Genomic DNA, 71,458 nt, shown 5'->3' with positions numbered 1-71,458 from the left:
CCCAGATCCCTCCAGGCTCGTCCCTGCTTGAAACAGACACGCCCAGGCAGGGTGGAGCTTCCTGAATCTGGCTTGGTTCAGGACACTCTTCCTTCCCTTTCCGTGGACTCACCGCAGACCAGGTGAGCCACCCCCTGCTTTTACCCAATTCTTGTCCTAAGCGCCATCCACCCAGATCCCTCCAGGCTCGTCCCTGCTTGAAACAGACACGCCCAGGCAGGGTGGAGCTTCCTGAATCTGGCTTGGTTCAGGACACTCTTCCTTCCCTTTCCGTGGACTCACCGCAGACCAGGTGAGCCACCCCCTGCTTTTACCCAATTCTTGTCCTAAGCGCCATCCACCCAGATCCCTCCAGGCTCGTCCCTGCTTGAAACAGACACGCCCAGGCAGGGTGGAGCTTCCTGAATCTGGCTTGGTTCAGGACACTCTTCCTTCCCTTTCCGTGGACTCACCGCAGACCAGGTGAGCCACCCCCTGCTTTTACCCAATTCTTGTCCTAAGCGCCATCCACCCAGATCCCTCCAGGCTCGTCCCTGCTTGAAACAGACACGCCCAGGCAGGGTGGAGCTTCCTGAATCTGGCTTGGTTCAGGACACTCTTCCTTCCCTTTCCGTGGACTCACCGCAGACCAGGTGAGCCACCCCCTGCTTTTACCCAATTCTTGTCCTAAGCGCCATCCACCCAGATCCCTCCAGGCTCGTCCCTGCTTGAAACAGACACGCCCAGGCAGGGTGGAGCTTCCTGAATCTGGCTTGGTTCAGGACACTCTTCCTTCCCTTTCCGTGGACTCACCGCAGACCAGGTGAGCCACCCCCTGCTTTTACCCAATTCTTGTCCTAAGCGCCATCCACCCAGATCCCTCCAGGCTCGTCCCTGCTTGAAACAGACACGCCCAGGCAGGGTGGAGCTTCCTGAATCTGGCTTGGTTCAGGACACTCTTCCTTCCCTTTCCGTGGACTCACCGCAGACCAGGTGAGCCACCCCCTGCTTTTACCCAATTCTTGTCCTAAGCGCCATCCACCCAGATCCCTCCAGGCTCGTCCCTGCTTGAAACAGACACGCCCAGGCAGGGTGGAGCTTCCTGAATCTGGCTTGGTTCAGGACACTCTTCCTTCCCTTTCCGTGGACTCACCGCAGACCAGGTGAGCCACCCCCTGCTTTTACCCAATTCTTGTCCTAAGCGCCATCCACCCAGATCCCTCCAGGCTCGTCCCTGCTTGAAACAGACACGCCCAGGCAGGGTGGAGCTTCCTGAATCTGGCTTGGTTCAGGACACTCTTCCTTCCCTTTCCGTGGACTCACCGCAGACCAGGTGAGCCACCCCCTGCTTTTACCCAATTCTTGTCCTAAGCGCCATCCACCCAGATCCCTCCAGGCTCGTCCCTGCTTGAAACAGACACGCCCAGGCAGGGTGGAGCTTCCTGAATCTGGCTTGGTTCAGGACACTCTTCCTTCCCTTTCCGTGGACTCACCGCAGACCAGGTGAGCCACCCCCTGCTTTTACCCAATTCTTGTCCTAAGCGCCATCCACCCAGATCCCTCCAGGCTCGTCCCTGCTTGAAACAGACACGCCCAGGCAGGGTGGAGCTTCCTGAATCTGGCTTGGTTCAGGACACTCTTCCTTCCCTTTCCGTGGACTCACCGCAGACCAGGTGAGCCACCCCCTGCTTTTACCCAATTCTTGTCCTAAGCGCCATCCACCCAGATCCCTCCAGGCTCGTCCCTGCTTGAAACAGACACGCCCAGGCAGGGTGGAGCTTCCTGAATCTGGCTTGGTTCAGGACACTCTTCCTTCCCTTTCCGTGGACTCACCGCAGACCAGGTGAGCCACCCCCTGCTTTTACCCAATTCTTGTCCTAAGCGCCATCCACCCAGATCCCTCCAGGCTCGTCCCTGCTTGAAACAGACACGCCCAGGCAGGGTGGAGCTTCCTGAATCTGGCTTGGTTCAGGACACTCTTCCTTCCCTTTCCGTGGACTCACCGCAGACCAGGTGAGCCACCCCCTGCTTTTACCCAATTCTTGTCCTAAGCGCCATCCACCCAGATCCCTCCAGGCTCGTCCCTGCTTGAAACAGACACGCCCAGGCAGGGTGGAGCTTCCTGAATCTGGCTTGGTTCAGGACACTCTTCCTTCCCTTTCCGTGGACTCACCGCAGACCAGGTGAGCCACCCCCTGCTTTTACCCAATTCTTGTCCTAAGCGCCATCCACCCAGATCCCTCCAGGCTCGTCCCTGCTTGAAACAGACACGCCCAGGCAGGGTGGAGCTTCCTGAATCTGGCTTGGTTCAGGACACTCTTCCTTCCCTTTCCGTGGACTCACCGCAGACCAGGTGAGCCACCCCCTGCTTTTACCCAATTCTTGTCCTAAGCGCCATCCACCCAGATCCCTCCAGGCTCGTCCCTGCTTGAAACAGACACGCCCAGGCAGGGTGGAGCTTCCTGAATCTGGCTTGGTTCAGGACACTCTTCCTTCCCTTTCCGTGGACTCACCGCAGACCAGGTGAGCCACCCCCTGCTTTTACCCAATTCTTGTCCTAAGCGCCATCCACCCAGATCCCTCCAGGCTCGTCCCTGCTTGAAACAGACACGCCCAGGCAGGGTGGAGCTTCCTGAATCTGGCTTGGTTCAGGAGGAGGAGGTAATGGAGACTGACAACTCTTGGATATTGGGTTTCATTGAATGGATTCAGATGCTCCAAACTGAGGCTATGGTAAGAGTCACACAATTCTGAGAATATACTAAAATCCAATGAATTGGACAATAATAAGTGAATTTTATACTATGTCAAATGAACTCTTTAAAAGATGGTTTGAAAAGCTAAAGATCCATATGATCATTGAGAAGAGTGATATTTATGGTATTTATGGACAGCACATTGGGTGAGGGGAAACAAAGTTAGAAAGGTACACATGTCCAAAGTCATCAATTCCTTTCAATTTTGAACTCAAGAGAGCAGAAGACAGGCAACTACACATTGGGTATGGGTGCTCTCTCTCTCTCCTCTCTCTCTCTCTCTCTCTCTCTCTCTCTCTCTCTCTCTCTCTCTGTCCCTCTCCCTCTCCCTTCCCCTCCCCCTTACCTTTCCCTTCCTCCTGCTCCCCCTCTCTCTGTTTCAGTCTCTGTGTGTCTCTCTTTGTTGTTATTATTGATATTAGGTTTTGATTTGGTATTTAACAAAAGAATGGTGCACAAATTAACTATGTAGTCCAGGTTAGACTCATTCTTGCACTCCTCTGCCTCAGCCTCCACAATAGGATTGTAGTTTGCATCGCTCCTATTGGTGCATGTGTTAATTCTTTCTACATATCACCCTTCTTGGGAGAAAGATGGCTAAAGTAATACAGACTATGTAAATGTCTTCTTTTTTAAGATGCACAGTGAATCAGGCTTCAGAGAAGGCTCAGTGGTAAGAACACGTGCTGGTCTTACAGAGAACCTGAGTTCAGTGGCCAGCACCAAGACACACAGACACCTGTAACTCCAGTTCCAGGAAATCTGAAACCCTCTTCTGGTCTCCATGGGCACCTGGACACGCATGCACATTCCCACATCTATACACATAATTAAAAACAAAATATTTTTTAAATGCTACGAAATGTACAGTGAATTAGAGAGAAGCTTCTATTAAACATCTTTTCATTTATTCAATGAATCAAGGTTAAGAGTGTAAGAAAAAGAGTCTAATTAATACCTGATCAGAAAAACATTTTGAGTTTAAACACTACCGAGTTCTGTCACTTGATACAATAAAAAAGTGATAATTGAGGGCAAACAAATTTTTGTGTAGTCATCCAGGCTTATATAAACTTTATTTTCTTTATATAACTTACTATAGTCACCATGTTGTACATTAGATTCCCAGAATAGTAGAATGTGGTTGCCAGGGGCTAGAGTGTGTGGGAAATGGGAGATGTTGATCACAGATACAAACTTTCAATTATAAAGTGAAAAATCTGAAATGTTTGTGTCTTGTGTGAAACAGCAATCAATGCAGCCTGTGCCTGCTGTACTGCACGGTGGTAAAATAAGAGACAGATTCGAGACTCAGTGTTCCGAAGTGAATCCTGTATTTGTTTTGACACACACAAGATGGCCTTATGAATTTCCCCCATTCAAAAGGAAATGTAAAAACAGCAGCAATGATCTCACCCCAAAGGGGTTCTTATCATACTCCTTTTCCTGGATTACACAATTAGGACTATTCCTTTAAATGTTTCTATTAAAGAACTGTGTGCTAGGGAATATTTAACCAATTGATCCTTAATATCTTACTGTGAAGTAGCCATCTAAAAATAAGGACAAATCAGAGAGTGGGTTTAGTTGAATAGGAAAAGAAAAGAAAAGAAAAGACAAAAACATGACCAAGTCATGATTTTGAGTGTAGACTCCCTATGTGGATAAATGATGTGCTTTTGTTCATGAAGTTGAAATTATCTCTTGAACACAAGTCATGGAGGAAGGAATTCCAGAAGGGGTTGTCATCATGTGATGGTAAGAAATAGGACTGTGAAATTTTTGAATGTTCATCCCAACTTGCAATTCAAGAGCTAAGGGGCCCTGAAAAAAATTATTTCTCGTCTCTAGTCTTACTGTCTTCTCCCCACTGAATATGAATGTCAGTCTGTTATCATCAGAATTGTGGGCTTCAAAATTGTATGTTGAAGCCTAATGTGTATAAATTTGTCCTTATAAACTAGTAGGGTGTTTTTCTAGCATGCATGTGCGATTCCAAGCCCACATAGACCAGGCATCTGATGCGTACCTATAAAACAGACCCAGTGGAGGTGGGAGGACCAGTAGGTAAAGGATCATCCTTGGCTATATAGCTAGTTGAAAGCAATTCTTGGACCATATGAAACCGTGCCCCCAAAAAGAAGGTGGCACTGGGAGGTGACTTCATGATTAAGAGCACAGTCTGCTCTTCCAAAGGACCTGGATTTAATTCCCAGCACTCATGGGGAAGTTAACACAGACTGTAACTCTAGTTCCAGGGTTCCTGACACTCTTCAGGCCTTTGCAGGGATTGTATGCACATGGTACACAGACATACATGCAAGGCAAGGCATATACATAGTACACAGACATACATGCAAGGCAAGACACCAATATACATAAAATTAAATAAATAAATAAATGTTAAAAAGGAGGAGGAGGAAGAGGGTGCACAGAGATCATATGAAGACATGTGCCAGCTAAGAGGGACCTTGGAAGTCCTAAGTTTAATGAACACTGTATCTCAACCCTTCAGCCTCCAGAAATAAACCTCTGTTTATGCTGTCTGGTCTAAAGTATTTTAAGTTTAGTTATGGCAGTCCTAGCAAACGAATACACAATCTCAGCCCTAAAATTGCATCCAGCATTCTAGAGATTTTGGATGGAAAGACATCTGTTGAAAGGACTTTGCAAGCTTTAGATGTTACCAAAAATAGAAGGCACTACCCTTGATGAGAGTCATCATTTACTTTCCTGAATTAGGACAGTTGTCCCCAACCCTTTTAAACCACCACTCCACTTTCATGTTATGTAAGGTTAATGTTTTTTAGAGTCCCCGTGTGAATGAGATAGCTAGTACTCATTTTTCTGTGCCCAGTTTATGTCACTTAGTATGATGACCTCCCCTTCTCCCCATGTTACAAATCACAGGATTTAAACCTTTTGTGGATGGACTGTGTGTGTGTGTGTGTGTGTGTGTGAGTGTATATGTGTGTGTGTGTGTACACCGTGTTTCTTTTTCTGCTCATCCACTGGTGGACAGTTAGATTAGAGATTTTATTATAATACTGCAATGAACATGGACATACAGATGTGTCTTCGACATACTCATTTCACTTATTTTGGCTATAATATCATGCCATGGCTTAGTTTTAATTTTTTGAGGACTCTCCATACTGCTTCCCAAAAGGGATGTGCTAGTTTGCATCTCCTACTAAACATATGTAAGGGTTTTTTCTTCAAAGGAGGTTTTGGGATTTATTTCTCTTTCTATTAAATATGTGTACGTGTATTGATGGGAGATGGGTGGAAGTGGAGTGGGAGAGCGGTTATGTGCACAAGTAAGTGCAGATGCCCACAGTAGCCAGAAGGGGGCGCTAGGGTAGAGTCATGGCAGTTGTGAGCTGACACACACACTGTTTTACATTGAACTTGGATCCTCTGCTGGAATACGTATTCTTAATGGACTGGCCTTCTCTTCAGCCCCAAGTAAACCGATTTTAAATAAAAGGGCTACTTTGAATAATTTGAAAATGGAAATTATAAATATAAAATAATTACAGGAAACAACATTTAGAAGGCAATTAGTGGTATCTTTTAGTGTCTAAGTAAAATTATGTTAATTTCTATTTTTTATGTGATGGAAGTTTTGCCTACATGTCTGTCTGTACACTACTTGCTTGCCTGGTACTCAGCAAGTCCCCTTCACTGCTTCAAGCTGTGGTTGTGAGGCCCAGCCTTTCTCCAGCTGTCAGTTTCTGCTGCTGGCTGGGACCAATGGGGCACCCTCTCCCTCAGAATACGAGTGGTTGGTAAGTGAGAGTAGAGGAGAAAACCCTGAGTTAGAGTAACATTCCCATTGCACTGTGTCTTCAAAATAAAACCAATCAACTGGGCAGAGTGATTGTGCCCACAACCCTCATACTTGGGAGACTAAGGCAGGGGGATTACTGTGAGATTGAGGCTATCCTGGGTCACATAAGGAGTCCAGTTTTGAAAAGAAAGCAGCAACAAGCAATGATGAAAATACGTACATCAGCCTGGTCTACAAAGCCAGGATAGGCTCCAAAGCTACACAGAGAAACCCTGTCTCAAAAAAAACAAAAAAAAGAGAGACAGACAGAGAGAGAGAGAGAGAGAGAGAGAGAGAGAGAGAGAGAGAGAGAGAAGAAAATACATACATGTCTGACTTTCTCAAAGAGTAAGTAAATATATTTTTATACATCAAGGAAACAGACCATGTGGTAAATGCTATGCAGAGCTATGCAGCTATGCACATTATGCTAAAGGGAGACGTGAGAAGACTTAAAATAAGTCAGGGGGAGGAGTCTCAGAAAGGAATCAGCTCTTGGGATGGGGGCGGGGAACACTTCAAGGAGCAAATGAACACAATATATGGTTCTGTGGTGAAAACAAAATGTAAGAGCAAGACTGTAAAAGAAACTAATGAAGATATGAGCCACTCTGCAGGGACACTGACTGTAAGGAATGAGGCAAGAGCCAGAGAGTGGACATATATTCGAGAGATAGTTTTGTTTTCAAAGATAAGCAAGATTTGTTTAAATAGTGTCAAGAAAGCCATTAGGGAAAAAACAAAAAACAAAAGAAGCATGTAACTGCCACACCAGTCAGAAGCTTCATCTAACACAAGGCAAAGGATGGAAACAAGTTTACTTATTTTGTTATAAGCAGTACTGTGACAGAAGCTTCTAGTCAAAATTCACAAACTAAGGTAGAAGCAAGAGGCTCAACAAAAACATCTTAGCATATGTAAAACTGAGAGGATTGGAGAGGTGGCTCAGCATAAAGAGCACTGGTTGCTCTTCCAGAAAACCCTGGTTCAATTCCCAGCACCCATATGACAGCTCACAACTGTCTGTGACTCCAGTTACTAGTATTAGGAAATGTTTGTGAGGAGAGAAAAGCAGCAAAGGCAAACAAACAAAACCAAATGTCAGCAACCAAAACCAGAGACAGAAAGAAGAGGGAAAACACTAAGAAGATATTCAAGGTGGTAACCTAACTCCAAAAAGGCCTCACCAGTTTATGATCAACCTAGGAAACAAAGGTTCTGGACTATCAGGTCCCTTATTTGAGTACAATGCGAAGGGATAGGAAAGCTAGATTAAAGAAAAAAATTAAGGGAGCCATGCCAGCTAGCTATCTGCTAGTGAAATAATACAGGACAGACTGAGGAAAACTAGGGCTGTAGAGGAGACTACATAAGCTGGGAAGTGGAGGGAAGGGGCTCAGCTGAGCTCATCTTGACCCTGACTTTCCTAGCCTTCATCAAACATAAGCAAGCTTTTCTCCAGAAGTTTCGGCATTTATAAGGGTGCCTGAATAGAGAATAAGGTACTGGCATGTGGTGTATGCAGGAGGAAGAGCCCCTTCTAGGACAGAAGCAGACAAAAGCAATTAGGGATATCCCTATGGGTCAGGGCAACATTTGGCATTTGGTCTCCGTTTCTTTTCTCCTTCCTTCCTTCCTTCCTTCCTTCCTTCCTTCCTTCCTTCCTTCCTTCCTTCCATTTTGTTTCCTTTTTTGCTGTTGTTGTTATTATTGCTGCTATAAAAATAATTTGAAAAGACAACTTATAGAAAAGGGTTGGTTTTGGCTTACAGATCAAGGTACAGCACATGACAGGGAAGACAATGAGCAGGAGCTCGAAACAGCTGCTCTCATGACATCCACAGTCAAGAAGCAGAGAGCAGTGAGAGTCTGCTGAGGCTCAGCTCCCTCTCTCCACTTGCATAGCTCAGGAACCCAGGCAGGGAATGGTGCTACCTACCTTGTGTATGTCTTCACACTTCCGTCAACACAATCAAGATAATAGCATGTAGGCAAGCCCAGAGACCCATCTTCCAGGAAATTCTAGAGTTGGAGGCAAGATGACAACTATTACTACCCATCACAAGAATCATCACTGTCAGACCTACTTGTTATCATTCCTGTTGTTCAAAGGCATGTATGTACACTGGACAGGTAGTATATATCTATTGCTTAATGTTGCTCTTGCTGATAGTAGGTTTTAATTTGTGTATGTTTACCTTTCCTTTTCCTGGAATATACTTGACATTTGTTATCGTTGTATGTAGTTCTCGAATCAGGCTTAAAACCTTCTTTAGACTATAAGGGGAATTGTAGGCATCTGGTCTGTGGACCTGAAACAGCAGCCACACCACTATGGGTGTGGCTTCAGGCAGACGAAAGTGAAAATAGAGGAGCTTGAGGTGGGGCTTTCCTTTGCACATCGGATCCGGTGGAAGGAGCAGGAAAATGCTCTCGAGGTTCTTTGTATTTTTCTGTGTAATTGTCCCCAATAAACACCCACTTATCATATATCTTGGGTCTAGTGATAGAATTACATCCCCGCCTTCACATGTATTCAGACTACAAAAGACAATGTGATTAAATTTTCCTGTTAGTGAGTGGATTCTTTTTTGTTTGTTTGTTTTCTTTTTCTTTCTTTCTTTTTTTTTCCGTTTTCTTCGAGTCAGGGTTTCTCTGTGGCTTTGGAGGCTGTCCTGGAACTAGCTCTTGTAGACCAGGCCGGTCTTGAACTCACAGAGATCCGCCTGCCTCTGCCTCCCAAGTTCTGGGATTAAAGGCATGTGCCACCACCGCCCGGCTAGTGAGTGAATTCTTACACTGCATTACAGTCATTTTTTTGCCTTGCGTTTAACTGTTTATTGAGAAGCAAGTAGAAGGATGGGAATTAAATGTACCATTGATTGAGATATGGTGGTACATGTCTTTAATACCAGCACTGGGTGGGTGGGTGTGGTTATTAAGATTCAAGTAGACGTCTGTGAGTTTGAGGCCAGCCTGGTCTACATAACAAGTTCTAGGACAGACAGAGATACATAATAAACAGTAGAGGTAGCCTGACAGTAGAGTGTGTGTGTGAGTTTGTGTGTGTCTGATTGAGTCAAGATAACATTGTAAAAGTCAGACATTTGAAAAATTTCTGATAAGAACTCATGATAAATATTGCTGGGAATCTCCATCTTGGGACCCATTCCAAACCCCACCCTCTCAGAAAGCCCACCAAGGGTCACCTCCTCCCCCAGAGCTACTCAAGACTTCAACTACAGGGTATTTAAGACCCGGCCCCTAGACACAAAGCATGATTTCTCTCCTGCTTACTTTCTCCCAAGAATCACATGGAAGTTGCTTTGCTCAGATTAAACCCGTTCTTACTTATTTGGCTTGATTTGGCTTATTGCATTGTCAGAGAAACGCAGAGCTGGGGATTCAAAATACTTACCAATTATAACCTTCTTAAAAATAAAATTTTAATGAATGACTTGTTTGCTTTCTTTTACAAGAATAGATAATTGTTTTAAATTCTGCAATTCTTTTTAAATTACTCAAATGATAGTGTGGTAGTTTGAACGTAATTAGCCTCCGTAATCTCATAGGGAGTGGTACTATTAGATCTATGGCTTTGTTGGAATGGGTTTTGGTGTTGTAGGAGGAAATGTGTCACTGTGTGGGCGGGCTTTGAGGTTTCCTATGCTCAGGATACTGCCCAGTGTCTCAGTCAACTTTCTGTTGCCTGCAAGATGTAGGATTCTCAGCTGCTTAGCCAGCATCATGTTCTGCCTGCACACCACCATGCTCTTTTCATGACAATAATGGGCTGAAAGTATAATCGAGCCACCCCAATTAAATGTTTTCCTTGTAAGAGTTGCCATGAGCCAGGCAGTGGTGGCACATGCCTTTAATGCCAGTGCTTTCCAGGCAGAGACAGGCAAATCTCTGTCAGTTCAAGGCCAGCATTGTCTACAGAGCAAGTGCCAGGACAGGCTCCAAAGCTACACAGGGAAACGGTGTGTGGGGGGGAGGTATTGCCAAGGTCATGGTGTTGCTTCCGAGCAACAGAAACCTTAATTAAGACAGAAGTTGGTATCAGGGACTGTGATATTGCAGTGATGGCCTGACCATGTTTTTGTTGGGAGTAATATGGATTTGGAGACTTTGGGTTAGAAAAGCAGTGGAATGTTTTAATTGCTCCTTAGTGGGCCATACTAGTAGAAGCATGGAAGACAGTGGTGCTGAATGTGATTTGATGAACTGTAGGGGTCTTGTTCAAGAGGTTACAGAGAATTTTAGTATGTTGCCTAGAGAAAGTTCTTAATGAAGAGGCTGCCTTTTGCCCTTATCTGAAGAGTCTACTTGATGCTAAAGTGAAGAATTTTGAATTAATTATGTTGGCAGAGGAAATCTCCAAACAGCCTAGTAGAGACTCTGTTGTGTGGTTATTAGTGTTAACTCTGATGAAAATTTATAATGAAAAGGAGCAAGCTGAACCAGAAAAAATATTTGAGAAGAAAAAGAGCACCAGAAAGTGGAATGGAGCTAAGTCCTATGTTCAAGGGGATAAACAGATTAAGAAATTTTGTAAAGGGAGTGGTGACCTCAGGGAAAGATCCCATCCAGCTGAATTTCCAACTTGTGAAAAGGAATTAAAGAAAAACTTAGAGTAGTTTGTGGTGACGAACACCTTTAATTCTAGCACTCAGAAGGCAGAGACTGTTGCATCTCTGAGTTTGAGGCCAGCCTGCTGTAAAGAGTAAGTTCAAGAATAGCCAAGGTTAGATATGAAGAAAAGTGTGCAAAACAAAAAACTGGTGAGATGTAATTGAATGAGGAGGCCAGGTTCCAGCCCCAGCAAGCAGCAGAACACATAGTTTTGGCTTTCGAGTTGAGGATAGAAGAAACAGGCTATATAATTGCCTCAGTGCCTAAAAGCTGAAAGGACAGGCATGTGTCAGGGATGTCCCTGAATGAGGCCTAGAGAGGTCATTTTATAAAGCTGTGACATACTATATGTATATGAAACTGTCAAAACAAAATATTAATATTCAAAAATTGCAACAGAGGGCTGGAAAGATGTCTTCAAAGTTAGAGCACCCATGTTGGATAGCTCCCAATCACCTGAACTCCAAATGCAAGGCATCCAAAACCCTTTCCCCATCTTCTAGGGCACTGCACAAATCCACAAATAGATGTACATATATACATAATTAAAAATGAAAACAGTGAGGTTTTTAGTTGAAATAGGAAAGAAAAATAAGCAAAGAATGTCTATTAGATTTGATTTGTATTTGTTTCTTCAATGCCAGTGAAGTATTTTTATGTAAACAATTGAGAGTTCAATAAAAAGAAAAAAAGGAGTCCTGAGAGAATTTTTTTTAGCATATGATAACATATTGCCAACAGTTCTCAATGGTAAATTTAAATGTAAGATGTAGAAAGCAATATATGCAGTTTAGAAATTCTTAATAGTGTTAAGCAATACTCAGATGTTCCTTCTAGGTTGAGAAGACTGACAACAGAATAAGCAGGACCAACTATTTACATAAGGCATTTAAAATAAATGTAAGTTAAGAAGAAAGGCTATCATATACCACATGCTTTCCATCATTTAATCCTCTCATCATTTAATTATTTATGATTAAGGTATTTTTTTACTGTCTACTTTTGAAAACCCAAAATAAAGACTCGAGAGACAGCTCCGGCTTAGATCATTCATAGCTTTTGCAGATTTAAGTACCAGGAATCCAGGTGAATTAGGTTCCCAGACCCCACAGTGGACAACTCACAACTGCCTGAAACATCTATATCCATCATCTTTGGCTTCTGTGAACACCCACATGCACACACACACACACGCACACACACACACACACACACACACACACACACGCACAGAGGAGAGAGAGAGAGAGAGAGAGAGAGAGAGAGAGAGAGAGAGAGAGAGTTCCCCTTGTTTCCTTTCTGCCTGGTCCAGCCCCCCTTCAGCCCCAAATAAACACACAAAGACTTATATTAATTTGAAACTGTTTGGCCAATGGCTCAGACTTTTTTTCCATTTTTTTATTTGAATTAGAAACAAGATTGTTTTACCTGTCAATCCCAGTTCCCTCTCCCTCCCCTCCTCCCCTAACCCCCCCCAACTAAAACTCTACCTATCACATACCCTTTCTGCTCCCCAGGGAGGGTGGGGCCTTCCACAGGGGGTCTTCAGGGTCTGTCATATCCTTTGGGGTGGGGCCTAAGCCCACCCCTGTGTGTCTTGGCTCAGGGAGTATCCCTCTATGTGGAATGGGCTCCTACAGTCTATTTCTATGCTAGGGATAAGTACTGATCTACTACAAAAGACCCCACAGATTTCCGAGGTCTCCTCACTGACACCCAGGTTCCTGGGGTCTGGATCAGTCCCATGCTGGTTTCCCAACTATCAGTCTGGGGACCAAGAGCTCCCCGTTGTTCAGGTCAGCTGTTTCTGTGGGTTTCACCTGGCTCAGGCTTCTTATTGGCTAGCTCTTTCTTAATTATTAATTAATTATTAACCTTAACTATTAATCTATGTATTTCTATGTGGCCTTACCTTACCAGAGAATGCCAGCATCCTATCTTCCCATTCTCTCCCTGGCTAGAGGCTCTCCCAGAATTCTCCTCGTCTGGTAGCCCCCCTCCCCACACTTCCTACCTGGCTACTGGAGACAATCAGTGTTTTATTCATCAATCAGTAAAAGAAACATATATACAGAAGGACATCCCCCATCAAGAGAGACATAATTTTTAAAAACAAAACTTTTTTTAATGAAAGAAAAAGGCCAGGTGTGATGGTGTTCATCTTTAATCCCAGTACCACAGGAGTCAGAGGCAGGTAGGTCTGATCAAGACCAGCCTGTTCTACATAGAGAGTTCCAGCTCTGCCAGGACTATATAGAGACCCTGTCTCAAAAACAAACAAACAAACAAACAAAAAACCAACAACAAAACTTGTATCTACTATAACCTTTATGGGTGTCCAGCTGGCCTTGCCCTTTGTTATTTTCATGAAAGCCACAAGTCCTGCACCCAGGGCCATCTCTGAGAGCTGAGACTGCTGCACTGCTCCTGAGGGCACGCCCTTCTCAACAGGGGAGAAAAAGATAGTTACAATAAGTTAAAATTATAAACAAGAGGGATAATTGTTTTCCCGTTAACCTGGAAGAGAAAAGGCTTGTTTATAGAGTTCACAAAAATAAAGAGAGAAATATTCGTTCACACCCTACCCTGGAGCCTGAGAGTCCACCCCTTGCAGCTGAGTTTTCCACGTATTTCTCTTGCTGTTGTCTGTATTACACACTTTATTTTTAGCCACTGGTGGTTGTATGAGGGCACTCTATCAAGCTTGCAATTTAAATTTGTTTAAAAAAACAAATTCTGGATATTAGCAGAGGACCAAGAAACACTACATAGTCTAACTTCACTGTAATATGTTTCACAAAAAGCAAAATAAGAAAAAGATCAACTGATTTCCGAAACCCAGAGAGAACCCTCTGGAATGCAATAAACGATACGATAGAGAAATCTACTGCCTCTTTATCTGTAAAGACAATGGAAATAAACCCTTGTTTTCTTTTTAACTTGTCATTGTGTTTTTAGAAAGAGGGGGCTGAACCACTACAGAACTGCTAAACTAAAGAGAACAAACAAACAAAAACCCTCCCAGTACATTCTGGAATGCTACCCAGGCCACTCTGGCTACTAGCAGCCAGACCTGCCCGGGCAAGCCTTGGCACCGAGTATTCAGTTCCGCAGCTCATGGCAGGACGGAAATGCTCCAATGAGAGAGACTGAGAGATCCGGGCGTGGCACCAAGGGGCGGAGAATTGGAGTCTGGACAAAGGCAAGTGTACGCTGATTGGTCGAGCTTTCTCAGAAGCAATCCATCAAAAGGACCGCACCAATCAGCGGCTAAGATGAGCCCCCGAGAGCCAGCCCGGACCCCGGCCTGTCTCCCAGCAGCCGGACGCAGCTCTTTCGCTGCGTGCTGACCCCCCGGGAACGCCGCGCCAACTCAGGGCACTGCGGGACCCTCCACCAGGGACGCCCGCCCCTCCCCGGGCCTCTGCCGCTTGCCCGCCCGCGAGTCCGTTCCCCTCGTCGGCCTCTGGGATCGGGGAAGTAGGGCGAGCTGAGAGCAGGCCCGGGGAGGGTGGTGACCACCGCCAGAGGAACTGAGGCTGTCAAGGTGAGAGGGAACTAGGGGTGGACCTCAGGGGGCGGGAGGGGGGGCTGTGCAAGCCCGGACTAGTCTGCTCCTGGAGAGGTGCCACCGGAGCGTTCGTCCTGGGATTTTCCTGTGTCGTGCCTCCCACTTCCAACTTGCACCCCTGAACTTAGTGGTTTCTGGCCAGGACGACTCGCAGCTCTTCTTTTCTATCTTTAAATTAACAAGGGTCATTCTCCATGTCCATGACTTAGCTTGTGACCGGAATGCAGGGAACTGCTTACACCAATGCGATTCCCAGCTTCACCTAACTTTTTCTTTTGGTCTTTAAATGACGTTAAACTATTAACAGCACCGTGTGCTAAGCACCGCGCCACACTGAGTCATATCGTGTGTTATTCATAGCCGTTCCAAGAAACAGATGTTGTTATCTCACAGATGTAGAAATAAGCTCATTATCTGGCAATAATTAATTACCTATCTATGTGCTAAGCGGTTTGTATGACTCCATTTAACCCACAATCTATGAGCTTAGGTAATAATGTTATTTCTACTTCACAGATAAGGAACTAAGAAGGTTCACGTTGTTAATATATAATTCAAGTATGTATGTACTGTCGTTTTGACTTTTTGATTTGGGTGTCTTGTGAGGCAGTATCTGTTTGTGACTATGTATTGGCAATGAATAAGTCTTTACTGAACCTGGGAAAGTTGTTTTTTTGTTTCAAGCCATAGTTCATCTCCTATACAAACTCACAATTTAGAAATGTGACAAACTGGGAGAAGGTAAAAATTAACTTAGAGCCCTTTGCGGTGTCCTAGACTTAGGAGGTGGGGGAATCATGCATTATAAAGCACTTCTTGGCACAATGCAAAGATGGCCAGGCAGCAAGGGGCTCTTACACTCTTTTCTGGGTTTGTTCTATATATAGATGATAGAGGTACTGACAACTGACTCTCAGAAACTGCTGCACCAGCTGAACACCCTGTTGGAACAGGAGTCTAGATGTCAGCCAAAGGTCTGTGGCTTGAAACTAATTGAGTCTGCACATGATAATGGCCTCAGGATGACTGCAAGACTCAGGGACTTTGAAGTAAAAGATCTACTCAGTCTAACTCAGTTCTTTGGCTTCGACACAGAGACGTTTTCCCTAGCTGTGAATTTACTGGACAGATTCTTGTCTAAAATGAAGGTATGTTCAAGCTACAAGATCCCCTTTCTTAATGTTGCTCAGCGTGTGTTTAAGAGATCAAATTGCAGAGGGTTGGAGATGGCTCAGTGTTAGAAGTGCTTGCTGGTCTTCCAGAGGACCTGAGTTCAGTTCCAAGCTCTTGGGCTCTGATGCCTTCTGGCTTCCTCTAGCTGCCCAAATGTAGCAAACATCACACATATATTCATGGAAACACATTAAAATTGATACTAATAAAAAAAAGTTGTCACAAAAAGAGCTGGCATTCAAAAGCCATTTTCAAATGTTGTGGTAATGCTTTTTCATAAACAAGAGTAGTAATATATCACTTACTAGTTGTATACAGAAGTAGAAAATTATCTAACATCAAGTGATTAATTGTAGCACTCTAGTAGGAAATCTGGCTGTATTTAAAAACCTTTCTTGAGCCAGCAAAATGATTGATCAGGTAAAAGCACCTGCTACACATGCCTCAGATAATCAAATCTGAGTTCTGTCCCTAGAACACACAATGAAAAGGGGGAACCAACTCCCAAAAGGTTTACTCAGACCTTCACACATGCACCATGGCACATGAATGCCCTCAAAATGTCTTCTCCCCCTTATACGCAGACACATACTCAGAAACACACACACACACACACACACACACACACACACACACACAACACACACACACACACACACACACGGTATTAAAATTAAGGGCCTGGCATATGCCTCACACCTTTAATCCTAGCACTTGGAAATCAGAGACAGGCAGATCTCTTGTTAGTTTGAGGCAAGCCTAGTCTATGTAGTGAGTTCTAGGCCAGCCAAAGCTACTCAGTGAGACGGTTTCAAAAACTAAATTTTTTTAAAAAAGTAGAAATCTTTCTTTAAAAAAACCTTTTATGTATGTGTGTATGTATGTTTGCATATGTATGGGTACACTCATGCTACATCATGTGTGGTGGTGAGGACCACTGCAGGAATTAGGTCTTGGGGACTGAACTCAAGCATCAGGGTTGGTGACTAGCATCCTTACCCACTGAGCCATCTCACTAGCCCTAATCAGAACCTTTCTTGATAGACTGGATGTTTCTATTCATTTACTCATGTTCATAGATTTATAGATGTTCGTTAAAGTCAGAATGTTAGGCTGTGGTTAAGAATTAGGATCTATTTCTTAATCATCACTCATATATAAAAATTCTAATTCCTTTCGCCATTTGGCATTTCCAGCTAAAGTTTGCCTGCAACAGAAAAGGAAGTGTAGTCTGAAGAAGATCATCTATAGAGTTATTCCCCAGTAACTGACAAACTACTTGTGTGGCTTTCAAAGTTTAACTGTTAAAACTGAAGCTATCTTCCCTATCCACTAACTCACTGATTTCAAGTAGGGCCCATCAGATTGGCAGGCACCTGTCCAAGTAGGGTAGATGTTAGATCCATTGTAGCTGTTCGTTGCAGATATACTTTCATAGTGGTGGCTCTCACTACTAGATTTCCCTTTGTGTTCTATTTATTGAGACATGGTAAAGACGCACTGCTGTGTTTGTGTTTGTAGGTACAGGCAAAGCATCTTGGGTGTGTTGGACTGAGCTGCTTTTATTTGGCTGTAAAATCGATAGAAGAGGAAAGGAATGTCCCACTGGCAACTGATTTGATCAGAATAAGCCAGTATAGGTTTACAGTTTCAGACTTGATGAGAATGGAAAAGATTGTGTTGGAGAAAGTGTGTTGGAAAGTCAAAGCTACTACTGCCTTTCAATTTCTGCAACTGTATTACTCACTCATTCAAGACAGCTTGCCTTTTGAAAGGTACGTGAACTTTATTTTGGAATTAAAAAAAAGTTTTGGAAATCAAAAGGATATTGTTTGGCTGTGGCATAAAGTCAGCATGTTCGTAGAATTCCTAGCAAAATAAGTGTGTGGTACCTGTGGTCCCTTGGACTTTGCTGCCTAACAGAAGTGAAAAGATGCTGTCAACAGTTTATTGAAGGCTCCTTAAGATTAAAGGACATTTCAACTTTATAGAACCCAGGAAATAAACATTTAACACAAATTTAGGAAAGACATTCAGAAAATGTAGAAATTTCTATCGAAATAAAATAATATTTGTGGTATACTACTATTCACTTAATGATTTTTTTACCAGAATAATTTAAAACTCGTACTTAAGAAGTTCCTATCACTGCTAGAAGAGAAATTCCTTTTCTTCAAATAATTTTCTATGAGTGTATGAGTTTCATTTTTTAAATTGACTTTAATACATTTCTAAAACTGTCTGCCAACTATAGATAATACTGTCTACATAAAAACAATCCCATTTTCTTTTTAAAGGAGAAATGATCTTAATTTTGAAAGACTAGAAGCCCAACTTAAGGCATGCCACTGCAGGATCATATTTTCTAAGGCAAAGGTAAATATTTTCTAAGATTAAGTGTAGTTACAGAGACCTATTTTTATGGTTGACATTTACTTTATATTTGTCTTTTTCAGCCTTCTGTGTTGGCATTGTCAATCATTGCTTTGGAGATCCAAGCACTAAAGTATGTGGAGTTAATGGAAGGAATAGAATGTATTCAGAAACATTCCAAGGTATGTCAAGGTTGTAGCATCCATCCCCTTAGCTAGTTACAACAGAAATGTATCCACTGTACTCTCTAAAGTATTGATTTGAAGCTTAAGTAGGTCTCCCCTGGTTCTCTTTGGATGAGGAAACACGTTAATGGGATTATATTTATTACTATAAATACAGTGGGGCTTTTAATAATTTTTATTTTTGTACAGATAAATAGCAGAGATTTGACCTTCTGGCAAGAGCTTGTATCCAAGTGTTTAACTGAATATTCATCAAACAAGTGTTCCAAACCAAATGTTCAGAAGTTGAAATGGATTGTGTCTGGACGCACCGCTCGGCAACTGAAGCATAGCTATTACAGAATAACTCACCTCCCAACAATTCCTGAAACGGTTTCTTAGTTGGTAATCTGGTTGTTACTCTCTGTGTACAGAAAATTTTCCAGTGTGGTAATTTTCTTTTATAACTGAAGAATTGAAATACCATCTTCAGTATAAACAGTATGGGATTGAAAGAGTAAAGGGAAAACTGACCTTGTTGATCTAGTTAGTGAATATTGGAAGCCATTTCCTGTGGACAACAGACAGCAATCTCCAGAGAAAGAACTTAGCAAACCTCTAAATACATGTTAACACTTTCTTAGTCAAATTATTAGCTTAGGAAAGAGAATCCTCCAAACTGAAAATTTAAAAGTAGTTAATGAGGCTGGGTGGTGATGGTGCATGCCTTTGATCCCAGCACTCGGGAGGCAGAGGCCTGTAGATCTCTGAGGTCAAGGCCAACCTGATCTACAGAGATAGTTCCAGGACAGCTAGGGCTGTTACACAGCGAAGCCCTGTCAAAAAAAAAACAAAAAAAACAAAACCAAAAAAACAAACAAACAAAAAGCCACAGAGAAACCCTGTCTCAAAAAAACCAAAAAAAAGTAGTTAATAAAATAATATTTCTTTAAATTACATGTCACATCACTGTAGCTTATTTAAAGTTACATAAACCCAAGCAGAAGGACAAAACAAAAAGTTTGATCCATATCTAAACAAATTTGAATCTACTTGTTGACTACGAAAACATAGTATGCACATGGGTGATATACTTACAAAATATTATAGGTGGAATGTAAAAAAATAAACTAATAATAACAACAACAAAAAAAAACAAAGTAATATATGGCAGACAGTCACCACATTAGGTTTCTGTGTCTCAATTCTATATTTAGTATTTTATCTCCAAGCAATTGATCCATTATATAGTAATTATATGCTTAAAAAATATAAACTTGGTCCCTGATACATATGCATTTTGCCATCTAAATTTCTTCATCATAGCAAGGATTTGTCTTTTCTGTGATTAAAATAAAATGTTGCCAAGCGTTATGGTGCAGGTGGACCTCTGGGAGTTCAAGGCCAGCCTGGTCTACACAGTGAGTTCCAGGACAGCCAGAGACCTACGTAATAGGGAAACCCTGTCTCAGAAATACCAAAATAAAATAATAACCACCACCACCACCCCCCAAAAAAGTAAATGTTGCTGGGAAGATGGTTGAGCAGGTAAGGGTACTTGCCCCCAAGTCTAACAACATGACTTCATTCCCTAGGATCCACACAATGGAAGAAGAGAACAAACTCCTACAAGTCCTCTGGCATGCATGTGCCTCACACTCTCCCCATCCCCGCAATAAATATATGATTGTGCACCTTAAACATCATCAGTTCACCTTTAGCAGCTTGCAGTATGTAGGTAGATTTCTGTTAAACCTGGTCTGTGTTGTTTGCCTAGGCAGTAGGATTGCAATAGCAACAAAAACTGTTCCTGAAGTCTTTCTCTGCCACTCTGACCATGAGTTTCCCATGGTACAGGATTTAAGCTATGAAACCTCAGCACATCATCACATTAGCAGCATGGTCTCAGTGTTGGGAAAACTCCTGATTCCAGGCTTGGTAGAGCTAGGCTTAGATTTGAATTCACCCATGAAACATTCAAATCAAAGCTAAAGACATAAATGTGATAAATGTGAAATAAAACTGTGAACCTTCATTTCAACATTGATCTAACTTCCTAGATTGGAAGTTAGGTGGTATTGAAAATGGTAAACTACTTAATTTAAATCTCAAAATTTAAATTACGAGGTTTACATCAAAACCAACATTTCACAAATGCACTTTTAAGGTATCATAAGGAGTAGTTTAAGCAGTAAATGGTTTCTTGGCACCCATAACCAAGTAATTGCTAATTTAGAGGTGGAATTTTTATTGGTATATGAGAATTTCACTTAAACTTATGGGTCTTTTTTATAAAGCAGATCTCACAAGTTTTGAGACTTTGTTACCTTTAATATTTCTTCTAGAGAATAGGTGGTTTTTTATCCATAATAAAAGAAAAATTCTACAGAACTGCTGCTTCACTCTAGTCCCATTTGAGAAAACATATTAATAACTGGATGAATTATCACCCTGAAAACTTATTTATTGCATTAAACTTAACTCAGGCTTGATAAAGCACTCCAGATTTTTTTTTTTACTACAGTTTTTATAAAACTGCCACTGCTTCTAATGCATTTTGTTTTAAGAGAAATAGAATAATTTGCAAAATGTCTACTGTGTCTTAAGGGAAGTAAGAAGGCACTCTGTAAGACCACCAAGGTGTGTTCAGATTCTCAATGCTGGCCTTGAATGTAAGATCTACACTGTTAAACTGCAGCTGCTCCTCAGTGCAGTGTGCAGCCTGTGTCCACCCAGAGTGGCTGTAACCATTTTGACATGTAATGGATAATGACCACTGAAAAATAAACCAAAGAACCAGACTATTATCGTTAACCTTTGTAAATGATATCCATGAAACTTTTCAGTTCTTCCTAAAGGCTGATATGCTTCAATTTGAAAACAATGTTGATTTTGAGTGGACAGAAGTAAGCTAACCAACTACCATTATGTTTTAAACTAAGGAATACACCTTTCAATAAAGTTATTGAAATGCAATCCTTCCCTGGGCATTTCTGTTTCTTTTGTAAGTATTCTGGCAATATTATAAAAATAAGCTTTCTTTATATTGAATATTAATTTTACTAAAGTAAGATGCACAGAAGCAGAAAGAAATTAGTGTAGCTATTAAGCTGGGCACGGTAGCCCTGGGAAGGCTGAGAGTGGTGGATCTCCAGTTCGATCCCAGCCAAGGCTACATGATGAGAACCTATCTCAAAAAAAATATGGTTCTGGCTGGGCGTTGGTAGTGCATGCCTTTAATCCCAGCACTCGGGAGGCAGAGGCAGGTGGATCTCCGTGAGTTCGAGGCCAGCCTGGTTACATTCTTATATTACATTCTTATACTTTGCATCCCCTCTTCCTGGTAAAAGCCCTCTTACTACTACTACTACTACTACTACTACTACTACTACTCTCTCTCTCTCTCTCTCTCTCTCTCTGTGTGTGTGTGTGTGTGTGTGTGTGTGTTGTGTGTGTGTGTGTGTGTGTGTGTGTGTGACCGAGCTTAATTAGGTTTGCTGACCTGAGCATGTGTGAGAGGTTATTTACTGGAACATGGGGAGCTTGTCAATGGATGCAACACTGCAGAAAACAACATCGTGTGCTGGCTAGTTTTCTGTCAGGCTGATACAAACTAGTCATTCTGAGAAAATGTCTCCACTAGATTGGCCTGTGGGCAAGCCCAAGGTGCATTTTCTTGATGGATGCATAATAATAAGAAAGCCCAGCTCACTGTGGATGGTGCCACCCCAGCTGGTGGTCCTGGGATCTATAAGAAAGCTCTAAGCAAACTAAGAAACATGAAGGACTCTAAGGGATAAATAGACCCCAGGAATGGGAAGTGGCATGAACTCCTGAGCTAATTGGGAGCATAAGGGTAGGGGAGAGGGTGCTGCCACAATAAGAGCACGAGAAGAGGAGTAGAGGAGAGGAAATGGAGGAGCAGAGATATTGAGTAGGGGTAAGAATAGAGGAGAGAGAGCAGGATGAGAGATACCATATTAGAGGGAGCCACTATAGGTCCGAGAAGAGAGCTGGAACTAGGGAGATCTCTAGAGACCTACAAGGATGACACGATCTGACAATCCAGGCAATCGAGGAGAGGATAACCTAAAAGCTCTTCCCCTAAAATGAGATTGATGACTACTCTTTATGCCATCCTAGAGCCCTCATCCAGTGGCTGATGGAAGCAGAGACAGACATCCACAGAAATACACTGAGCTGAAATCTGGAATTTAGTTGAAGAGAGGGAGGAATGAAGATTGAAGGGGTCTGTACCAGGTTGGAGAAACCCACAGAAACAGTTGGCCTGAACAAGGGAGAGCACATCGACCCCAGATGCTATCTGGGAAGGCCAGTACAAGACTGATTCCAGCCCCCTGAACATGGATGCCAATAAGGAGGCCTCTGTACTCCAGGGAGCCTCTGGAAGTGGATTAACATTTTTTTCCCTGGTGTAAGAAGGGACTTTGAGAGCCCATCCCACATGAAGGGATACACTCTGGCCCTGGACACATGGAGAAGGGCCCAGGCCCAGCACAGGAAGATTTGGTGGACTTTGCAGAGTCCCCGTTGAGGGCCCTACCCTGCCTGGGGAGTGTTGGGTGAATGGGGTGGGGAGTAGGTTGGGGGTGGAGGAGGAGGGATGGGGGTGAGGGGAGGGAGAGAGAGAAGGGACTTACATGTGAAACAAGCTTGTTCCCTAACTTGAATTAATTAAAAAAAAAAGAAAGAAAGAAAAGAAAGCTCTAAGCAACCCCTGAGTTGCAGGCCAGTAAGCAGCACTCCTCCTTGGTCTCTCTCTGTGTCTGATCCTGCCTTGAGTTCTTGCCCTGACTCCCTTTATGATGGACTGTGATGTGGAAGTGTAAGCAAAGTAAACCCTTTCCTCCATTTGTATTTGGTCATGGTGATTTATTACAGCAATAGAAATCCTAAGTAAAACACAACACTCCCACCTAGTTACGACTGTCAACAGCCCCTCAGGAATGGGTGGAGCCTCATGAACCCTTTCCTTTTCCAAGATGAAATGTTAATGGGTCCAGTTCTTAGAACATTTAGAAAGAGTGATAAAGCAGGCATTGTGAGGAAATCACAAGAAAACTATTGCAGCCGGGTGGTGGTGGCATACGCCTTTAATCCCAGCACTCGAGAGGCAGAGGCAGGAGGCTCTCTGAGTTTGAGACAAGCCTGGTCTACAAGAGTTAGTTCCAGGACAACCTCCAAAGCCACAGAGAAACCCTGTCTCGAACCCCCCCCCAAAAAACCAACAAAAATTATTGCACTTAACTCATATTAGACATCATAAGCTCCCCTTTCCAAGTACCTGAACTTCATATATTCCCAAATATTATACATATATAATATATATACATATATAATTGCAATTTCTAATCTAACATCTGTAGTTGCCAATGAGTCTGGTATAACTATAACTTACCTCATTTAAGTCCTAAACTGAATGAAGGTATCAGTTAACAAATGTATCAGAAAAACAAATGTTAAGTGATTTGGATCTGTTACATACAGGGTACCAAATTCAGGAACTTCTGACTCCAGAGCCTTTTGCTCTTAGGATTCTGCATATTCTGTCCCCAAATGGAGAATTAATCCACGTGAAATTATATAATCCCCACAATCTAAACCATATTCTGTGTACTTTCAATATAGAGTAATATAGAACTGTTCCTCTTTTATAATAACAAAGTAGTTTTTATCAAATGTGCCATTACAAAACAACCTAAGGAACACGTGTCATGTCTTACACAGTGTTAACTGTGAAGCTAACAATTTTCCTACTCCAAAACTAGATGAGATGATTTTTACATTAGTTCAAAAAATAGATTTAGGAACAATCAAAACTGCTAAAGAATCAATAAATATATGGCTGCTTGAAACATATGAAACAAATGCACAGCAATGAAAGGAGAAATCTTCTAACACAATTGGAAAACTAGACATTGCTCTTGGAAATCCATAGTATTACTAGAAAATTAGTCACAATATAAAGCCGAGGTGCTACTAAATGACTGACTGACTAAGCACTGCATCTAAAACAGCATACAAACCCTTCTTACGTGAGTAAAAAACATTCATCAAGACACACTAGATCTTGGGTCCTAAAGATTAAAAAACTGAAAACTCACAAAGTATGTTTGCAGAAAAAAAAAAAAAAAGCAGAAGCAAGTAACAGACAAAATTCTAAGAACTTAAAAATGAAACTGCAGACTTCCAAATAATTTGTGGGTCTAAGAATAAGCCTCAAAATAGAAAGTATTTTAAACTGAGTGTAAATGAAGTAGCACCATGTGTGGAATGCACTAAATCGGTGCTTGGAAAGCAAATTACAGTAACTGCATTATTGACTATGCTGGTCTGAAGAGCCAGTAAAGCTGCTACTTTAAGAAACTGGGGTGGGAGACTAAGTGAAACCCAAGAGAGCAGAAAGGAGCAAGTTATGAAAAAGATGGGATGGTAAAATTCAAAACAAATTAACATAGAGAAAAATCAAAACCAAAAACTGGATCTTTAAAAAGAGCAATAGCTGATACTTTCGATTAACTCGGGTATTAGAAAGAAAAGATACTGCTGCAGACCCTGGAAGACATTAAAAGATAATGACGGCTGGTGAGGTAGCTCAGGGAGTAAAAGTGACAAGCATGGCGACCTGAGTTTGCTCCTCAGACCCCACATGCGTGGAAGAGAGAACGCACTTCCCAAGTTGTTCTCTGACATCTACAAATGCCGTGAAACATGTTTGAGTGCACATTCAAAGTAAATGCTTTTAAAAAGAAAAGGCATAAGGAAGATACTCTACCTACAGAGTTAGATTATTAAATTTGTTGTGGACTATTTGATCACATTGTGTGAAGATGTCTCTGTTTTACCTCACCTGTCGAAGGCACCTTTTGATTGGTTTAATAAAAAGTTCAATGGCCAATAGCTAGACTGGAGAGAATAAGCAGAACTTCCAGGGAGAAAGAGGAACTGGGGGGAAGAATCTGAAAGGGGGATTCACCATCAAGTTGCAGAGGAACTCCTACATACAGTCTGGAGGAGAGAACAAACCATGTGACAGAATATAGATTAATATGAACGGGTTAGTTTAAGGGTTTTTTTTCTTTTATTTTGTTTGTTTTGGGGTTTTTTTGTTTGTTTGTTTGTTTTTTGGTTTTGTTTTGTTTTTTTGGTATTTGGTTTTGGTTTTTTCGAGGCAGGGTTTCTTTGTGTGGCTTTGGAGCCTGTCCTGGAACTAGCTCTTGTAGAACAGGCTGGTCTTTAATTCACAGAGATTCGGCTGCCTCTAACTCCCGAGTGTTGGGATTACCAGCGCCAGGCTTTAGTTTTTAAGAGCTAGTTGGGAACAAGCCTAAGCTAAGGCCAAGCTTTTACACTTATTAAGAAGTCTCCAGCTGAAGAGATGGCTCAGAGGTTAAGAGCATTGACTGCCCTTCCAAAGGTCCTGTGTTCAAGTCCCAGCAACCACATGGTGGCTCATTCTCTATGAGATCTGGTGCCCTATTCTAATGTGCACGAAAACAGAATGTTGTATGCATAATAAATAAAATAAAATCTTAAAAAAAAAGTCTCCATGCCATTGGAGAGCTGGCAGCCCAAAAGAAAGTCTGGCTACAGTCAGTTCTTGAAAGACAAGAACTGCTTTATGGGGCTGGAGACATGGCTCAGTGATTGGTTAAGAGAACGTGCTACTCTTGCAGAAGACTTGGGCTCTGTTTCCAGCACCGACATGGCAGCTCACAACTGTCTACAACTCTAGTTCCAGGGGATCTAATGAACGGTGAGGGTAAGCTTACAGAGTGTAAGCATTCCACATATACCCAGACAAAATACTCATAAAATTGAAAAAAAAAAGTTTAAAACTGAACTGTCAAAATTTAACTAAAATGAATTGCATAATTGAAATAATTTCTGATATTTTAAAAACTGAATTTTTGAAAACTTTAATGGAAAACTTTAAAAGGTTCACAAGACTTCAATAAAAGCTCTCTTCTAGACAGAATAGGTTTGTAAAGTCAGAATTATTATGTCAAGCCCAGAGGAAGATAATATATCAGAAAACCTTATCAGTATCCCAAATGAACAGAAATCTGAAATGAATGTGAAAATATATACTCATGACAGAATTGGCTGAAGGGTTGTGACAAGCTCTTCAAAATTGAAAATTAGTAGAATTCATCACATTAACAGTCTAGAAAAGAAAATAATCAAACTAACCAATACAGAAACAGCATAGGGAAATATCCAACACACATTTTGTTTTTCAAGACAGGGTTTTTCTGTGTAGCCCTGGTTGTCCTGGAAATCTGGATTGTGAAGACCAGGTTGGCCTTGAACTCAGAGATCCACCTGCCTCTGCCTCCCAAGTACTGGGATTAAGGGTGTGTGCCACCATACTAGAATCCAATATCCTTTTTTGAAGTTCAGCTAGCTACAAATTAATAGTTGGGAACTTCAGCCTGAAAAAAAGGAAGTGTGGAAACCTTGTAGATAGCATTCCGCATAATGATGAAAAGCAGTTGAGTTCATAATCCTAAAACAAAGACAATACAGGGCTGGCCGAACTCTCTATTGTTTAGCCAGTAAAATCAGGAAAGATGAAGGTGTTAATAGGTCTAATCTCAGCACCTGGGTTAGGGTATGGGAATCAGGAACTCAAGGACATCTCAGCTATATAGTGAGTTCAGGATCAGCATGGGGTACATGAAATTCTTTCTCCAAAGCAAACAGACCCCACCTCCCTAAAAAAAGAATAAAATGAAACTAATTTATACAGAAAATTCAAGAAATCAAAAACAAACAAAAAACCCCCACAAAAACTAAAACACACAAACTAAATTTAACATGACTACAGAATACAGAATGAACAAATATCAAACATGTCTGTATACATGGAATACTAAATTATAAAATCAATGGCACTTCAAATCACTCCACCTACAAATGAACACTGGGTAATAAAGACATAAAGGATCTGTAAATTAAAAACTGTTTAAAATGCTAATAACTGGAACCAAAGAGGGACTCAGTGTAGAGTCGCTACTAATGGATTGGAAGACATAAATTCCATCCTATGATGGCTATTCTTGGTTGTGAACTTGACTATATCTGGAAATTAACTAAAACCCACAGCAATCACTCACATCTGTGAGTGATTTCTTAATTACATCAATTAAAGTGGGAAGACACACTTCTAATCTGCATCTTTGAGGTGGGAAGAGCCACCTCTAATGTGGCCCACACCTTCTGCTGGTAACCTATAAAAATGACATGGAAAAAGGAAGCTCTCTTTCTTCCTGGCTGCTTGTTCTTACTAGCACTCCATTCACTGACATTACTCACTGACATTAAAGCCTACTTCTTTGCGATTCAGGGGTATACTGAAGACCAGCTGAGATATCCAGGTTCGTGGTCTGAACAACTCTTGGATCCTTGAACCTTCATTCATAGGTAGCCATTGCTGGATTAGTTGGACCACAGTCTATAATCCATTATAAGTCCCCTTTCTACATATAGAGACTCATTCTCTAAGTTCCGTTACTCTAGAGAACCCTGACTAATATGCATTACTATCTCAGTGAAATCTCTCATAGACTAGATGGATCTGAAATTCTCAAAAAGACACAGGCGCTAAAAAGCAATTAAGTTTTGAAAAAGAATAAGGCTAAAGGAATCATGCTACTCAATTTTGAGTCTTGTACTATAAGGATATGCTAATCAGGGTAGTGTGTTATTGGTAAAGGGCTGGATCAGCACATAGTTCAGTGGAACAGGGTCCAAACAAGACTCACAGAAATTTAGCACTGATTTTTGTTTTGAGACAGGGTCTCATTTTGTAGCCCAAGCAAGCCTACTTCCTATGTGTAACAGCCTTCAAACTTGTGGTGATCCCCCCCCCCCCATCTAAGTGCTGGGATTACAGGGATAAACAATCATGCCCTGCTGCAACTGATTTTTGATAAAAGTACAAAGATGATTCAGTAGGCAGTGTTTTCAACAAATGATTCTGAAACCTATGTGTAAGTATCCATCTGAAAAAATAATGAATTTCCAGCTAAGCTTTTCAGCTTACATGAAATATGCTAAAAATAGCTTACCAGTTAAATGTAAAACATTAAGGCAGGGACTATCCCAGATCCACACTAGGATAGTCTTCCTGTTTCTCTATGCATACTTCTCTTTTTATGTTTTTCAATAATTCATGACTCTTCTTTGAGAAGTCTATATCCATGCTTGGGAATATCTTTCCTTCTGAGCACTTCTTTCCCTTCACTTTTGTGCATAGTCTTTATTGAAACACCTTTATTTAATAAAACCTCAACTTTGCTTTTAAAACTTCATTAGATTAAGACAAAAACAAAGGAAAAATTCTTATGACTAGAAGTCCCCAAAAGAGTTCTTATGGGAACACAAGATACCAAAAGCATAGTCTACTGACAATAGCATAAATTAAACCAAAATGAAAACACTTAAGTGCTTCCAAAGAAACTACCAGAAAGTAAAAATACTAGATGAAGGGGGCAGGGCATGCCTACAATCCCTGCTCTGCAGTCCTTATGTAGGAGGTTTTTAGGTTCGCAGTCAGTCTGTATTACACATAAGACTGTCCCAAAAAAACTAATAAATAAAACCCACAGGAAATTACTTAAAAACTACACAGCTGATAACCTATACCCAGATTATTTACTATTTAAGAACAAGATAACCCTATTTTCAAATGGGTGAAAGATTTAAATAAACATTTGTTTTTGGAGCTTGCCCTATAGACCAGGCTGGCCTCGAACTCAGAGATTCATCTGTGCCTGCCTCCTGTGTGCTGGGATTAAAGGTGTGTGCCACCACTGCTCAATAAATAACATTTCTTTATCTTTAAGGATGACACACAAATGCTCAATAAACACAGAATGCTAGCTGTAACTTTCCTTCACAGAATTGTAAACCATAAAGAGGCTATGAGATGATTCACTGGTTAAAAGAACTTGTCACCATCAAGACTGATGACCGAGGCAGAGGCAGGTGGATCTCTGTGAGTTCGAGGCCAGCCTGGTCTCCAGAGCAAGTGCCAGGATAGGCTCCAAAGAGAAACCCTGTCTCGGAAAACCAAAAAAAAAAAAAAAAGACTGATGACCGAAGTTTAACTTACCTTCTTGAACTTTGTGTAACGTGCATGCCCTAATCCCTCCCTCACCCACCCACACACAGAGTGGATAAATGTACAACATAAATATCTACATGTACACATATACAGATCCACAAAGATACCAGTTACTATTACTAGAATGACAAGACTCAAACAGCCAGCTAAGAACAAGTGTAGGCAACAATGTGGAGAAACTGACACCCTAAACTAAACACTACAGGTAAATGTGTAGCTACTTTTGAAAACAGCCTGCAAGTTCTTCAAATGGTTAAATTAAGGCACATGTGGTGGATTGAAAGAAAATGCCCCCAAAGGGAGTGGCACTATTAGGAGGTGTGGCCTTGTTGGAGTAGGTGTCATCTTATTAGAGGAAGTATGTCACTATGGAGTTGGGCCGTGAAGTCTCATATATCCTGAAGACACACTCAGTGTCTCAGACCACTTCCTGTTTGTTGCCTATGGGTAAGGATGGAGGAATTCCTTCTCCAGCAGCATGTCCACCTGCATGCTACCATGTCCCATCATGATGAAAGCGGACAGAACCTCTGAACCGTAAGCCACCCAATTAATGTTTTCCTTTATAAGAATTGCCATGGTTGTGGTATCTCTTCACAGCAATAGAAACCCTAGCACATAAGACAGTTAATGCTGCTATGACAAAACACCATGACAAAAAGCAAGCTGGAGAGGAAAGGTTTATTGACTTATATAACCTGAATCACAGTCCACTGAAGGAAGACAAGTCAGGAACTCAACTCCAGTAGGAACCTAGAGGCAAGAGCTGATGCAGAGGCCATGGGCAGAGTTGCTTACTGGCTTGCTCCTTATGGCTTGCTCAGCCTGCTTTCTTATGACCCCAGGGGTGACACCACCCACAATGGGCTAGGCCCTCCCCCATCAATCACTGATTAAGAAAAAGCTGTAAAGGCTTGCCTATAGTCAGGTCTTAGGAAGCCTTTTTTTTTTTTTTTTTTTTTCCAATTATGTTTCCCTCTTCTAAAATTACTTTAGCTCAAGTCAAGTTGAAATAAAAGTGGCCAGAACAGTAAGAAAACACCTTATGACATAAAAAACAGCTGCACAAACATTTATAGCATATTCAGCAGAGCCCAAACAGGGAAATACCTAATCATACATTTTATAAATGGACTAACTATAAAGGAATAGTATTCAGACATAAAGCAAGCATGAGTGAACTTTCTAAAGACCACAAATTCTATGGTGCCATGTGTATGAAATGTCTTGAACAAGGAGAATATCCAAAGCTGGCTGGGGCAGCAAGGCATGCCAACTGAAGAATATAAGGCTTCTATTTGGGATGATGAAAATGCTTAAAAATCCACTAAGCTGATGGTGGTATACTCTGGGCATGCTCAATTATATACTTAGTAAGGATGAGCCATGAGTATGCAAATTGTCTTAGCAAATACTTTTAAAAAACTGGCATATCGTTTCCGCTTACATTATTTATTCTAAAAGAAAACCATAGAGAAGAGCTATAAGCAGAGACAGTGGTTTCTAGAGATGAAAACTAATACTGTGACTACAAAAATTTTTTTAAATATTACTCAGGTGACTGCACTATTTTAGAGCAAATAGGAAGGTGTTTTCAAATCTATGCGAGCTAAAAGTCACCAAATTATACAATGGAAAACGATATTTTTACCTCTAAGTTTATTCATAATATTATTTAAAATTATTATACCAAAGAGAACCAATTAAAGAAAACAAAGTCTCTTCCTCCCAAGAACTCATTCCTAAAGATATTAAGGAAATGTAAGCAAAGGGCAGGCATCATAGAGGAGGCCAACTGCTAAGAGTTCAGTGCTGGAGCTTGTGCACTGAAGACAAATCTGCTCAGCACAGCCTCAAATGTGAAGGCATGTGTGTGCAGATAATCTCAGGCAGGTTGTCAAGTACATCAAGAGTGATGGGAACGGAGTTACGGAAGTAAATTCTAAATATGCGAGAGAGAACTAAAATAAATCCTATGGGATATTTTAAATTTGTGGTTTCCAATATGCATGCATAGGTTTAACATATGCATGGTAAACAAACATTAACAGTGTTCACACACCAGCATGCAAATCTTGTGTAAAAACATTATCCACTAAAGGGAACTGGATTCTTTGATTTTTGGACTGGGGCAAAGACTGCCTAATTCTGGTGAATGAGAAATTGCTCAAATAATGATCAAAACCTGTCAAAGGACACACGAGCCACCAAGACTGCTTTACACTAGCCAAATTATACAACTTTTAAACATCAAAGTAATGAGAATACTTTTTACCTACTGCATAAAATAGTAAGTAAATTCAAAGCCCAGTTAGAACATGAAAAGCGTTTTAAAACTACTCTCCTACAAAACATCTAAAAATAAGTATTACAGTGCAGAAACCCAGCAGATACTACCTTACTCAGTGACCTAAGTATCACCATTAGCAATAGGGTGAAATTCTTAATTCATGACCGTAGACAGTATTCAGGAATATTCCAGACAATGAACCTCATCCTGAAGAATCAACAGACAAAATTGCTGTAATCTTCAAAAGTATAGAAGCTAAGCCAGGACAGGTGCATATCCATAATCATAGTAGCTGGGGGACTGGGGCCAAAATATCACCTGAGTCGGAGGCCAAGTTACCCAGCAAGATTCTATCACTGAAAAATGTCAAAGCAGTAAAAGCCAAAGAAAAATGGAAACTTGTTCCAGACCTTTGATGGAGCAGCACGTCCTAACTGCAGGGCTTCCTTCCTTCCTTTATTGTTGTTTTGTTTTTTAGAGACAGGGTTTCTCTGTGTAGCTTTGGAGTCTATCCTGGAATCCACTCACTCTGTAGACCAGGCTGGCCTAGAACTCACAGACATCTGCCAGCCTCTGCCTCCCCAGTACTGGGATTAAAGGTACTTACCACCACTGCTAGGCTTGCATGGTTTTCTTTCTGAAAGGACATTGTTGGGATCAGTTCAACATAAACGGCGTAAGGTCTGAGAACTAAACAGCAGTACCATGTCCATGTTGATTTCCTAACTTTAACTATTGAGAAAACAGACTTTTCACAAGCAAAACAAACCATCACCACCACCAACAACAACAAAACAGTACAAGATAGCGGTGACAGCATCATGTCAATTTATTAGAAAATAGTACAAGATTCTTAAACTGTTAATACTTCACTTATAAGCTTTCTACACATTTCAGATTATTTTTAAAAAAAATTAAAAAACACAAACAGGATAAAAGCAATTTCTTCTAGATAATCCTCTTTCTGTCTGAACCATTAAAGTTAAATGAAGCCACTGGCTTACACTGAGGGACCTAAATTTGATTTCAGACACTAACAGTTTATTAACTCTTTCATTGATAGGGCTTTACTGTTTTTCAGTTTCTTGACATAATCACTTAGGCAGCATCACACCAGTTAGTTTTTTACTAACTCAAACTATCCAAAGCTCTTCTGTATACCTATTTCCTTTCTTAAAGTTTGTCCAGCACTGTACTTTCCTTGTATGGACAAAGGGGTGCATAATTCTTACTCAGAAGTTTAGTGAACATTATTCCTGCATCACACACACACACACACACACACACAAAATCCCTGAAGGCACTTTTTCATTTCATATGATTTGTACTCCAATGCTTTTGTAGTAAAAAACACAATTAAATATGAAATTAGGAAAATGTAGTACATAAAACTTAATGCAGAGCAATAAAAGTTACCATCCATCCACAGGACAGCTGCTACACCTTCTATGTAAAACATATCTGAATGTAATCTTTAAGAACCATGCTGAAATACATTTGCAATATGTTAACTGTAGACATCCATATTTTTCATCCTTCATATCACTTGCTGCATTAAGTTACCAGCATCTGCTGGGATCCGCAAGACAGAACAAAACTAAAGAATAGCAGTCATTTCTCAAGGTTTGAGAAGTCTGGTCCACCCTTTGTGTAGTTCCCTGAGATTTCTGCTCCACTGAAGTCAAAACCAGGATTCTGAAAGACATAAAATAATAAAACTTACAAGAAGTTGTTGAAGTCACAATTGAAAAAAAGGTCAAAACAAGTACAGATACCAAACTTCATTGTAAGCACCAAAGGGAAAATGAAAACTAAGAGGCAAGCACCTTCCAACTTTCAGAGCAGTAAAACAAGGGGTGTTATGTATCTGACAATGCTAGTGACTGGACAGTGAAGCATGTATTTCAATTCCACCATCTGCATAAAAAGATTTTAAGTCTTTTTCCTGTGGGGCAGGGAGTATTATAGATTGAACACAGAACCTCCTTCAAACTCAATTATACCAATTTTAAATTTAATTTAAATTTAATTCTTTTTCTTCTGAAATATGGTATAGCTATGTTGTCCAGGCTGGCCTTGAACTTGTAGTTCTCTTGCTTCATCCTCCTAAGCAGCTGGAATTAAAGGTGAGTGTCACCAAGCATAGGTATAGCCAGCATTTTTTTTTCTATTTATTTACTTTTTTATGTATTTTTTTAATTACATTCCAATCCCAGTTCCCTCTCTCTCCTCTCCTTCCACTCCTCCCATCTTCCCCCATCCCACCTCCCATCCACTCCTCAGAGAGGGTAAGGCCTCCCCTAGGAAGTCAACTAAGCCTGTCCTATCACCTCACTGAAGCAGGACCAAGGCCTCCCCACCCTCACCCACGCCTAGGCTAAGCAAGGTATCCACTTTATGTTTAGTATCCAATTATAAGTGATTACATACGATGTCTGTATCTTTCTGGGACTGGATTACTTCACTCAGGATGTTTTTTTGTTTTGTTTTTGTTTTTTTGTTTTTTTCCCCTAGTTCCGTCCATTTGAAGCTTACTATAAGCCATGCAGAGTTTTAATAAATACATGTATATTACCATATAGATACACATTGAATATTATGAAGTACTGCTTCAAGCTTTAGACTTTTCTGGAGGCAATTTCATTTGTTTAATGGACATTTATTGAGCCCCTACTATTTGGAAAATGCCATTAAGCACATGTGGATTTCAAATGTAAAGACCTCTGTTGTAGAGGAGCTTATACTGTAGCAGGAAAACACAAATAACAAACCATAAATACTGAACACAGAGCTCAGCCTCTACAGAGTCAGGCAATAATCACTTTAGACTACGCAGACTACATGACTTCTGTCATAAACACTTCATTATAAGAAACTGCTATCCATGACATACTAATAAATGAACAAAGGTATGTCTCTGTAAAACTTTACTTGCATACCTGGGGCTGAATTTCCCCAGGCCACATTTTGCCAACCCCTGGCTTAGTGTGTTAAAGCTTGTTAAGTGCTATAAAAAAAGATAAACAGGAATTATGGCAGGAGAAAGAATTAAGAGAGAAAATTATATATAGACTTAAATGGGATAGTTAAAATGTGATGAGCTTTTCCACATAGAGGAACACTCCCTGAGCCAAGACACACGGGGGTGGGCCTAGGCCCTATCCCAAAGGATACGATAGACTCTGATGACACCCTATGGAAACCCTCACCATCCAGGGAGAGCAGAAAGGATATGTGATAGGTAAGATTTTAGTTGGGGGGGGGTGGTAGGGGAGGAGGGAGAAGGGAACTGGGATTGTCATGTAAAACAATCTTGTTTCGAATTCAAATTAAAAAAATCTGGAAAAAAAATGTGATAAGCTTAAAGCTACAGGAGAATAAACATTCCAGTTAGAATCAGCAGAGAGCCAGGTACTTTTAATCCCAATACCTAGGAGGCAGATCTCTGTTAAAGGCCAGCCTGAACAGTTCGGGGCCAGCCAGACCTAGAGAGAAACACTGTCTCAAAACAACAAAACAAAATTACAAGAAAAGAACAAAAAAAGAAAGGAGGGGTTGGTAAGAAGTAACTGATAAAATATCCCATGAAGAAAAGGAAGAACTTGTGAATATTCTGAGAAGAAAAACGCATTGATCTAACTTGCACTATCAAAAGATGTCTTTAATGGCTACTCTGAAATAACTACTTGGGGCAGAGTCAAGGCTAATTAGAAATTTTCTGAAGTAATCCAGACCAAGTACTAGTGGATCTGGCAGTGTAAAGTGGTAAAAGTGTATGTAAGTGGAAGACTTCTTAAGAGTTGTCAATAACCTGTCTGGTAGGCAGGAAGGCATGTGTGTTTACTAGTCTGTGTGGGACTAAAGTTGACATCATTGTTTTCTTCAATTGCTCTCCAAATTCTAGGTAGTCTAGACAGCCAGCTTGCTCTAGGGATCCTTTGTCTCTGCCTCAGGAGTGCTGGATCAAAGGTGGCCACCACACCTGCCCAGCTTTTGCATGGATTCTGGGGCTCATCCAGCAGGCCTCTGGTCCTCATGATGGAAGCTCAAGTGCCATCTCCACTGTGCAATCTCCGAGCCACAACCTCCCTTGAACAATATTTGGGAGTGAAATTAGTTTGTTCATTTTGGACATGTAGTCTGACAGCTAAATGGAGATGTTCAATAAGTAAACGGAAATGCAAGTTGCAAGTTTACAAGAAGTCTAGCTCATAGACATATACTTGGAAATAAGCAAGATATAGATGGAAATTATCCACTGAACTTTTAAAAGTCCAGTGGTTAAATAATTATAAGTCCTGTGGTTACGTAATTCCTCTCCCAAATATTTATCTTGGAACAGGTTTATTTAAAATAGAGAAAAACAGCTGGGCATTGGTGGCTCATGCCTTTAGTCCCAGTACTCTGGAGGCAGAGGCACTCATTCTATGAGTTCGACACCAGCCTGGTCTACAGAGTGAGTGCCAGGATAGGCTCCAAAGCAACACAGAGAAACCCTGTCTCAAAAAACAAAAAACAAACAAATATAAATATATAAAATAGAGAAAAACAACGGTATTAAAACAGCATCAAAGGGAAAGAGCTAAATAAATAGTTGTTGTACATGCAAATGAGAGAAATCAAGCAGAAGGGATGAGTTTTAGCCATATACACAATTAGGGGAAGAGACTGGGGATATACTATTAAAGAAAAAAAGCACCATGAAAATAAGCAAGGTATTACCCTCCACCTTTGTTAAAAATTAAACAGACAACAAGGCTAATTATTGAGAATGAGCAGACGTTATGAGGTGGGGGAATAACAATGAAGGGATCTCTCACCTTTTTATGCTGTATACACTACAGTGGTCCAGTTTTTTAGGTTTATTATTCATGAATTACTGATGTATGCTCAGCAATTTTAAGTGTAACAGCAATGAATATATTTGTGAAATTTAAAACCCACATACTAGGCTGATTTCTTGCCATTCACTTTAAAACCCACCCAGCTTTTAAAAAAAAAAAAAAAAAAAAAAAAAAAAACTACTTTCCACACTACATTATGAGGGAATACCTGTGATTTTGGATCATGTAACTATATAATCATGCCTGCATCTGACTTACTTCTTTCTGGAATCGCTCTAATGTAAGTTTTCTCTGCATTTGGTCTTGCACCCAGGGATCAGCTGCATATTCAGATTCTAGAAGGGAAGTCCAACAGTTTGCAGCATCTCTCTTGGTCTTTGTCAGAACAATACGGACCATTTTTCTATCCTCTAAGAAAAAAATAAGAAGCAAGTTACAGAGAAATCAATGGAAAAGTCAATCCTTGTAAATTCTAAAGACTGTTAGGTAATTCTGATATATAATTGTTCCCAAGACTTTTCTCCGGCTTTCACAGTTATAAGCACAAGAAGATTTAAAACAAAGGAAAAACAACATCACAATCTAATTTTTAAAAGTTTATGAATCATAATAGATTGTTCTTACCCAAAGTCCATGTTCCTTCATCAGCAATTGTAGAATCAAACAACTTTCCCTGGAAAACAAATATAAGGTACTAAAGATACAACATTAAATTTTATACATTCTCCATAATTAAGATTTGGCTCATTTCAAGCAAAGCCACATCTTGGACTAGTTCAGCCTAATTGTAGGTGCTCAACCTTGAACTTCCTCCTATTGAGTGAAAGGGACTCCAGTTTACAAAATTTGACATCTTTAGGATGCAGAAGAACACAGGACACTCTAAACAAAACAGATGAAGACATACTACTCATAGCTGATAGAATAAATGTGAAATTAATGTATAAAATGCTTTACTCATCAAAATAAACAAGACAGGGACTTATGCTGAAACTAGAAGAAATGTTCTATTTTATTTTTGGTTTTCTTAAGGTAGAGTCTCTAGTCAGGGGGTTCTCAACCTGTGGGTCACAACCCCTCTGGGTGTCCCATTTCAGATACTTATATTATGATTCGTAACAATAACAAACAACAACAACAAAAACCCATATTTTAAGAAGTAGCAAAGAAAACAATTTTATGGTTGGGGGTCACCTCTACGTGACGACCTGTATTAAAGGGTCACAGCATTTGAGAAGTTTAAGAAACACTGCTTTATGTACCTGCAGTTCAATATGTAGACCTTGCTGGCCTGAAATTCGAAGAAATCCACCTGCCTCTGCCTCTTAAACGCTGGGATTAAAGGCTTATGCCACAATACCTGCCTTTAAAATGCCATCTTTTAAAGAAAATGTTATTAAAGGCTAGTTTAATCTCTTTTGAAAAGCTGGCACTAGAAAAAGCCAAACAAAAAAAACCTATACAGGGTTTCTCTGTATAGCTTTGGAGCCTATCCTGGCACTCGCTCTGGAGACCAGGCTGGCCTCGAACTCACAGAGATCCACCTGCCTCTGTTTCCCGAGTGCTGGAATTAAAGGCGTGAACCACCAACACCCGGCGAAAAAGCCAATTTCTTAAGGAGATCTAATCACATATTGCAGATCTGATGTCTTAATTAGCTGTGACTAACTTTTCATCTCCTCCTACCCAAGGTTAGAAAACACGGTACCATGTCTCCTTTTACCACTACACTACATGGCTATCCAACAGGCTAGGCATCTAACCGAGGGGCGAAATATAATCTCAGGCTGTTGTGAAAAAAATTTTTTTCTTCCCCCAGACAGGGGTTTTCCTATGAAGCACACAGTCCTGCTTATCCTGGAAATTGCTTTGTAGACCAGACTGTCCTCGAACTCTCAGAAATTTGGCTGCCTCTGCCTCTTGAGCGCTGGGATTAAGGGCCTAGGCGTGCTACCACTGCCTGGCTTCTAAAAATTCTTAAGATCAAAAAAAGGTATAGCCAGATTCAAAATATATTGGTGGAATCAAATAAAAGAGGCACTATTTTCTTCACACACCTCTTCATTATCTTAATGACCATCTACGTGCAAGAAACTTGTAATTTAGAAAGCCAATCTGACATCACCTTCATCTGTTACCCAAACCCTGTTTGTTATTTCTGTATTTGCCTACACATCATGAAGAATTCACAAACCTTCTGCCTAAAGTCTCTGAGACTCAGATCAGTGCCCAGAAGATGCATCTGTACTTTTGATCTAGTTAGTCTTCTGTCAGCAGAGGAACCCCAGGGGAATTAAAGCAGCACATACCAGTGTTAGAAAAAGAAGTAAACGAAATCTTTATATTAACGTCCACGCTAGGTCTGATCTGGGAGTGGGTGCTACGATGGGACCCCTCGCCAGATCAGTTTACTGCTTTCTTTCCGCCAGCCAGGAACTGACCTTTCCACCCAGCAGTCATCCCTCTCAGACCGTGCATTTTTAGGACTCGGGGTGCGGGGAGGCCAAAAGAAGGAACTGGGGACAAGCCCTGGCTTGCTACCTTGAGGATCTCGCGGCCACCCACGGCTAGAGCCACATGCCGGCTCTGCAGGTCGCACTGGATGTCCTGCGCGCGTGTGCCCGGGGGCACCTGGACTTCAATGAACACCTCCTCCAGGGTCTGGTACCACTGGCCCCATGGCGTCCCGCACGGAACCACCCCACTACGTTCCTCAAACGGGGCGGACATTCTCCAGATGCCACGCACGGACCAGGCTCAGAGAGAGAGAGAGAGAGAGAGCACGGCACACGCGGGATGCGACTCAAGAGTTCGCCCTCGGCGCTTTGGGGTCACTGCACATGCGCAAAAGTCCAAGGTGGAGCGGCCGAGCGTGCAACTCTTTCCCTTTCAGGGCCCATTTAGGACACTCGCGAGACCTGGTGTGGAAGAACCGAAGTCAACATCTTAGGATGTTCCTAAGAACGGTGACGCCGGAACAAAGGAGAGAGGCGCTCGCGACCTTTAATCCTGTATGACGCCGAAATACGGACTCTCCTACGGGCCGCCTGCGAAATGCGCTTGCGCGAACTGAGTCCACTTGAGCAAATCCAGATGTCACTGGATAGAGCCGTAGCGGCGGCGAACAGGAACAGTCTCTCATTGGCTATCAGCTTAAACTTACAGGCCTCCCGATTGGACGGTGGTACAAATCTAGCGCGCATGCTCCTTGGCCCATTCAGGATTCGTCAGCTAGGTTTAGGCCTTCTGATTCGCTGAGGCGGGGACGGTGGGGTAAATTTGAATTCAGGCGAGCAAGCAGACAGTTGCTGAGGCGTTCGGTGGCCGTCGTCAATCCAGTGGTCACACACAATGTCTTTTCCTAAGGCGCCCCTGAAAAGATTCAATGACCCTTCGGGTGCGTACGGGTGCCGGAGCAGGGTGGGAAGGGGACCTCGCCCCTCCTATCTCAGTCGGCGGGACCCCAGGTTAGGGTTGGGATGGCATTTGTTTTTTTTTGTTGTTGTTGTTCAAAATACATGCAGTAAACACTTGGCGGGTGCTGTGTAGGGATGTGGCTCCGAGTAAAATCGAGCCTTCAAACGCGAAAGTCTACCAACAAGCTGTCAACGCCATGGTGAGGCTAATAGCTGGTTGAAGGGGTTTAGAAATGGCAGGCCTTTCGTACTTGAAGAAGAAAAAAATGTTACTTTCGTTAGAATTTCTCTTTCTTGTTTTGACATTGCATTCGGGTTAAGAAATAACAGCTGCTCCAGAATTCCATTCTCTATAAACAATCCTAAAGTAATATTTAGTGTTTTAGTGACTGAACACTGGAACTTGGTGTGCTGATGGCACCGTAAATGACAGTAGATGATGGTAGTGTCCAAAAAGTTAGGATAAAGGAATTTTTTATGTTTTCAGCATTAAGAAATAGATGTTTCCAGGCCTAGTGGCCTGAGCTGCATAGAAAGACCGTCTGGTACAGTGTTTTCTGTAGCTTGTCACACAGAGCTGAGTTTGAATCCTCATCCCACACCCCAAACAAGTTTGTTTTTCATACCTCTCAACACACCACAAGCTTAAATACTAGAGCAGTAGACCTGATGGATCTGCTCCCTGCAAGCAGTTTTGTCTAATGTGGAGATGAAGTAAATAAATCCTTATGAAAGCCTGGGAAGTTCTTTGGTACAAAAGATAGAAGATGCTATGAGGATTTTTCTAGTCTGATTTTGGGACTGTGCAAAAGCTAGAAACAATATCCCGACTGAGATCTGGAAGGTAAATGAGAATTGGCTGGGAAAAAAAAATTGGAATTGGCCTATGAATTCTAAATGGCTAACTAGAAAATACAGAAGTTGAAAAGCTTCAAGGCTTTATTTAATGTATTAAAAACCCCATACAGAAACACATTATTTCATTAGCTGATTTGATTGTTTTAAGTTAGAAGATGCCAACATGGGTAAGAAAAACATGAAAGAAAAATAATAATCAAACCAGCAATTGGAGCCACTTTGTGCTTAAAGATGAATTGTACCCTTAACAGCAGAGAAGGTTAACTTCATGGAAATCATCTGTTGTCTCTGACTTTTTTTTTTTTTCTTGGTTTTTTTTTTTGGTTTTTTTCAAGACAGGGATTCTCTGTGTAGCTTTGGAGCCTATCCTGGCACTCGCTCTGGAGACCAGGCTGGCCTTGAACTCAAAGAGATCCGCCTGCCTCTGCCTGCAGAATGCTGGGATTAAAGGCATGCGCCACCAACACCCAACTGTCTCTGACTTTTCTTATTTGTTTTTATTTTGTTGTTGTTGTTTGTTTTTGTTTTTGAGACAGGGTCTCTCTGTGTAACAGCTCTGACTGTCCTGGAACTCACTCTGTAGACAGGCTGTCCTGGAACTCAGAGATTCTCCTGCCTCTGCCTCCCAAGTGTTGGGATTAAAGGTGTACACCACCAATGCCTGGTCTCTGACTTTTCTAATAATGGTCTCATAGTCCTAATTTTTTAGAATTTTAACTAGAATGATATTTTATTTTAACTAGAATGATAACAGATTAGAGTTCTAAAAAAAAAAAATTGAGACACACAAGGAGTCAACTGTCTGCCTCATAAGAAAAGCTGATGGAATAATAGACATTTAATATGAAGGAGAAAAAGTCCAAGATAATGAGATAGTTATCTCTAAATACTTGAAGTTCATAATGGATAAAAGGGATTATTTGAAATTCTTGAGAGTTAGTGAAATACATATATATTAATTATAAGCAAGCACATTTCTAAGAGTACATATCTCCTGCTATGATAAGCCTGCTTGGAGCTGAACAGATTTTTATGTTAAGAGATTCAGACACATGTGGGACCAAAATAAAGTGGACATCAAAGAGATGAAATGGATACATTTAAAATTCTCTTCCGACATAGTCGTCCACTTTAGTGGCAGCTGTGTTGTAACTTGGCAGATTTTCATTGTTCAAGCATAAGAAAGCCCTGAACTCTGTTTCTATAAAGCCTACAGTTTATTGTATTTATAAAATGATAAAATTATGAAGTCCGAAATGGGAGAAAGTGTCTCTCACGAAGCTTGGCTTTACTGCACTGACAGGCTCTAATGGATACTACTGGTTTTCACTCCAAATACGGAAAATATGGCTATTCTTCTTTGCTCTCTTCTTCTAAGAGATACTTCTATGGAAAAGCTGGATTCATACTGCCTTGGATTTGGCAAGCAGCCGGGTCTATCACCTGGCCCATCCTTTCAAAGAGGACAAACTGCTAGATAAAGGAAGGTACACTGAAGCTAGGCATCATGCTACATGTGATCTAAGCACCCTGGAAGCTAAAGTAAGAGGCTCATGGATTCAGGATGAGCCTAGAGTATATTGTGACTTCTGGGTGAGCCTGAGTTCCACAGTAGAATGCTGAAGAAAGACTATGAAGCAAAAGCATCATAGTATATTGGAATATCGTGGGAAATACAAGTTTTCTGGAACAATTTATATTAATTCATGGACAATGACTGAAAACACACTCAGCCAGTTAGTATTTGTTTGGGGGGGGGGAGCAGAGTGGGAGGGGTTTATTTGGCTTCCAGGTTACAATCTATCCTTAAGGTAAACCAAGGCAGGAAAAGCACAAACGGAGGCATTCTGCTTATTGGCTTGCTTTCCATGGCATGCTCTGTTACACAGCCCAGGACCACTTGTCCAGGGGTAGAATACCCACAGGAACTTCTGATGAAATTAGTTCCTCCATTGAGATTCCCTCTTCCTGTGTGTTTAACTTAAGATCATAGATACTTATAGGTATTGCTAATATGCTAATAGTAACAAAATAATAACATTAAGTGATACATTGCTATTTTGTGTTTTCTGTAGGTTGTGCTCCATCTCCAGGTGCTTATGATGTTAAAACTTCCGAAGTGTCTAAAGGACCAGTGTCTTTTCAGAAATCACAAAGATTTAAAAACCAAAAAGGTAATGACTCCTTAAACAATGATTATACAGCCTATAGCCTGACATAAGCAATAGTATTGAAATTTTAAGATACTTTTGCACTTCTAGAGTTTCAAAGCCAGAAGTAAAATTAAATATCATTATTTGACATATTTATGAAAGAATCGAGTATATAATGATTTTTTTATAGTTATACTATATGTAACAAGGGAAATTATGTAAAATATTTGCAGATAGGTAGTTTCCCTTTTGATGATTGCTTTTCCTTTCTGTCAGAATAATTGGGACTGCCAAGAAGAGTTGGAGAGTTAGCTCAGTGGTGAAAAATACATACTGCTCAGTTGCCTTCAAGCACTCAAGTACACATACTCCCACACAGACATGGACATACTATTTTTTAAAAATAAATCTTTTTAAAGGAATGTTTTGAGTCTATAACAAATAATTGTGCAAGTAATTATTTGAAATTTAAAACCCAAAGGAAAAAGCTTAACTTGCTTCAAGTACTATCTGTAATGAGAAGTTTGAAAATTTTATTTATGTGGTTAAAACATGCAAATATCAACCATGGTCATATTAATTTATTTTTTCCAGAATCTCAACAAAATCTTAGTGTTGACAAAGATACTACCTTGCTTGCATCATCTAAAAAAGCAAAGACTTTGGTGTCAAAGGTGAGAAACATTTATAAGACTATTGATATATTCCTTATGTCATTGATTACATACTTCCAAGGTACTGTATTTGATTAAAATGGCTAAGTGTGTAAATCAAATTTATGTAAGTTGGGGCTTACATAGAGAGTTAGCTCAATAGGAACACGTACTGCTCTTCAGAGGACCAGAGTTCAGGTCCCCACCCCTGGAACTGGAGTTACGGGGGATCTGATAACTTCTCAGGCCTCCTAGGGCACTCACGGTCACATGCATATACACATGGATATATATCTAAATAAGAGTAAATCTTTTTATACCTATCATTAAAGTAAGTATTAGCAGAACTCTAGCAGGTTTTATACCTCTGCCTGATTTATTAGTAAGTCACTTTGAATGGGCTCCTAGCTCATTATTACAAAGGCATTTCTGTATAGAGATAAATCTGGTAATTACTTTTTAAGCCTTTACAAATATGTCATGCTTTGATTTGTTTCCATCATCTCAGTTTATTTTATTTATTTGTTGTTTGTTTGTTGTTTGTTTGTCTGCCTGTTTGTGGGAAGGATAAATATAGGTAAAGAAAAGAGGAAAAATGAAAATTTCAGTGACCAAAAGGGGGTTGTTACTCAAATTGTTGAACAGTAGATTAAATTCTTCCTAATGGCTATGTAGCATACCAGCACTGAGTAGCAGAATCAGGAGGATTAGGAGTTCAAGAATTCAAGACCAACATTGGCAACACAGAGAGTTTAGGGCTAGCCAGTATTACCTGAGACCCTGTCTCAGAAAGTCTCAAAAAACAAAAAAACCTAAATAAACTCCTAAGAGCTTTATAATATTGTTTAAGCAAGACCCTACTGTTTTTCATTAGTTCCTAAGAATGTCACTTTGTTTAGGAGTTGTACAAATTACTGATACACTGTTGATTTATTTAGCAGTTACTAAGGTCTCTTAGTCTGTAAAATAGGGCTGTGCCATCCATTGTGGAAGTGAATAACATATATGGCTACTGAGTACTTGAAATGTGACAAGTGCTAATGAAAAACTATGTTTTGTTTTTAAAACTGGGGTGGAGGACACTCCCCTCACCCCCAGCTCACTTGTTTTTATGCATCTTGGTAAAATTTAGAGTTATCTGAAAGGAGACAACCTCCATAAGATTGGCCATTAGGAAGCCTTTTGATTCAAGGCCAAGGTATATTACATAGTGAATTGTTAACTCAAAAGACTAAGAATTAGGGGATAGAGAAGTGGCTCAGTGGCTGCTCTTTCAGGGGACTTTGGTTCAATTCCTAGTACCCACTTGGCTATTCACAACAGTATATATAACTCCAGTTTCAAGGGATTCAGTACCCCTTTCTGACCTCTGTAGGCACCAGGCATGTACATGGTCTGAACACATATATTCAGGCAAAATACCCACACACGTGAATTCTTTATTAATTTGGAAAAGGACCCAAAATAAATAATTAAATATCAGAGTGGACTGTGATATTTGCCGCATGTAAGTTCATAATTGTTTTTGACTTTTAAACAGAAGGAGCCTCAGAAGAATGATAAAGATTTGAAGAGATTAGAAAAAGAGGTAAGCCATACTTTTAGCTTATTGAGGAATAAATGCTCTGTAATAGAAAGAATTGCATAGATTTGCAGACCAAGATACTATAGCAATTTGAGCAGTTCTGCAGTGAGGTAAACATGGCATTTGTGTAGCTTAGTCACTGGTCTCTCATTAATTTAATACTGACTGTCTTTATTGAGAATCCATGGCAATGAGGATGTGGTGATTGATACACAAGTAATAACTGAGGTCGTGACATTGCTGATGAGTGAGTGGCACTGCCAAGATTATTTGCATCTGATTTTGGGTTGGCAAATTTTTACCCATACTTTTTTCTATTTTTGCATAGGTGTGTGGTATACATACGTATATGTGTGTTTGTTCACCTGTGCATAGATATGGTAGCCAGTGCTGTCTTAGGTTGCTCTCAACCTTCAGTGTTGAGGCAGAGTTTCACAGAACCTGATCTTGCCATTTCAGTTAGTCTGCTCAGCTAGCTCGTTCCAGATATCTGTTTCTACTTGAAACCCTGGGCCACAACTGTCATCTGCATGGATCTTGGGCTCCAAACTCCAACCCTCATGCTTGAGTGGCTAGCCCTTTACCTACTAATTTGTTTCCCTAGCCCTCCCCAAACATTTTCAATGTACTGCTTCTTTGTTTCTGCTTACTATTGACAAATACTAGCTTCTTTGTTTTGCTTTTTTTTTGTTTAAGTCTAGACAGAAAATCATATGGCTCCATGTTTCCTGTTAGATTCTACTGAGGTCTCTGCTTTCTTGAAATAAGAAACATATAACACTTCAAACTACAATTTAAATTTGTATAATTAGCACCAGAGAAAACAAAAATTCTGAACAACATTTAAGTGACTAAATAGCTCGAATTTGTTGTTGTTTTTTCTTTTTTTTGTTTGGATTTTTTGAGACAGGGTTTCTCTGGGTAGCTTTGGGGTCTGTCCTGGAACTTGCTTTGTAGACCAGGCTGGCCTTGAACTCACAGAGATCCACCTGCCTCTGCTTTCCCAGTGCTGGGATTAAAGGCCTGCACCACCACTGCCTGGCAATAGCCAGCTATCTTATTCTTGTAAGTTTGTGGCAATTAAAAATCATTGTGTTTTGTTGGTGGATTTGTTGTGTGTGTATGTGTTTGAGACAGGATCTTAGTATGTAGCTCTAATTGGTCTGGAACTCACTACGTAGACCTGCCTGGCCTGAAAATCACAGAAATTACCTGCTTCTGCCTTTCAAATACTAATTATAGCCAGGTCTTGGTGGTGCACACCTTTAATCCCAGTACTTGGGAGGCAGAGGCAGGCAGATCTCTGTGAGTTCGAGGCCAGCCTGGTCCACAGAACGAGTTCCGGGACAGGCTCCAAAGCCACAGAGAAACCCTGTCTCGAAAAACCAAAAAAAAAAAAAAAAAAAAAAAAAAAAAATACTAATCTAATCATTCTGTATTTATAATGCGTATCTTTAAAGTGCATCATAAGGTAAACATACTTATTGAAATAGCAAGTAAAATAAGAATGTCTGAGCACCATATCAAGTCGTAAGTTTCCTAGAAGGTTTGAGGCTTCTGGTACCAATAGGATCAATCATGTATTTATCCTCTCGTTTTCTTCCAGATTCGTGTTCTTTTGCAGGAGAGAGGTGCTCAGGACAAACGGATCCAGGATATGGAATCTGAGTTGGAGAAGACAGAAGCAAAACTAAATGTAGCAGTCAGAGAGAAAACATCTCTTTCTGCAAGTAATGCTTCACTGGAAAAAAGGCTTATTGAACTATCCAGAGCCAATGAACTACTAAAGTCTAAGGTAGTTGAACCTCATGATATCATCAAAATTGAATGGTGTTTACCTTCACATTCAAGTTAGCAAGTTACAAATGGAGCTGAGGCTGTTTATTCACTTACACTATAGGTGTAGGAGTTCTTGATTTCACTGGTCCCAGTCACACAAACTAGAATGGTGGTTTGACATGTTAAGTACTCTTCTATGTCAAGAAGGCAAGTAAGGTTTTGAATAGAATGTAGTGGACTTCTGTAAACCATTATTCCTGCTGGGACTATTAAATTAACTACTTTAAATATTAGCCTACTTCTGTAGGATTGTTTTTACCTATTTTTTTATTATAGGGCTTAGAAATAATTAATGGAATGAATCTACTCAACACATAAATTGTGTTTATAAGTAAATAATATACTAATAGATCCTAAGGAATGTAGTAACCACTGGCAGAAATAGATGGAAGAGGCAAGTCACTGTTCAATTGAATTTATCATTTATTCAGGGCCTGTGACAGGCTCTGCTCTTTATATAAGGAGTAAAATATGTAGTAGAGCCCAAGGGAGATTCTGAACTGGATGGCCTGGACTAGACCCCACATCCTGTATGCTAATTCTGTTTTCTCCTTGATTTCCTGGTTTACTTTTGAAACAGTCTAAGTCGATGGTTCTCAACTTTCCTCATGCATACAGTCAGTACTTGCTGTGGTCAAAGCTGTTTTCTCTGCCAAAGTACATTGCACACAATTAATAGCTCCATTGACAGGCATATTAATCAGTATTACTTATAAGTAATTTTTTTTGAGACAAGGCCTTATGAAGCCCAAGGTGACCTTGAACTCTTGATCATCTTGCCTCTATCAAGTGCTGAGATTGAAGGTATCTGATACCATACCCAGACTTAAGTAACTACGCATATGGCTTGGCAGAAAATATTTCTGGATTTTTATGTTTGTTGTAGTTTTCTGAAGATGGTCACCAAAAGAGCATGAGAACTCTAAGCCTGGAGCTGATGAAACTTAGAAACAAAAGAGAAGCAAAGATGAGGGTGAGTACTGCCTTTGGTGTGTCTACTGTCTCTTGACTCTGGGGACCCAAGAACTTCTCATTTCCTAAAGTAGTTATCTCTGTTGTGCAGAGTATGCTGGCTAAACATGAAGGCATGGAGCTGAAGCTGCAGGCCACTCAGAGGGACCTTGTAGAGTCACAGGGGAAAATAGTCCAACTAGAGGGAAAACTGTAAGTGGTAAAAAGGAAAAAGATTGTTAAGTGTGATGATTCCTTAACTTTTTTCCTTAACTGTTTTATCAAGCTATTCATATTAATGGAGTTCTGTAGTGTTTTAATGTAAACATACATTGTTTAATGAGGAAATCAAATTAAATATAAGAATCTCATTTCCTTAAAGTGAAAAATCCTAGTTTTTTTTGAGTCATACCCAACTCAATCTGTAGTCATCTTACTGTAGCATACCAACTTCTTCCTCCTCTCTGTATTAGAACTCACTGACCAAACATTCCTCTTGACCAACCATTGCCATGCTGGCCTTTCCCTTTTTTTTCCAAGTTTCAGTAACTGTGTTCTACCCTACACTTCTACGATAATCAATTCATAAGTCCACTATTTTGTAAAACATGTGCTATTTGTCTCTGTGCCTCGCTTGTTCCACTTGGCATAATGAACTCTAGTTCCATCCATGATGATGTAACAAATGAAAGGATTTTCCTTTCTTTACATGCTTAAGTACTTTTCTATAGTATGTCTTTGGATCCATTCATCTCTTGAATAGGTGTCCATGGCTTCTCTGTCATGGCTGTGTGAATACTGCTGAGGCTAGCATGGGAATGTAGCCATTACTTGCACATGGCGATTTTGTTTCCATAAATATGATTGTTGATCTTATGCTAGTTTATTTTCAGCTTTGTTTTCTTTTATGAAAAACCTATATTCTGTTTTCCATTTTCAAAGTTTATTTATTTATCTTTATGTGTTTGAGTACTCTGCCTGTATGTATGTATTTGCACTACATGCATGCCTGGTATATGGATCAAGAGAGGAAATTGGATCCCCAGCAACTGTGTTTACAGATGGTGGTTGTGATCCAACATGTAGACTCTGGGAATTGAACTCAGGACCTTTGGAAGGGCAGCCAGTGCTCTTAACTGCTGAGCCATCTCTCCAGTTCCATGTAATAATCACTCTTGCATTGCTGCTTTTGCTCAAAGTGTCTTGATTGTATGGTCTTACATTTTCATACAAATTGTAGATTTATTTCTTTGTTTGTGAAGAATGTCTTTGCTATCTTGATAGAGGTTGCACTGAATCTGTGGGTTACTTTACATGATAATAATATTAATTCTTCCCATCTGTAAATATGAAGAATTACTTAAAGCCTTTAAATTTTTATATCATCATTTTATAATTTTTATCATAGAAAATGATCACCTCTGTTGTGGTTTGAACAACACATGGTTGTACACAAGCTCATATTTTGAACTGGATCCCAGTTAGTCATGCTATCTGGAGGCTGTGGAAACTTGAGGAGGTTGGGTAGGGCTAGAGAAAGTAGGACTCTGGGGCTGTGTCCTTGGAAAGTTTAAAGCAAAACAAAAACATTGGAAGGGGTCAATGAAAAATGCAGCATTTTTGAGGTGGAGGCAAGAGCATTAGGTCAAAATCAAGCATGCCTACAGAGTTAAGCTTTCTTCAGCTCCATTTTGTTTATTTCTGCTCTTTTATTGTTTCCTTTTATTAATTTAATGCTATAGTAGGATGTTAAACAGTTTTTTTTTTTTTTTTTTTTGCCTTTCTCTGAAAGCTGTATTTGATACTACTGTTTCCTCAACACTTTCTTCATTGCCTTCTTTAAACTTTTGGGGGGTGGAAACAGTTTTGAGACAAGGTTTCTCTGTGTAGCCTTGGCTATCCTGGAAGTTATTTTGTAGACCAAGCTGGCTTTGAACTCAGAGATCTGCCTGCCTCTGCCTCCTGAGTGCTGGGATTAAAGACGTATGCCACCACCTCCTGGCTTTTCCTTTTTTTGTTTTATTTTAAATATTTATTTATTATTATGAATACAATGTTCTGCCTCCATTTATCCCTGCAGGCCAGAAGAGGGCACCAGATCTCATTATAGATGGTTGTGAGCCACCATGTGGTTTCTGGGAATTGAACTCAGGACCTCTGGGAGAGCAACCAATACTTTTAACCTCTGAGCCATCTCTCCAGCTCTCTTCCTTAACCTCTTAAGTGACAGTTAAATCATAATCATTCTCTAACATTACAAATGTTATTCCCTTCGATTGCTTTTGTGCATTTTTTTGTTTTGTTTTTTTTTTTTTGTGTGTGTGTGTGTGTGTGTGTGTGTGTGTGTGTGTGTGTGTGTTTCGAGACAGAATTTCTCTGTGTAGCTTTGGAGCCTATCCTGGCACTCACTCTAGAGACCAGGCTGGCCTCACAGAGATCTGCCTGCCTCTGCCTCCCGAGTGCTGGGATTAAAGGCGTGTGCCAGCAATGCCCAGCTTGCTTTTGTGCATCTTCAGTTTTGATGAACAGGAAGATCTTGCCATCTTTCTTCTAGCATCATTGTATTGAGGTAGTTGTCTAACCAAAATTGAAACACAGGTATAGGAAGTTAGAATTAATGTCTAATTATAACTTTTCAAAAATATTACTAAGCTATAACTACCATACTATAATGTAGAGATCATAATTTTTCATTTCAACAACTTCATAGCCATATACACTTGTGGAAACATTAACCAAACTGAAAACATTTCCACCCCTTGGAATGCTATCTCTCTAATCTTGTAATGTTCCCCATCTCCCATATTGTTTTCTGTCTTTTATAAATTGGTCTTTAGAGAAAGTTTATCACTACTTAAAGTAGAAGATTTGTTCATCATAATTCGTATATACTGTCATGTGTATTGTAATTTTTTCATTTTCATTGCTTAGTTTAATTTTACTATATGACTATTTTCCAATTTATTACTGTTCTTGATTACTTGAGCTGTTTTTAGTTTTTAACTATTGGATAAGGCATCTATGAACATGCTGTATGTCTTCATAAATGTGTTTTTATATCTCTTTAGTAAGCATATAGGAGTGGGAATCTCAGACTAGAATAATGCATATTAAGCACCTTTTCAAGCTCAGAGTTAAGGGCTAGGAGAAGATAGCTCAATGAACAAAATAACTGCTGCACAAAACAGAGGACCTGAGTACTCACAAAATCCCTGGTACCCACCTAAAATGTTGGGCCTGGGGCTGTGTCTAGTTTCAACACTGGTGAGTAGAGACAGCCAGGAGCTAACTGCCTGTGAGTCAGTCTTCTGAAACTATGAGCTCCACATTGAGAGACCCTGTCTCTGAAAATAAGGTCAAGTGTAACAGAGGAGACCACCTGATGTTAAGTTTCAGCCTCCACACTCACATCGTTGTGTGTACCTGCATATGTAAACATATCTCACACACATCACATACCATACACAGACTCACATGTACATACAACATATGCACAGAGAGCTGTGCTGCTTTATAACTCTGCAGCCAAGTGTGGTCTTTGGAGTTGTTCTGTATTCATAGTGTTGGATATTGCTGGTCTATTTCAGCCTTTCTTCTTCTTTTTTTTTTTTTTTTTTTTTGTATTTTGTTTTTTGTTTTGTTTTGTGAGACAGGGTTTCCCTGTGTAGCTTTGAAGCCTGTCTTGGAACTAGCTCTTGTAGACCAGACTGGTCTCGAACTCACAGAGTTCTACCTGCCTCTGCCTCGAAAGCGCTGGGATTAAAGGTGTGTTCCACCACCGCCTGACCTATCTCAGCCTTTCTAATGGTGCCATATGCTAATTTGTCAGTTGTCTTTGTTGTTCTGTTTGAAACAAGGTCCTGTGTCTCATGTAGCCCAAGAAGTCTTTAGAGTCCTATTACGGGATTCCTGTCTGGGTCCCATCACCCCTTTAGCCCTCAAAATAACTCTATTAGTTACAATATTGTTGGCCAATGTCTAGCTAGATCTTCTTATTAGCTAACTCTGTCTTGAGTATTAACCCATAACTAGTAGTATATATATTTCTCAAGGTCTTATGGAGAACGCCAGAGTCATGAATTCTTTCTCCTGGTATTATGTGGTGACCACCTACTACATTTCCCAGAATCCTCCTTTTCTAGTCCCGCCTATCTTACTTCCCTATTGGCCTACAGTGTTAACCAATATGAGAGACATGCACAGAAGGACTAGCCTCATTATCTCCTCTTTTCTGTCTAAATAAAAAGAAAGGTTTTAACTTTAACATAGTCAGATTATATATAAGAAAACATTTATCAAGTAAGAACTATAGTTACAATATTTAGTCCACTAACTTGTAGCAAGATTTAAAGAAAATATTCTATCACGTATCCTATCATTGTTAGTCTAAAGTCTTATATGTAACTTGACTATCTGTCTTCAACTCCATCAAAGAAGGATAATATATAAACTCTAGAATTGGCGGAGACAATCTTGTTTTAGCAGTCACTTTCCTGTGGATCCTGTATGTCTATTTTATGTATAACAGCATAAAGTCAAACAATCTAGACAAGAGCAGTTTCTTGCCCAAATGGCTAATCTTGCCATATTGGAAGAAAACTCTATAACAAGTTTCTTCAATGTCTATTTTCCCTTCTGACACAGTTGGTATTGTCAGGAGCAGTTGTCTCATTGTTGAGAAAAACCCTAAACCATTTTAAATGCCATATTCTGTAGGTCTTTGAAAGGTTTGAAGACTATCCATTTCAAATATATCTCTGTATATCTTGAAAACCTAACTAACTATAAGTTTTGACTATTATAGGTAACTATCGATAGGCTGTACTTAATTATACATTACATTTTTAAATGCGCTATACAAACAAAATACCGAAACAAGAGGATACGTATACATATAACAAAATTGATCTTAAATTTGTATCAATAAATGAAAATCCATTCAAAGACAAGGTATTAATTTCTATGTCATAATCCCCTTTTACCTTTAAAAAGAGATCGGTTGTGATCATTAACCATTTATAGCCAACCCCATTTAAATGAAAACAAAATTTATAAACAATATTTGGGGATTTGTTCATTCCAAACTGCTTCCTGCTTGTTGGGGGTGCCGTCCATACCATGGGGATCATGACAAAACATAGAAACCTGGCCAGGTCTTGTTTTTGTAGTCTGTAAGGCTGTATCCTCTCAGCTGTTTTAGATGTTGGATCATCTGGGCCATTGTTTTAGGGGGTGTTGCTTCATCAAACCATTTTAGTCTGGAAGGAATCCATAGCTTTACATTTTCTGTGGAAACACAAGACATACACAGAAGGACTTTCCAGATCCTCCTGCCTCAGCCTCCCAGACAGCTAGGATTTATAGGCCTGCACCATATGACCTGGCAATCATATAAGTAATCAAATACTGTACAGCTTGGGATGGAATCCTCTTAGGACACAGAATGTGATTTGGATTGGTACAAAAACTAGGTTCTAATTTATACTGTGGTTCTTTTGTCAGCATGTTTGGAATGCTTTTTCATGTAAATAAAAATCTAGTCACCTGTGTTAATCTAAGTTATTAACCTGAAAAATCTTACAGGTAAGAATTTATCGTCTGGAGTTACCTTATCTGACATAACAGTATTTAGTATCTAGCATGGTTATTAAATAAATGAACCATATGTATTTACTTCTTTTTTTTTTTCAGTGTTTCCCTGGAGAAAGAACAGATTGATGAAAAATCTGAAACAGAAAAACTCTTAGAATACATTGAAGAAATTAGGTAATGTAAATAATAGTTTTAAACTTAACTTCCAGGCTGGAGAGGTTGTTCAGCAGCACTGGCCGCTCTTCCAGAAGGCCCAGATTCAATTCCCAGCTCTCACATGGTGGCTCATAACCATATGTAACTTCCACCCCTAGGGGAATCTTATGTGATGGCCTCTGCTGGTATTGTACACCATGAGGTACACAGGCAGATAAAACACTTACACACATTGAATAAATAAGTAATCGAAATGAAAAGTTAATAAATAAAATGGACCTTACTGGCTGGGGATATAACTTGGTTGGTAAAGCACTTGGCTGGCATTTGGGAAGCCCTGGATTCAGCAACAAAATTCTTTTGCTCATACAAAACAACTGCACCTTATTTTGGTGAACATGTTTTTCCAGTACCTAAAGAGATATTCTCTTCAAAATACTTTTTCATGCAGTTGTGCATCTGATCAAGTAGAAAAATACAAAGTTGATATTGCCCAGTTAGAAGAAGATTTGAAAGAGAAGGATCGTGAGATTTCAAGTCTTCAGCTATCTCTTGAGGAAACCCTCACATTTTCCAAGCAAATAGAAGACCTGACTGTTAAATGTCAGCTGCTTGAAAAGGAAAGAGGTACTGTGCTGTTTATGTTATTTTACTTCAATATGGCTTAGGTACTGTCTGTAAGAAATATACCCCTTAATGGCAACAACATTTTCCATTAAGTGAAGACCAGAAAGTCCATGTGCTATTTGGGAAGTTTTTTGTGCTATAATGTTTGTTTTTATTTCAACACATTATATTCTTAGATTGGAAATAAAAAGATTTATATATTAGGTGATGACTTCTACCCTGGGTAGTGTTAGTGCAAACATCTACCCTGGTTAGTGTTAGTTTGTAATTAGTGCAAACTCAAAGCTAACATATTTGTGTAGCATATATAATAAGGTAATGACTGTACTCTTACCCTGTCTTTGGAAACACTTGCTCTGTATAGTGTGCTAAAGCAGTGGGGTGAAATACTAGGTGAATGGAGCCCCTTAACATTAGTATTTAGTTCTGGAACGTCTCGTGCTTTCCTTTTATAGACGATCTTGTCAACAAGGACAGAGAAAGGGCTGAAAGTCACAGTGCTGAGATACAGATTGTAACAGAGAAGCTTGTTCTAGAAAAACAAGAATATGAAAAACTGCAACAAAAAGAAATGCAAATTGAGTCACTTCTGCAACAAGAGAAGGTAGTTAACTACATTTATTTTTTAACTACTTATTTATATCATAATTTTTCATTTATGTCAGACAACCTCTGTGTGTATATTTTGAACATTTAGTCATAGATACTGGTATACATTTGTATCAAGTATACAAGAGAGATATTTATAATTATCTTTAAAAGAATGTCTAATAGGAAAAAGCAAAACAATTAGAAAAAATAGGTTATATAAAGAACATTTTGCATAATAGTAAGGGGAAAAGGCACACTAAAAAATACAGACAAAACACATGGTTGTGGGATGGAAGTAGATAATTCTAACACAACATCCTGATTGTAAACATGAACAGAGGATCTCCCTATAGTAATCAGTGGAATAAAGCACTTCGTTAACAAGGAATCTAGAAACTAAACCATTTCACTGTGATACTTTGGTAAAGGCTGAATCATAGGAATGTGCATGCACTAATGTGATAAATAGACAATGAAAGGGGTTAATATACATTGAAAGTAGGTTAATATACATTGAAAGTAGGTTAATATACATTGACCTGGAAAGAATTCAACTTTTTTGTTCTTTCTCTCTTTCTTTTTTTGTCTTTCAAGACAGGATTTCTCTTTGTAGACCAGGCTGGCCTCAAACTCACAGAGATTGGCCTGCCTCTGCTTCACAAGTGCTGGGATTAAAGGCATGTGCCACCACCACCCGGCGATTTTAAAATATTTTTAAATACACAGAATATATTGCATAGCTTCTCCAAAGGTATGCATGTATGAAAATATATGGGCAATATGTACTCTAAACCAAAACTTATCTTTGGAAGGGAAAAACAGATTGAGATAGAACTACTGAAAACTGATACTTCACTTAAAATCTAGAATTTTTTTCTTGATAATGTTTTACAGAACTTTGAAATGTGTATCCTATAACTTAAATATTTTATGTAACAGTGAGATCATAGTATGCTTTTTATCATATCTAAATAGAGCAGATTGAAGTATATATAAGCTAATTGTAAAGCCAGATATAAAAAAAGTAGTGTGGTTTAACACTAAAAAATCTAGATTTTTTTATTTTTTAAATTGATTTATTATGTATAGTGTTCTACATGCATGTATGCCTACAGGCCAGAAGAGGGCACCAGATCTCATTACAGATGGTTGTGAGCCATCATGTGGTTGCTGGGAATTGAACTCAGGACCTCTGGAAGAGCAGCCAGTGCTTTTAACCACTGAGCTATCTCTCCAGTCCGAAATTACATTTTCTACATTGTTAAATTATATAACATGGAGAAAGTGAATATGGTATGTATGTTTTTGTGTTTCCTTTAAACTTTCTAATTTAGTTGCTATACTTTAATTTAGTTGCTATACTTCATTATCTGTATTGCATCTGTTGTCTCCAAGAAAGGTCATGAGCCACATTTAATTATCTTGTGCTTACCTGTCTGAATGCAGGAATTGTCTGCTAGTCTTCAGCAGCAGCTCTCCTCTTTTCAAGAGGAAATGACCTCAGAAAAGAATGTCTTTAGAGAAGAGCTAAAGCTCGCCCTGGAGGAGTTGGATGCTGTACAGCAGAAGGAGGAACAGAGTGAAAAGCTGGTTAAACAGCTGGAAGAAGAGACAAAGGCAACCGCTGAACAACTGAAGCGGCTAGATGAACTGCTGAGAGAGTTCGTATTAATGGGGTCTTGTTTATGTGGGACTTGAAGTATTTTCTAGCATGTTTCCTTAGAATTCTCATGGAGGTTGGAATTATCTTTCAAGGTGAGGAAGACATAATAAGAGTATACAAATGCTCACACACGTGCACTACACTCGTATATCTAAGCAGGCATGGCAGTCAAAGTAAGACTAGCCTAGCACGTATTTACTCCCAGGACCCAAGAGGTTAAGCTGAAGGATGAGGAGTTTAAGGTTAGCCTGAATTGCACATTGAGTTCAAGGTATTGGGCTATAATAGTGAAACTTTGTCTCAAAAAAAAAAAAACAGAACAAAAGGAAGCCCTTTTTCTAAAGCCAAAAGCTTTGTGTGTGTCTTTGCTACATTTTCTAAAAATCTTTGGACATCAGCATTAAAACAATTTGTATTGTATTTGAAAACATCTAAGCCTTTTAAAATTTTAAGTATCTTTTTTGAGAGACTATGAATACTTCATTGATGGACAAGCACCCATCACTGCATGCATGTGGGGATCAGAAGACAACTTTAGGAGTTGCTTCTCTTCCCACCATGTGGGGTCCTTAGGATGTAACTCAGATCACCAAGTGCCCTTTCATCCTCATGTAGCAATCAGAAAACTAAAAGGTTCCAAGTTATAGTGGCTCACTCATATAATCCAAGCACTTCAGAGCCTGAGGCAAGAAGACTGCAGTGAGCTTAAGGCCAGCCTGTGTTGTAGAATGGAATGCTGTCTCAAAGAAAATAAAGCAATTAGAATTGGCTGGTATGCATTCAAAAACAACATTCTTGTTAAAAAGAAAACTAATGTCTCACAGTTTTAACTTTTTTTTATTTAAATTTTTATTTAATTTTTACAAATTATAATTTCACATGTCAATCCCTTCTCCCTCTCTCCCCTCCCCCCCCAATCCTCCACCATCCCCTTTCTCCCTCCACTCCCCATAGAGGATAGAGCCCTCCACGGTTGCTCCCCAAATTCCACAACATCATCCTGGGCCAGGCCTAGGCCCTCCCCCATGTGTCCCGGATGAGAGCATCCCTTCACGTGGGATGGTCTCTCAAAGTCCCTCCCCCCCCCACGCATTCATTTATTTAGCTCATAAATAAAGTCATGCAAAATTATGATACACAATACAGTATGCTCACAATGGCATGGCTAAATTAAACCAATTAACATGTTATGTCACACATATTCATCATTTTTGTTTTGAGAACACTTAAAGTATACTATCTCACAACTTTTAAAATATAGCATATTGTTATCAACCATATTTATCATGCTCTCAGTAGACCTCAAGACTTCACAGAGTCCATGCCTCTGGTCCAACTCCATGCTTTATCAGAGCTGTTTTTAATGATGTTGCTCAGAATGGTTTCCTCCCAGATGATGACTGAGAAGCTAATTTAAAAAAAAAAAAAAAAAAAAATGGTGCCAAGTACCACAAGAGTAACAGAACTGCGCTGTTTTTTGGGATTTTGTTTTTTACTTTTTTGTTTTTTGCTTTTTGCTTTTTGCTTTTTAAATGGAATGTGCTGGATGTCTCTACAATTTTGTTAAAATGACTGCAGAACCTGGAAAAGCTAGTGCTGCTATTGATGTATAACATATTGCCATTATTGCTCTTTTTATATAAATATATATATATATATATATATATATATATATATATATGCTTATTGAAACTCAAATATGTGATGAGTCCAAGGTGTTTGGACCCTGTTCCACTGAACTATGTGCTGATCCATCCCTTTACCAATAGCACACTACCCTGATTAGCATATCCTTATAGTACAAGACTCAAAATTGAGTTGCATGATTCCTTCAGCCTTATTCTTTCTCAAAACTTAATTGCTTTTTAGCGCCTGTGTCTTTTTGAGAATTTCAGATCCATCTAGTCTATGAGAGATTTCACTGAGATAGTAATGCATATTAGTCAGGGTTCTCTAGAGTAACGGAACTTAGAGAATGAGTCTCTATATGTAGAAAGGGGACTTATAATGGATTATAGACTGTGGTCCAACTAATCCAGCAATGGCTACCTATGAATGAAGGTTCAAGGATCCAAGAGTTGTTCAGACCACGAACCTGGATATCTCAGCTGGTCTTCAGTATACCCCTGAATCGCAAAGAAGTAGGCTTTAATGTCAGTGAGTAATGTCAGTGAATGGAGTGCTAGTAAGAACAAGCAGCCAGGAAGAAAGAGAGCTTCCTTTTTCCATGTCATTTTTATAGGTTACCAGCAGAAGGTGTGGGCCACATTAGAGGTGGCTCTTCCCACCTCAAAGATGCAGATTAGAAGTGTGTCTTCCCACTTTAATTGATGTAATTAAGAAATCACTCACAGATGTGAGTGATTGCTGTGGGTTTTAGTTAATTTCCAGATATAGTCAAGTTCACAACCAAGAATAGCCATCATAGGATGGAATTTATGTCTTCCAATCCATTAGTAGCGACTCTACACTGAGTCCCTCTTTGGTTCCAGTTATTAGCATTTTAGACAGTTTTTAATTTACAGATCCTTTATGTCTTTATTACCCAGTGTTCATTTGTAGGTGGAGTGATTTGAAGTGCCATTGATTTTATAATTTAGTATTCCATGTATACAGACATGTTTGATATTTGTTCATTCTGTATTTTGTAGTCATGTTAAATTTAGTTTGTGTGTTTTAGTTTTTGTGGGGGTTTTTTGTATGTTTTTGATTTCTTGAATTTTCTGTATAAATTAGTTTCATTTTACTCTTTTTTTGGGAGGTGGGTTCTGTTTGCTTTGGAGAAAGAATTTCATTTACCCCATGCTGATCCTGAACTCACTATATAGCTGAGATGTCCTTGAGTTCCTGATTCCCATACCCCAACCCAAGTGCTGAGATTAGACCTATTAACACCTTCATCTTTCCTGATTTTACTGGCTAAACAATAGAGAGTTCAGCCAGCCCTGTATTGTCTTTGTTTTAGGATTATGAACTCAACAGCTTAGAGATCTGGTTTCACAAGAGTTTTATTTGTTAGCTTAACTAGTTAGCTGTGCAATTCCAAGAGAAGTGGTTTTTGATGCCTTCATATTCTGCTTTGTTAGGTGCTGTGTGAGATGAAGTCTCAGGTCCTTAGGCTAGACATTTTAGTTTAGCCTTACATTAAAAAACAAGAACTGAAAGTCACTCTTCTAAGGGACATGGGAAATATTATTACAAGCCACTTAATAGCATTTGGTTGTTTTTACTGTGGCCTCCTTCCTCACTGTGCCGAGTGTGATCTGCTCTTTGTCTTATTTGAGGCTTCCACTGAGAGTTGTTCAGTGCTCATTTTTACTTCACCGTATTCTTTTAGAGACCCTTCACAAGTTGTTATTCTCATCCAAACATGTTATAGCATTTTAATAATGTACAGTATTTGAAAAAGGTAGTTGAAATTTGTAGTATACATTTAGAAAAATTACTTAAAACCTATTTTTTTACTATCTAAAACTGTTCAGGATCTTGTTAGTATTAGGCATGTGCAATCCTTTCACTTGGTGGGCTGAGACAGGAAGATCCAGAATTCAAGGCCAACTTGGGCTAAGTACAACAAGGTCCTATCTCAAACAAAATTAAGTGATAACAGCATGTGTGGATTAATCATATAATCAAAAATGTACATAGTACTGTAACAACTTTTCAAAAGAGTTTTTAATGTGGTGTCTTTTAACTTTGTGTAGTATTTATTGTCTCAGTACAGGGAATTAAACTCAATAAATCTATGTGCTTTTAGCTAGCATTGCATTCAGTCTTTAGACCTGACCATTCTGTAATATTGGCTTTACAGGTTCTTTTTGGGTTTTTGTTGTTCTTTTCCCTAAATTACCTATATATGCAGGAGACATGAAAAGAAATCCAGAAATCTATATTTAGAAAAAGCCAGTAAATAAGTTAGTAAAACCGTCATGCTATGAGGTTGTCATGAATGGGTACTTTTAAATTGTACAGCCACTATCTGTTGTGAAAAATCATATGAGATATATGGTGCACAGTTTCTAGTCTTTTGTACTTTTTCCTTATTCTTAGGAAAGAAGCTGAGCTGGAGAAAAGTAACGCTGCTCATATCCATGCCACCTTGACTTTACAGGAGAGGTATAATGACACAGTGCAAGACCTTAGAGATGTTACTGCTCAATTGGAAAGGTATTTTTCCTTGTAGTGTTCACTATGGAATATATGAGTGGGGAGAAGTGTTTACCTACAGAAATCTGTGAACAAAGCAATCTATAGAGGATGACTGCCATTATCATAAATTCATTAATGACTGGCCATAAATGGACACTTAGTGTCACCTTATGTCGATGTCCCCTTTCCTACCATCCAGTTCAAACCCATGCTAATCTTTAGCACCCCTATCTTACTTTCCTGATAGCATCATTTAAAAAATAAAATATAAAGCTTTTATATCTTCACCTAACTTAGGAACATTGACATTTATCTTATTCCCTCACTATTCAATGATTTCTTAGTCTTATATTTCTTTGTTTTTTTTTCTCCCCTCTTCCCCCAACACTTATCCCTCTTCCTTGGCTTCTCTTGCTATGATAGCACTGGTTAGCCTGGTACTACCATTATATCTCAGACTGGTCTCAAACACACAGCAGTCCTACCTCAGCCTTTGATTGCTGATGTTACAGGAATGCTCCACTGTGTGTAGAAGCTAATATTTTAGTCTTTTCAACCTTCAGTGACCATATAGTATCATTTCTTTCTTGTCTCTTAATTTTTCTCAGCTGTGGTTGGTGACTCACTCCTGCACTCCTTTGCTTGGGAATTCTAAAGCAGAATTACAGTAAATTTGAGACCAGACCGAGCTACATAGTGATTTCTAGTCCAACAGAGTGTCACCCTAACTCAGAAAGCAAAAGAGAAAATTAGAAAGGTTTTTAGTCAATATGATTGTATTTTGATGTTCATCCCAGCATCTTCTTAGCCCAAAATTCTGTTCCTCTCACAGTCCATCTCTTCAGATAACAGTAGTTTTCATATTGTTATTTCATACATACTCATCTACCCCATCTACTTCCTGTTTTCCTTTTTTGGGGGATTGGAGGTGGGGTGGAAGGAATACAGAGTCCCTTTGTAACTCTGGCTGTTTTATAATTCTCTATGTAGACCAAACTAGCCTTCAACTCATAGAGCTCCACCTGCCTCTGCTTCCCAAGTGCTGGGATTAAAGGGATGCACTACCACACCCCGGCCCTATTTTCTTTTCTTTCTTTTTTTTTTTTTCCCCCCCAAAAAGGTCAAGGACACTGAGAAATAGCTCAGTGGTTAAGGACACTGAATGCTCTTCCAAGGGACCTAAGTTCAATTGGTGTCTCAGCCATCTGTAACTCTATCTAGTTCCAGGATATCAGATGTCATATTCTGGATCTTTGAATACTGCACACATGTAGCTCATAGACATACATGCAGGCAAGAGATTCCTAAAGAGAAAATGTTATGTAAACTCGTTAGTATTCCCATCAGAGTACTGAATTCTTACCTGTGTGAGTACATGAAAATGTTATAAGGTTTTTATAAGAAGCATATAAGCACTCTGGGAGGCAGAGGCAGGCAGATCTCTGTGAGTTCGAGACCAGCCAGGTCTACAAGAGCTAGTTCCAGGACAGCCTCCAAAACCATAGAGAAACCTTTTCTTGAAAAACCTTAAAAAAAAAAAAAAGAAGCATATAAAATCTAAACTTTGTCATGTATACAGTAGTAAGAAAAAAGTGTTAACTCTTTCTTTCTAATAAGCTATAAAGCATCAACACTTAAAGAAATAGAAGATCTTAAGCTGGAGAACTTGACTCTACAAGAAAAAGTAACCATGGCTGAAAAAAGCGTAGAAGATGTTCAACACCAGATACTGACAACTGAGACCACAAATCAAGAATATACAAGGTGTGTAACACAAGCACATCAGTTAAAGAAAAAAATTACAATTTTGTTTGTTTGTTTTGTTTTGAAACAGGGTTTCACTGTGTAGTCTTGGCTGGTACCTGCTGTGTAGAGCAGGCTGGCCTCAAATGGAGAATCTGCCTGACTCTGCCTCCCAAGTGATGCAATTAAAAGCAAGTCCTGACACATCCAGTTACAATTACAACTTTTAAGGATTTCTTCTACTGATTTGTATTTTTTGCAAACCCCGAAAAGAAATTGATAAAAATTGAAATGTCTGTCAGATGTTTAGTGGATTCTTCTTTCTCAAACCCAAGGATGCTTCTAGATCTGCAGAACAGATCAACATTGAAAGAAGAAGAAATTAAAGAAATCACATCTACGTCTCTTAAGAAAATAGCTGATTTGCAAAATCAACTCAGACAACAGGATGAGGACTTTAAGAAACAACTCGAAGAGGAAGAAGCAAGGTAATTCAGGCTTAGACCTAAGAGGTGCCATGTAATGCATTGTTTTTTGTTTTGTTTTGTTTTGTTTTTTTCTAATAAATTAAAAAATAATTTTTTTTTTTAAATTTGATTTTCCCATACAGAAAAGCAGAGAAAGAAGATGCAGTGGCAGAGTTAACTTTGGAAAGTAATAAATGGCGACTCCTTTATGAAGAACTATATAACAAGACTAAGCCTTTTCAGGTTTGCTGCATATAATCAATTTTTTGTGGGCTGGAGAGATGGCTCCGTGGTTAAGAATACTACCTGCTCTTTCAGAGGATGCATGTGGTGGCTCCCAGCTGGCTGTAACTGCAATTCCAGGGGATCCAGCACCTGCTTCAGGCTGCATGGGCATGATAGTGCACAGACATACATACAGGCAAAATACCATTCACAAATAAACTTGGGTCTATTTTAAAAATATTTCTTTCCTGTTAATCTTGACTATGAATTGGTGCTTCTGCAGTATATCTTCACTATGTAGTCATGGTTACAATTTAACCACATATTAACAGTTTTCATATTTTATCTGGTACCCAGCACTTGGGAGGCAGAGGCAGGTAGGTCTTAGAGTTAGAGGCTATCCTGGTCTATAGACTGAGTTCCAGGACAGCCAAGGCTACACAGAAAAATTCTATTTTGAAATTAAAAAAAAAAAAGTTGTGTTTCTTTTTAAATCTGGGCATGAGCTTGGTGGTAGAGTGTGCTTGACATATACAGGGCCCGGGATTCAATTCTCAGCACTACATAAAAACAATAAAATTAAAATAATAAAAGTAAAGGGCTAAAAATTACAATTTGTAATTCCTCTAGTTCTATTGAAATACAATTGACAAATTTAGTAGACATAAAATTTTAATGTAGAGCCCGGCGATGGTGGCGCACGCCTTTAATCCCGGCACTCGGGAGGCAGAGGCAGGAGGATCTCTGTGAGTTTGAGGCCAGCCTGGTCTCCAGAGCGAGTGCCAGGAAAGGCTCCAAAGCTACACAGAGAAACCCTGTCTCGGAAAACCAAAATAAATGAATAAAATAAAATTTTAATGTAGATATAAGAAATGCTTTCTAATAAACAACTTGAAATTAGTGGCCTTAAGGCTCTCCTGATAGGAACATTTTACCTGTTAAATTATGATGTGTATTTTTATTTGATCCATCTCAATATTTCTCAAGTTACTGTACTGATCTTTGTACTATATTTTGTCCTTTGGTCTTTAGATGGAGTCTTGCTCTATAATAGAGGCTGACCTGGTACTTGCTGTTCCAAGGAGCCTGACCTGGGTTCTGAAATGGTCCTCCTTCAGCTTCCCAAGTTCTAGCCTTATGAGTGTGATTAGCCTCTGTGCCTGACTATCTTTGTGTTCTTGAAACCCTAGGCTCTCCTGGAATTTTATGTGTAACTGGAGATGGCCTTGAATTTCTGATCCTCCTACTTCTGCCTTCTGACCACCATACATGTTAATACTCTGATCTTTTTGTAAGAAAATGGTGGTGGGAATGGTGTCGGATGCCTTTAATCCCAACACCCAGGAGGCAAAGGCAGGCAGATAAAGTTCAAGGCCAGCCTGATAATACATTCCAGGACAGCCAGGGCTACATAGTGAGACTTTGTCTCAAAAGCATAACAAAAAAGCCTAAAGTTGGTATTTTGCTGATAGATTAAGAAAGCTGGCTGGTTCTTTATTGCTTTTCTGTTTTGATGATACTTAAGGTGAAAAATGCAAAGCTTAAAAGATTTTCTTAGAGAATTTAAAGAGCCATCAAGAAAAATGGGGCTTCTGCTTGTGTTATTTTTTATTTATTTTTATGCATTGTATGAACTTAATAAGATTTAACAGTTTTAGTTCAGACCTGGACACAAATGCTTTTAGTTACTGGGGTTGGCAGAAGCAGAAGGACACACAAGTTAAATAATTTTAATTCTTAATGTCATTAAAAACAAACATATTTTGGTATATGTATCTTTTCCAGCAACAACTGGATGCATTTGAAGCAGAGAAGCAGGCATTGTTGAATGAACGTGGTGCAACTCAGGAACAGCTAAATAAAATTAGAGATTCTTATGCAGAACTACTGGGTCACCAGAATCTAAAGCAAAAAATCAAGCATGTTGTGAAACTGAAAGATGAAAATAGCCAACTGAAATTGGTTTGTAAAATAACACTTTATTCAGATATACTAAAAACTAAAAAAAAAAAATCGAACAATTTATAGGGGAGAATTCATCTGAGAATTGATGTACTTATTTAGTGTTGATCTGATGGTTATTCAGTTTTACTTAGCTTTATAATTGCTGCTATAGTTGGAAGACTGTATAAAGTTTTACACATCCATTTCGAATTACAAAATAGCCATTCCTTTTTGTAAATACTGTGAAAAGAAGTCATATTCAAAACATTAATTTTTTTCCTTTTAGAAGTTAATTTATATCTTTTTGGTTTTTTGATTCAGGGTTTCTCTGTGTAGCTTTGGATCTGGTTATAGACCAGAGATCTACAAAGAGATTTTACAGGGCTCTACCTGCCTCTGCCTCTGTGTGCTGGGAATTAAAGGTGTGGACCACCACCGCCCAGCTTCCCCATGCTCCTTGATCTTCCTCTTTTCTTTTTTGTTTGTTTTGGATTTTTGTTTTGCTTTGTTTTTTTCAAGATGGTTTCTTGCCATCTTGAAACTTGATCTATAGTCCAGGCTGGCTTCAAATTCAGAGATCCACCTGTCTCTGCCTCTCTGCCTCTGCCTAAGTGCCGGAATTAAAGGCTTGTGCCACCACTGCCCCACAGTCTTCCTCTTTTCTAACAGTGTTCCTTGTTGTTTTCTCTAAAATCCACATATAAGTAAAACATGAGATACTTGTCTTCATGAATATGGCATATTTCATTTGACATGACAGTCTTCAGTTCCATTCTTTTCTTGTACTAACATATATAAATATGTTAGTACATATATAGGATATATATATATATATATATATATATATATATATATATATATATATATATATATTCACTTTTTGAAAATCTATTTACTTGCTAATAAGCATCTAGGCTTACTTTGTAGCTTGGCTGCTATGAATAGTGCTGCTATAGACCTGAGTATATAGATCTCTATTATATGTTGATTTTGATTCTTTCTGCTGTTAGCTATGTCATGTGTAGTAGCTTGTTGTGACTCCAGGAGGTCGCTTTCATCTTATTCCCCCTGAGCAGACTGAGCTAGATTTTTAGAACAGAAGCTGAGGACAGGTAATCTTCTCTCTTGCTGCCACCTCTGCCCTGGAAGTTGTGGTTCTTAGTGACTTGCAGGGAAAGGGGGTGAGAAAGCATCAGTTTTGCATCTTCTTGGAACCAGTGTTATGAACTAGAGATAGGGCGACACTGTTGCACAAGTGCAGCTGAGCAAAAGACATCTTGGGCCCTTAACACATTTGCCCATGCACATCAACTTAGCAGGTAGGAGCTGCTGGCAAAATGGGGTCTTCCAGATAGGAGTCTTCAGGAGTTGAAGAAGGAAAACCTGTGTTCTTAGGTATAGGGTTTCTAGTGGGGAGGAAAGGCGCTCTTTGGTTTCAAATGTTGAACAAGCATTTGTAGTTCTTTTTGAATAGCTACTTCTTCCTTTGTTGTTGTGCTTTTAGGAGGACCATTTCTAGAAAGAGAACATGTAATTGGTTGCATTTTTTATATTACTTAGTTTTACTAGGAAGTCTGCACAGACTGTTATTCTGTCAAGCCCAAAGTTGATCTGGGAGTCAGGAGATGGTGGTACACACCTTTAATCCCAGCACTCTGGAGGCAGAGGCAGCAGGTCTTTGTGAGTTCAAGGCCATCCTGATCTACAGAATGAGTTCCAGGACAGGCTCCAAAGCTACAGAGAAGCCCTGTCGCAAACAACAACAACAAAGAAAGTTGATTTGGTGGCTATTTATTTTCACTCCACTTTTGATCAGAAAGAAAAGTATACTCATAGGTCTAGAAGGACAAGAAAATTTAAAATGCTTTGTTTTTTCTGTATTAGATGTTCCAAATCACTTTGTAATTCAGTCTTTTTGAATGTGTAATAGTTATTTTTGCCATTAGCTATGATACATAAGTAACTATTTGCAATATCTGCAGCAATGATAACGTATTTTACTACTGTATATTTTAGTATTTATATTTTTCTTACTTAGGAGGTGTCAAAACTCCGATCTCAACTTGTTAAAAGGAAACAAAATGAGCTCAGACTTCAGGGAGAATTGAATAAAGCTCTCGGCATCAAACACTTCGACCCTTCCAAGGCTTTTCATCATGAATCTAAAGAGAATTTTACCCTCAAGACCCCATTAAAAGAAGGTAAAAAAGTAATAATAAAATAAAATAGTGTATTTATGTACCTGTTTTCATTCTTCCCCCCTTTCTATCTCAGCAGTTGGTGATTTAACTTTTTTATGAACTATGAAATTTGTTGGTATTTTCTAATATAGAAGAAATTCCTTTTGATATTGGTATATCAACTCCACTTTCCTCCTTTTTACTCTACTTCTATATATCTAGATTCGCTTTCCCCATTCAGACTACATCTTCCTTAGTCTTTTATTGCTCCTACTAGCATTCCCTCCTTTATCTCTTCTGTACAGTTTGTGCCTTGTCAAAGTCCAATCCCTCTCTACACAACTTACAATTGAAAGGTTCAGGCATTATGCTGCCCCTGTTATGAAAGACCCCCCCCCCCCCCCCCGGGCCGTAGCTCTTCTCTTAAGTTTGGCCCCTACTCTGGTCGGCAGCTGGCGGGGCGCACGCGAATACATCCTTCCCTCCCCAACACTCTCCCCGACCCTTGATCCCTGCAGCTGCTGGCCCTCACTCCCCGCCCCGAGCAAGGCCAACCCCCGCTGGATCGCTCCGTCCCAAGGCCAGCCATCTGGACCAGCAGAAGATAAGGCCGTTTCGCCTGACTATTAAACCTTGAGAAAATGCTGATTTGATGCTTTTCGCTTCTGTACTGTGCCTGTTTTCCCCTATAAAAAGGACCCCCCTTCCGGGGCTCGGGGCTTGGCAAAACAGAAGCTAAGCCCCGGATATCCGTGTTATTAATAAACCCTCTTGCTCTTGCATCCAAAGTTCGTGGTTTCGCTGATTCCTGGGTGTGGGTCTCCTTCTACGAAAGTACCTCTTCGGGGGTCTTTCAGTTACCTGGTGGAATCCACTCAGGCAATACCCTGGTCAGCCCAAGGTTCCATGGGAAAGAAGTCTGCACGCAGGTGCAGAGGACCCCTTTAAAAGATAGGTCCCTGCCCCTTTACACACTCTCCCTCTCTCTCTCTCTCTCTCTCTCTCTCTCTCTCTCTCTCTCTCTGTTGTTCTTCCCTGCCCCTTTATTCTCTCTCTCTCTCTCTCGTTCTTTCTCCCTCTCTCTCTTTAAGAACTTCTTCTGTCTTTAAGAACATTGGTCTGGTTTTAATTTATAATGACTTAGGGGTTTGGTTTGGTTTTCAAGGATTTGAATATAGGCCCTTGAACATGCTAGGCATGCTAGGCTGAGCTACATCCACAGCCTGGATCATGGCTTAGTAGTTTTAATATAAAGTATTTATAGGTCTTTGTGATATTCTTTTCAGGCAACACAAACTGCTGCTGAATTCTGATGTACCATCAAGGATCATGGAAGTATACATCTGAAATGCCTGTTGAAGATTATTTTCTTCATTATTCCTGATATTATGTTCATAGTATATATTATATATTTAATTTTTTTCTGCCTATTCTTAGGTATATGAAAGGACATTCAGCATTTGCTATGAAAATGCCTTGACATTTTATTTTCTATTATGTATCTTTTTAATCTTTACCTTTATCATCTCATTCTGAACCATCTTAATTGTTTTGCAGGTTACATTGAACCACCATCAAATCAACAATTTTTTAAAGATCAGTATTAAAAATTTTCCCCTATTCCGTATTCCCCCATTGTTTTTAGCTTGATTTGAGTTCTTTTTATTCTGCTGAAGAGTGGAAAGGCTAAAGCACTTTGGTTTGCTCTTGCATCTGCTTTGATTTACTTATCATGTTCACTCTGATCTCCCTGTCATCTGTCTCCTTTTTACTTCAAATAGAAATAAGGGTACCCTTGACTCCACAGTAAACTTACTGTGGTGTTTGTTTTGTTTTTAAATCAAAGTCACAGGATTATGTAATCATTTCCAGATTCCTTGACTCTACTCCAGTTCTAAACTAAAGCATGTAGCTTGGCCTATAAACCTACATTTTTAAAAGAGTAGCCTGTTAATTTTTAGATATGCTAGAAATTAATTTTTTTGTCTTTTTTTTTTTGTCTGAGACACCATTTCTTTGTGTAGCTTTGGCTGTCATAGGAACTCTCTGTGTAGACTAGTAGACTAGGCTGTCCCTGAACTCAGAGATCCATCTGCTTCTGTCTCTCAGTTGTTAGTATTAAAGGCAAGCACTACCATGCCCAGGCCCAAGGAAATCTGAAAAGCTGTACATATTAGGTTTTTAGAGAATTTGTCACTTGTATATTCTCTGAATGTTTATGTAATATAAAGTTATATAGAAACTCATAAAGCCCAGTGATTGTTTTCATTTAATGAACTTACAGTATTTTCTGTTTAATGTATTTAATTGAGTCTACGTCCCCTCCTAATTTGTACCCAGAATCATAAGTGGTACCTTGTATTTATTTCTTTAAAGGTTTATTTATGCCATGGTTAATGACACACACCTATAATACTAGCACTATGGAGGCAGAAACAGACAATGAATTCAAGGATAGCCTGGTCTATATGGCTAGTCCCAGGCCAGCCAAGACTACATATTTAATTTTACTTAGGTATAAACACTGAAAATGTATGCTAGTCGTTCTTTCCCTCTAGTATTCGGTATATGTTTATAGCCTTTAATCATAATAAATATACCCAAGAAAAATAGAATAATCAGTTCTGTTGTGGACTGCTGCTTTGTGATGACACTGTCTATAAATTTTCATTTGCGGGGCTGAGGATAGGGCTCAGGGATTAAGAGTGCTTACAGCACAATCCTGAGGACCAGAGTTTGAGTATTGGTACCCATGTAACAAGCCAGGCGTCTGGTACATGCCTGACACCTCAGGCCTGAGACAGGTGGACACAGGAGAATCACTAGGATTCACTGACTCCTGACCTAGTCACAAAGACAGCAAGCCCAAAGATGAGAGAGAGAGAGAGAGAGAGAGAGAGAGAGAGAGAGAGAGAGAGAGAAAGAGAAAGAGAGAGAGAGAGAGAGGGGAGAATTAATTAATTAATTCTTAGGGGTTATTTAGGGTAAGAACTTGTGGGTTTAAGCAGTTATGCTATTTTGATTGTTCTTTAGCTCTGCTATCCATTGTGAAAACCAGGTCTTCCCTTTGGTAGTTGATTTTATCTCTGGGCCTTGATCTGTTATTCTCATTGCATTTACGTTTTCAGGTTCAGTGGCTACAGGTCTCAGTGTGAGGTCTCACCTCCAGAGAAGACTGGAACTCTGAAAAAGATTCTGGGATACTATTATGATTGGATCTTTAAGTGGCAGTTCTCTCAAAGAACCTGTGTTGAAGTGTGTGGTGTGGAGGGGAGGTGAAATCCTTTGAAGTTGACCTCCTAGAAAGAAATGACCCTGGGGGTTTGAATGAGCCCTGTGACCTATTTGAATGCTTGGTCAACAGTTGGTGGAACTATTAGGGAAGGATTAAGAAGAGTGACTTTGGAGGATCTTTGTCACTGGGGGTGGTCTTTAAGGTTTCCAAAGCCCATGCAGTTCCCAGTATTCCAAGAGTCTCTTGGCTGGCCCATGAAGTAAAGCTGAATAGCTTGTTTACACACAGAGCTAGAAGAAAGAAAATTCATGCAACTAAGGCACAGTTCCTCCTGCACTGTTGTGATTGATTGCTGCCTCTGTGTTGAAACTTAAAAGCCCAGTAAAAGGCTTCTCTTGAATGGCACTTCCTTGCTACTTTTAAACATTAGTAGAATGAATTGAGCTGGTAATCGAAAAGAAGATGATGACACAGTGGCAATAACATCGGCAGCACAGCAGCAAAAAATCAGAGAACAGGGAAGACGGAAAGGACAGATGAGAAGTGATGAGAAAGGGTTCCTAAGGAGCCAAGGAAAGACGCCTCATCTAGAAGAATTGGGTTCTCTTCTAGAGAACGAGGCTGCTCTTCTAAGGACTGTGTTCTATTCCCTGCCACCTGCA

The 71,458-nt window shown here is 39.7% G+C and overlaps 3 protein-coding genes across 5 annotated transcripts; 2 read left to right on the top strand and 1 right to left on the bottom strand.

Moving 5' to 3' along the window:
* Positions 1 to 14,483: 14,483 nt before the first annotated feature.
* On the top strand, positions 14,484 to 19,286 carry Ccng1 (cyclin G1). Its single transcript, XM_027425231.2, has 6 exons — positions 14,484 to 14,749; positions 15,661 to 15,921; positions 17,468 to 17,721; positions 18,244 to 18,322; positions 18,403 to 18,501; positions 18,694 to 19,286. The coding sequence occupies exons 2-6, from the start codon at positions 15,661 to 15,663 to the stop codon at positions 18,883 to 18,885; spliced, it is 885 nt and encodes a 294-aa protein (XP_027281032.1). The 5' UTR covers positions 14,484 to 14,749; the 3' UTR covers positions 18,886 to 19,286.
* Positions 19,287 to 32,730: 13,444 nt separating this feature from the next.
* Nudcd2 (NudC domain containing 2) lies at positions 32,731 to 39,835 on the bottom strand. Its single transcript, XM_027425230.2, has 4 exons — positions 39,311 to 39,835; positions 37,394 to 37,442; positions 37,028 to 37,179; positions 32,731 to 33,620 (listed from the first exon to the last, which is right to left on the bottom strand). Exons 1-4 carry the CDS (start codon positions 39,497 to 39,499, stop codon positions 33,537 to 33,539), a joined length of 474 nt encoding a protein of 157 aa, XP_027281031.1. The 5' UTR covers positions 39,500 to 39,835; the 3' UTR covers positions 32,731 to 33,536.
* Positions 39,836 to 40,013: 178 nt separating this feature from the next.
* Positions 40,014 to 70,182, top strand: Hmmr (hyaluronan mediated motility receptor). Of its 3 annotated transcripts, none has more exons than XM_035447570.1 (18): positions 40,014 to 40,166; positions 43,119 to 43,217; positions 43,791 to 43,870; positions 45,390 to 45,437; positions 47,041 to 47,229; positions 48,160 to 48,246; positions 48,337 to 48,437; positions 53,916 to 53,990; positions 54,424 to 54,599; positions 55,055 to 55,203; positions 56,637 to 56,851; positions 60,904 to 61,020; positions 62,620 to 62,766; positions 63,081 to 63,233; positions 63,356 to 63,455; positions 65,223 to 65,399; positions 67,420 to 67,582; positions 68,080 to 68,232. In XM_035447570.1, the coding sequence occupies exons 1-18, from the start codon at positions 40,121 to 40,123 to the stop codon at positions 68,196 to 68,198; spliced, it is 2,241 nt and encodes a 746-aa protein (XP_035303461.1). In that variant the 5' UTR covers positions 40,014 to 40,120; the 3' UTR covers positions 68,199 to 68,232. The 3 variants fall into 3 exon arrangements, with proteins under 3 accessions (XP_035303461.1, XP_035303460.1, XP_035303462.1); XM_035447569.1 differs by having other exon boundaries at positions 40,043 to 40,236; positions 68,080 to 68,233; XM_035447571.1 differs by lacking the exon at positions 68,080 to 68,232 and adding an exon at positions 68,848 to 70,182 and having other exon boundaries at positions 40,044 to 40,236.
* Positions 70,183 to 71,458: the final 1,276 nt, after the last annotated feature.

This window comes from Cricetulus griseus, chromosome 7 (assembly GCF_003668045.3).
Source record: "Cricetulus griseus strain 17A/GY chromosome 7, alternate assembly CriGri-PICRH-1.0, whole genome shotgun sequence".
Lineage (NCBI taxonomy): Eukaryota > Metazoa > Chordata > Mammalia > Rodentia > Cricetidae > Cricetulus > Cricetulus griseus.
The sequence above is the reverse complement of the archived record's forward strand: the minus strand, read 5'-3'. Positions and strand labels throughout refer to the sequence as shown.

Bases quoted from the DNA above. Each gene is read 5' to 3' on its own strand.
- Ccng1 (XM_027425231.2), top strand. From the start codon at position 15,661: ATGATAGAGGTACTGACAACTGACTCTCAGAAACTGCTGCACCAGCTG. The intron at 15,922-17,467 runs GTATGTTCAAGC...TTGTGTTTGTAG, and splicing joins GATTCTTGTCTAAAATGAAG to GTACAGGCAAAGCATCTTGG. The intron at 18,502-18,693 runs GTATGTCAAGGT...ATTTTTGTACAG, and splicing joins GTATTCAGAAACATTCCAAG to ATAAATAGCAGAGATTTGAC.
- Nudcd2 (XM_027425230.2), bottom strand. From the start codon at position 39,499: ATGTCCGCCCCGTTTGAGGAACGTAGTGGGGTGGTTCCGTGCGGGACG. The intron at 37,443-39,310 runs GTAGCAAGCCAG...TTTGTTTTCCAG, and splicing joins GTGGCCGCGAGATCCTCAAG to GGAAAGTTGTTTGATTCTAC. The intron at 33,621-37,027 runs GTAAGTCAGATG...TATGTCTTTCAG, and splicing joins TAGAGCGATTCCAGAAAGAA to AATCCTGGTTTTGACTTCAG.
- Hmmr (XM_035447569.1), top strand. From the start codon at position 40,155: ATGACCCTTCGGGTGCGTACGGGTGCCGGAGCAGGGTGGGAAGGGGAC. The intron at 43,218-43,790 runs GTAATGACTCCT...TATTTTTTCCAG, and splicing joins AAGATTTAAAAACCAAAAAG to AATCTCAACAAAATCTTAGT. The intron at 55,204-56,636 runs GTAGTTAACTAC...GTCTGAATGCAG, and splicing joins CACTTCTGCAACAAGAGAAG to GAATTGTCTGCTAGTCTTCA.